We start from the raw sequence: 72,089 nt of genomic DNA on the forward strand, positions 1-72,089 counted from the left end.
CTGATGGTTTTTTTTACAACAAAATTTGAACAGTTAATACTATTAAACACATTGCATAGGACTAAATCATAGTTAAGTGTTAAGCACATGAAAGCATGAAGCATGAGCCATGCCTTTTTTTGAAACAAGTACAAAAACATGACTTATTCACAATATTCTGTTAAAAGCTACTATATGAAAATCAGAACACTCTACTTGTTGTGTTTTGAGCAGATTTACATTAAAATTATATATTAAACATCTAGCTAGAAAAGACCTGAAAAAGTTACTTCATTCATCCTGTCCCCATGGGTTAAGAATATAGAGATTTGTGTAACTTGATTCTAAAGGCATCCAGTGATGGAAATGTTACAGCTTCTCCTCTCTTTAAGTGTTTCTTCACCTTCAGTGACAACAAGGGCTGAATTAAGTCAGAAGATATTTCTAGGCACCCACACGCAACATGAAATACTCTTAGTGCAAAAAGGAGTAATGTATTTTAACAATGTAAACATTTCAAGCTACTTTCTTCAGCGTGAAATGCTTTCTTTCAAGAACTCTTTGCTGTAGCAGCTAATTGGCACTCTAAAATTTGAAATGCTTAAACGCATGATTATTTGTATTATTCACATTTTTGCTCCTTTAGTAGTCTTCATGAAAGAAATTTTACTGTCATCACCAACTACCATGAAATATGATTTACTGAACATGATTCTGGGTTCACAGAACTAAACCATCTCTTAAATTCATGTAAAATAAATCATACTATTTGATATAAACTCTACTCATTGAGATATTATTAGATTGTATGAGAAGGAGGAAATAATTTCAAGGCATAATTTAGGTAGCTTGTTAGAGTTATGAAATGCTGTTGATGATAAATTAAAGAAGGGTAATTAAAGGAATTGGTGAAGTACTAGATATGAAAGTTTAAATTCTCTATAGAGTAATCTCATTTTGTGTTTTAATAAACTTTGTCATTGCAAAGGAAATGTACCACCTGGCTCAATTATGTTATATATATACTCTATACCTACATATTACATATGTCTGTACTTGAGTACATTACAGAGCTAGAGATTAAGACTAGGAGGGAAACTTTGTCAGAAATGAGTCTTGCTGCAATCACAGCTGTAAGGCTATTTTTGAAACAAGGAGGACCAGGACTGGTTTGGAAGAGCACTAAACAAGTTTGGAATTTACCCTGGATCAACTTCTAAGTGACTCCTGTGACTCCTGGAATGTGCTACACAGATAACCACAGAGCTTAGAATAATAGGATGCACAGAAGATGAAGACAGTGAATCACCGCAGGATCAAATCGATCGAGACAACAGGTGGTGGAGTTGCTAACAGCAGAACTCTTGAAGAACAGGTTAGGTAGCAGCAGCAGCAGAAGGAATCTCCCAGTACTGTCCCCAGAAGCAGGGAGCTTAGATAACCACTGACTGAACCTAACTTTCTTTTGATTATCATACTAACAAAGCATGAACTTTGATGAAAGTGGACAACTGCAGCAGTGATAAAATCAGAATTGGCATCAGCAGGCAACAATTTAACATCATACACCATCTCTCCTTCCTTGAAAGACAGATGAAGCTCAACATAATGGACTGAATAACTCAGCAAACTTTTAAAGGGATGGCCCATGAACCCAGCAATGATATCTGTCTGTATGTATTTATATATCTATCTATATCTTTCTATATATCTATACCTATATTTATATCTGTATCTATCTATATCTATAGACACAGAAAAAGTGATAGTATATTGGAAACTGTGGGACCAGCAAATGATGTAAATGGTACAGAATAAGGAGTGGATACTGTCCTGGTTTAGCTGGGAGAGTTATTTTTCTTCTTAGTAGCTGGTGCAGTGCTGTGTTTTAGCTTTAGTCTGAGAACAACACTGATAACACACTAATGTTTGGAGTTGTTGCTAAGTGATGCTTACCCTGATCAAGGACTTTTCAGTCTCTGATGGTCTGCCAATGAGGAGGATCAGGGACAGGACACCTGACCCTAACTAGCCAAAGGGGTATTCATAAAACAGAACATGCCCAGTATGTAAACTGAGGAGAGTTACCTGGAAGGAACCAATCTCTTCTTGGGTTAGGCTAGGTATTGATCAGCAGGTGGTAATTGTATTATGCATCACTTGTGTTTTCTGAAATTTCTTTTTTTTTTTTTTTAATTGTCATTCCCTATTGTAATTATTGATGGCATTCTTTCTAGTATTTTACTTTATTTTAGTTATTAAACTGTTCTTATCTCAACTCATGGGTTTTACATTCTTTCAATTCTCCTCCCCATCCCACCGAGGGAGAGGGAATGAGGGGGCTGAGTAAGCAGCTGAATGATGCTGAGTTACCATCTGGGCTTAAACCATTATATATGAGTCAGGTACTTGAGTGATATCCGAAATCCTGCTGTATGACAGGGGATGTGCTGGGTTACCTCTCAGGATCCCATAGTCCTTTTCTGCCCCAGCAATATGTTTTTGTGGTAGTATAATGATAGACATGGGACTAGCCTCATTTTTCAGGAAAATGGACACAGATTATGAAAGTGTGCATTTGGAGAAGTGTTTGTCTTTTACTCAAGTGTAAACTGACAGTTTTACATTTTAATAACTGAATAAAAGTTTTGGAGTTTTAATGGTTTAGAGCTTGTAGTTACAATATTAGGGTGCTGGGAGTATCATAAAGCGGGTGCTGGGAGTATCATGAAGCAGATGCTGGTACTGCTGGTGGTACTTCAAACACACAGGCATAAAAAAGCCCTGAAAGCATCTCTATTTGCCTGGATGAGGCTGCAATGGCTGCCTGTACATAGAGTCATCTGGAGTCAACTTTTTTGGTGTTTGCAGATGGTGAAGATCAGTCAGACTGGTTGCAAGTGCACTGAGCACAGATTAAAAAGGGCACTGCTGGACAAGGCACTTCATGACACCCATCACCATCAGTCCTCAAATCTCTCGGATGCAAGCAGGGGTTCCTTGTGTGGAGTGAGGATTAGTCCATATAAAGTAGGAGGGGAGATGGGTTTTAAGCTTCAAGGGGAATGCAGCAGAAGATAGGGAAGAAGAAGCTGAAGACACACTATTTTCTGCATGTGCACATGACCTCGCATGAAACTGAGAGCTGTTGTGGCTAACAAATATTGTAAGCTGCCATTGGTACGTGTGGGTGGAATCGAGTAAAACCATCACTGAAGATGGGTGAATTTAGGATCTGCTGTATACATTTTCAATTATCTGTTGCTGACGAGCCTGTCTAGCTATAAAAGCAATCTAATATACAAAAATAAAGTAATGTATAAAAAAAGAGAGCTACAGATGTTCATCAGGGTTAACAAGACAAATAGAATCCTGGCTTTTAAACTGAACAAGTGATGCAGGTTTTACAATGGTATGAAATAGTGTTTTACATTGAATACACTTTTTTATTTTCTAGAAGAGACTATCTGATATGAATTATACCAAGTGAAATTTGAAGTTCATGCTCACAGATAGAATGGGTTTTTTTCTCCTTTTGCTGCTGATGCTATTTACAGTTCACTTCCTGAGACTGGGTTATCAAAGTCACAGCAGAGAAGAGCACAGAAAAGAGCTTGACCTGGTTTGTGTGGAAAATTGCAAAGTTTCCATTCCATTCCACTGAAGCTGAATTAAAACTCTCCTATTAAATAAAATTGATTTTTAGAACATAACAACTATTAGCAGCCCTGACTTTCTCAAGGATTTAACTAACCTTTCTTCACTTTTAATGCCTGTGAGGGAATGTTCTCTGAGGAAACAAAAAAAAAAACCCCATGTTTATCTCCAAATCTGCTTGCATCTTGCTGTGAAATGTCTGTTAACCAAGCAGTGCTGCAGATAGCATATCAGACTGAACAGACCCTGGGAAGATTCTGTCTCCTTCACATAGAAGAGCTCCTGCTCTTAACTTAAGCTAGAAGGAGAGGAGTCACACCAGATTTGTCACAAACCCTTCCTGGATCCCCGTGGGAGAGTGATGTTGGTGTTGAAGCCTGCTCTATAAAAGCAGACTTAAGGGCTGTGGGCAGATGCCTGTCACATCAAATGAGGGTAGTCCAGGCCAGCTCAGACACTTCAAGGAGGGCAAAGTGCATATAATTCATGATTTCTTTTAATGTTGCATTATACATTTAAAAGGAGTTTTGTTTGTTTTGGGGCTTCGTGGGTTTTCTTGGGTGGGTGAAGGGGTTGATTTTTCCTGGGGTTTCTTGGTGCTTTTCAAGGGAAACCGTGCTACAAGTGGGAAAGCAATGGTTGTGCTGACACCGTGTAAGTGGAACGGCGAGCGCGGGCTGGGCGGCGGGTTTGGCCAGGATCAGGGTTAACCTCCCGCGGCGTGTGTCCAGAGGCGGCCGCTTCCCTTCCGCCTTTTTCCTCCTCCCGGCCACGCATCCTCCCGCTGAGTGTCAGGGCTGGATGAGATGCCTTGGCTGGGAAAACGTCACCCAACATTACCTCCTCAGGAAAGGAAGCGTGACGTTCCTTTAGTGGTACCGGCAGAGCCGCTCCCTCATCAAACTTTCCGACGCTCAGCAGACGACGCAGTACAAGGTGCCCCAAGCGGCCCCTCTCCAAACACAGCGGGGACTCCACAGGACGAGAACTCCAGCCCCGGGTCAACCTTGGCTCCGATCCGGCACCGCCCGTGGACGCTGCCGGTGCCCAGCGCCGGGAACCCGCCCAGCGCGGCGCCCATTGGCCGCGCTCCGGCCGCCACCGCCCCGCCGTGGGAAGGGCGGTGCCAGCGTCGGCCCCGGGCCGCCGGCGCGGTCGCGAGGGGGTCGCAGCGGAGCCGGGGCGGCAGCGGTATAGGCAGCAACGGCAGCAGCAGCGTTAGCGGCGGCGGGAGAGGGAGGAGCGCGTCTTGGCAAAGGCACGACGCACCCGTACCCCCGGCCGAAGACAGCGAGCCTCCGCCTGCAAGCCCGGCTGCTTGATCAGGGGAGAGCAGGGTGAAGGACAGACAAACTTAGCTGGCGAACAACCCCAAGCGCCCGCGCCCGCCTTGGGGTTTATTTTTATTTTCTTTAATAGTTTCTAAGAAAAAAAAAAAAGAGTCAAGAGGAAAAGCAATATTACTGTGTTTTCAGCGATCCTTGCCGCGTGTGGAGTTGTTTTTCCGCACACCCCTGACAAACAAAGGAAAAGGGGGAGGGGGACCGCCGCGTTTCGCAGAAGACATGCGTTCAGTCAGGAAGAGGTGGACTGTGTGCACGATAAGTCTCCTCCTCATCTTTTATAAGACAAAAGAAATAGCGCGAACCGAGGAGCGTCAGGAGGCACATCTGACCGGGTAATTATGGGGTGCCGAGCTGGGTGGGCTCCCCGGGGGTCGGTACCGCTGTTTGAGGCCCCACGGGGGTCTCTTCAGGTTCCTCCGTCCGTGGCTGGTCACAGGTCGGGCTGGGGGAAGGTATGGGGGGAGAGGGTGTTGTGCGGGACGGGGTACCACTGCAGAACGGGTTACGAGCGAGTTGAGGTGTCGGAGAACAGTGGCTGGAGGTGAAGGGGACGGGCGGGGGATGCCTGGTGCAGCTCTCCCCCAGCCCCGGTAATAGAACCGTGGAATTCACCTGGCCGAGGCTGGTCTCGGAGGACCAGGCCGGCTGGAGCAGCGGTGGCGGCTGCCGGAGCTCGTTGTGCCTTGTTTCCTGCTTTGGGAGCCTTTGGAGACCCGCGTGCCGAGGTGCGCGGCCGCTGGCAGCTCTAGGTGCTCCTGCCTCTCTGTCCTTAAAGTTTTCCTGGGAGCTGTGCTTAACTTAGTTGCTCCTTGGGGATGTTTGCGGGACACCCCCTTTAGTTCCCGAGGCCCCTCCGATGGAAACTCTTGGTCTGTCGCCGAGACCCTGGTACATATTTTCACTCTCCTACCTGTCTTCGATTGAAAATAAAAGGTGAAAAATCCTTTTCCATGTTTTTGTTTGCATCTCAGCTATCTGTGTTGCAGGTTATGTTTGTGTACGTGCTTGCCTGTATTCCCCAGTTTTCTCCCAACTTCCAGCTGCCCTGTGAAGATGCTGTGTTTACAACCGAGCCTGTTTCCCCTTGGAGTGGTGTAATTTTCTTTCGTTTTCACAGAAGGGATGCATAAATTCCGCGGTGACTTGGTGAATTCAGCAAACGCGGGGAAGGGGTTCACACTTTGTTTGCTTGTGCACACTGACTGAGGGAGATTCGTCCCTGGTGTAAGCCCGTGCCTTGATTTGAAGAGGAGGCATAAGGAGGCTGTGTGTGTACGGGCCTGAAGAAAGCTGGGACAGTAACAACCTACTTCGTGCACTGCGGTTCCCAGTATTAAAGGCAGAAAGTGCATCCCTTTTCCCCAGCCCTTGCCGGAGCAGGGTGTGGGCAGCAGGCCACAACTGGAGACAGCTGTGTGGCAGTGGCCCTGGCACCTCCCCGGAGCAGGGGCTGACCTCGCCTATCTGTCTGCGTTGTTAATGATATGATGTTTGCTTCACTTGGCGCTAAAATATGTTCAGAACTTGCTGCTAACTCCTTGCTCAGCCTGATTGTAAGCCCAGTTCCTGCCGTGATGCTGTGGTATTAGCACGCTTACAAGATGTACCTAAGATTTGGGGTCATAGGTGTGCAAAAATGCATGTGGAAGTAAGTGTGTAAGGGAGATTCAGCATCAAAGATACCCATATATCTTTATATGTATTCCTTTTAGAGGTAGCTACTAAAATGCTTCAGAAATTAGTCACTAGGTAGAACCCATATATATTTGCAGAAACAGAAAAGCCCTCTTCAGTTTGCAATACGTTGTTTTGCATGATCTAATAGGTGCCAAAATGAACTAATGGTTTAATATTAAAGGAAAGAAAATAAATGTATTTAGTTATAAATATGTATATCCTTAACACTTTGAAACATAGCTGTAATGTACTTCTGCCAGGTCATTTACTGATATTTCTACGTTGGTATCAGTGAGACTTCTTGTACAGTCTCATGCTTTGGCTAAAGATACTGGAATATAGTTTCTTTTCCCAGCTTCTCATCCCATCCATTACTGAATGAAGTAGGAAAAAGACCCCCAAGTGCATTACTAGTGTCTGTTGCTACTGTAGATGTTACACTTGCCTTTCTCCTGGGGGAAGGGGTCATGCCATGTGGTTATTTTTGACTGGCCACATGAGCAAGCAAAGTCAGTTTTCTGTGGGATTTTTTTTACTTCCAGAAGTACCAGTAATGTAGAACTGTGAATGTGTGAGGTGGTTATTATTAGTGACACTAATCCCAGGTGAATCCCAGATGTTCAAAAATGGACAATATGCAATTCCAAAGTATGTGCTGTGTTCTCATAGCAAATGTGCTAGGACAGTAATTCTGAAAGCATGCTCTTCTAGATAGTAATGTCCCTTTAAAAGTTAAGTAGTGAAACATGCTTACTGTGTGGAATGCTTGTAATCTGCTGCTGATATGGAATATGCTTGAAAACAGTTATTTGTATTTAATGAACTGCCTTTATGAGAAGATAGGGTCTTACTGTCTGATTGGTCACTGAGGCGATGTAATTCTCAGTGAAGGTTGATACTTGTCAGCCACAAGTTGCTGTCACACTTTGTCAGTCTTTCCTTTACATCAGAGAGGATTTGCAGTGATCCTAGAAGATACAAAGTAGCCCAAATTTATTTCACAGTTGTTTACACAATGAAGTATTTTCAGCAGTAAATTTAGCTTTTTTTTTCCTGTTAGTTTATTTAATATTACCCTAGGTGAATATTAAATACAACAATACCAATAAAAGGGAAAGAATCATGTAAGTGAACACCTTTGTGTTCATTGTAGAACTTTAACTCAAAGTGCCTAGGAACTCCTTTTACTTCCTGACCACATAATTTAGTGTGGTTTTACTGCATATTCTGTAGGTCACTGCAGATTTAAATTGTGACTATGGAAAACAACCATATTTCAAAGGCTGAGGTTCTTTAGGTGTTGGCAACATGTGTTGTCAAGTTTTGTCAACTGTGTTACTGTTCAAGTACTTACTGGATCTTGTTTAACACAACAGAAAATGCAGACATCTCTGTAGTGCTTCTAGACCGACTACTTTGCCTGGAAGTATTTAGGTAATCTACTTTTAGATGTGTAAACTCTATACTGGAAAATATAAGTAATAAATATACTTACAAGCGTTATTCAATTTTCTTAAGGGAAAAACCACTTTAAAATAGCAAAAAGCATCGACTACATTCTGGTTTTTGTTTTTTTTTTTTTTTTTTTTTTCAGGGGCTTGTGCAGCATCTACCATATCCTCAAGTTAGTGATTTAGGTAATTTACATACAGATCTTGTGCCTACGGTTTCCTGAAGTTGTAAGCTTTTCGGTAGGTGGCAGTCTTACCTACTAGTCTGCGCAATGCCGATCTTCAGAGTGCTGGTGTAAAGAGGGTGAGGGAGGGAGTGCTTTGCTAGTAACGCTGGCTTCTTTTTGATGAGGTGTAGAATGTTAGTTTATTAGTTACAGGGCATTTGCAATCACTAAACTCCAAATTTCTGTGCATGAAAGTCTCTTAGTATCAATAGGAGGGAAAGGAATTCTATTAGGCCATCATTATAGAATGTGAACAATTGCTGGTCAAAGGCTTGAAAGTTAACACTTAATTCGTAGTTTAGTACTGGAATATGGAAGTTCAGAATATGTCTCACAAACATAGTAAAGTTTGGGTCACACATCACAATTTGGAATTTATTGTCACACCTATTTCATTATAAGTAAGCTCTTAAATTGCATATTCAAGTATTAGTTACAGATATCCCATATACTTCTCAGAGGTATAGTTTATTTGCTTTGCCAAACACAGAGACAATTCTTTCTTTTTGTTGTGAATAAATACATGTATCACTGGTGCTTGTGACATAACTTTCTTAAAACCAGAGTTAGCCTTTATGTAATTCTATCTTTTCTATATTTCACTGCAGAGATGGTGAATTGAGTTTGAGTAGATCAATGATCAATAGCTCTGATAAGACAATTCGAAAGAGTGGATCCTCAATCTTCCACCATGCTGTAGAAGGCTGGAAAATCAATTCTTCTTTGGTCATGGAAATAAGGTGAGTGTTCTAGATAAAAAGCAGTTCATTTCATATTATCTGTAATTCATTTCATAATGCTTGTAATTTCTGTGGTCTGGAAAACAGTAGTTTGATTTATGGTTGCAGGTAGATGTTTTGTAACTGTATACAGAGTTCAGTGTTAAATGCAAATAAACTACATTAAATTCCAAAGTCAAGCCATCCTTCATAAGAATAAATAAGATGTTTTTATCTGGCTGTGTCAATCAGACCCTTGCAGTCAATATCTGTATGATACATGTCCACGTTTGAGAGAACTTTGCCTCAAGAGAACATTGAGAGAACAAGAGAGAACATTTCTCTAGAACTCTCTAGAACACTCCTGCAGTCTGAGGGGAGAAACTGGCACTTTTGGGACATGATTTCCTCTCATCCTAAAGGTCTGCAATAGAACAGATGTAAGTACCCTGAACATGCCAATTTTTCTCCCTCAGCTACAAAGGGAGCTTAAGGAGTCAAGAGCTAGGATATCAGGTGCTGCAAATCCAACCCTGTCTGTGGCTGGCCCAAGTCATAAGTTCTTATGTTGACAGTGGCAGTATCTTATGCAGGTTTTTTTTTTCTAAATTTTGAGAGGGTGAAAAGAGCCTTAAGGTAATGCTGAGACAGGAAGGAACAATAGCAGAGTTAATGTGAGTTCTGGCGTGTCTTAGTAGTCACAGTGTGTCTACTCACCTTGGGGCCTGAGAAGCAGCAGCTTCCAGTGTTTTTTATTGTAATTATATTTTACCTGTCTTATTTGGGAAGATGGCCAGGAAGAGAAATTTATGGAGCATGGGTTGGCAGTGTGAAGAGCCAGGAACATCACATTCTGTGAAAAACAATAGAAAATACATATTTTTAGCAGAAATCAGGCACGTGGCTGCTCCCCAGACACCTGGGTTTCCTACTGGTCAATGCTTGGTGGTTGCCCTAAAATGCAGCTCAGGAATGGTGTTTCTTCCAGGACCGTCCCTTCTGGTGTAGCCTGTTTGACCAGTGTATGGTTGTTCCATAAAGGCTAAGTTCTCCTCCAAGGCACTCCAGGAAAGATAAGCAGATTTTCTGTATCAGTAACAGTTTTCAAAAATTGTATGCACTTAACTGCCAGTTTAAGTTATAGAAATATAGAGTAGGTTCAGAATAAAACCACTGATATTCCAGATCATAGGTTATAGTTCTGACAAGTAGGAGAAAATAGCATGCTGTGAATTTACTTGTGAAGTAAATTGATTTGGAATTCATTGAGTGACTATAGGTTTAGACAGATAACCCTCTTCAGTCATTTCGTTGAAAAATGAAGTGTCATATTTCAGAATCATGACAATTCATAATTCTACTCAAGCCAAACATCAAAAGAATAAAAATATTGCAATTACTTTTTGATTATAATTGAGAGAAAATTAAGCTCGGGCTTTGTTCATTTTTCACCTGCTCCAAAAGCAAAATACATCATTCAGACAAAGAGGCAAACCAGTAGAGAATGCTTTAGATTTTTTTAAGCCTGTTACAACATGTGTATAATCTCAATCTACTAAAATGATGAGCTTCAAAACTATTTTTTTTCCTTACTGTTGGATTGGGGAAAGTTTTTTAATTTTATAAATCACTAACATGTTCTCAAACAAATGATGTGAATATGTTGTATTTTTTCAGAATTGTACAGTGAAGGTTGTTTTGATTTTTTTTTTTGTCTCTAGAACAATGAAATAAAACATATATCTTGTACACTGGTTAAGCAGTCAAGCTTTCACTTTATCAGCATAATGATTTTTCTGTACAGTAGATAGCATATTGCTGAGGTTATTTAGATGTCCACGTTGCTAGTCGTGTTTTGAGCTGAAATGGTTATACCATCATGAACACTGGGGCAGAGAGCAGATGTTTTTGCTGAACCAGTAAAAGCTTTTAGATTATGTGACTTTGGGCCAGAATTTTACATGAACTATGTGAAATGAATCACTGCTACCAGAGAGTACTATTCTTTCCAGAAATCCTTTTTGCTAGTGCGCATATCATACTCAGTTATGGCACTCAGCAGTGAGGAATGGAAGTTTGGCATGCTCTTACCTGAGAAAGTAGTCCCCTATGATAATTGTTGCACTCTGGTGTCGACTAATCGATGAATTCTTTCAGTTTTACAGGCAGTTTGCTATACACCTTTCTTCCTTGTCACAGCAGTAAGAAGCATCTTAGCTGTAAATATTTTTACACTTACAGACGTATCATCAGGACTAACTTCCATTGTGTCTAGCAATGTCTTAGAGTGTTCTCATAGTTAAACTAACTGTTCAGCTCTCCAAAGTACATTACATGCACTGCGTAGACTGTGAAGATGATTTATACTCTATTATTGCAACTGTAAATGTGAACAGTGATGTTCTTGTGGTGTAAGGTTGACAACAGCAAATAACAGTAAGAGTGAAAAAAAAAACTAGTGCCTGTTGAATAATGTATAAAAAGGTATTGGTTCTTAGCAGTGGAGAAGTAATTCGTGAAACCATTAGTGTACAGCATAAAGACATTTCATAAAAGTTATAATAAATGGTGTAAATGGCAGCTGGTTTTGAGTCTTATGCCAGTTTGACAGCCACATTAGCAATTTTAAAACATAGAAGATATTTGATAGTTTTGCTTTGTGTAAGGGCTGTTGATCACTGTTATGGCTGTACCTCCTTGGCTGGCAGCTGGAATATTATGCTTTGCTATTTGCTTTGTTGACCATGGGCATCATCTCTGGACATCTTAATTTTGTTCAGGCTATTGACCAGTCTGTCAGCCTCAAAAGTCATATGAATTCTTGATGAGACCAGGCTCAGGCAGGAGTCAATGAGTGGAAAAGCTCCTTCATGGCAGGGAGGTTGGATCTAGATGATCTTAAGGTCCTTTTCAACCCTAACTATTGTATGATTATATGATTCATTAGAATCCCTTGGAGGGGATGAAAAGCTTTCATCGGTCACAAGATGTTCTTTGTGACTTTGAAGCCATTAGTGTCAGCCTGTGGAATATACCAGCGATTTTGAGAGGGCAGCAGGCTCTTAGGGATGTTAAGCAGGCTTTAGAAGAGAGAGCTAGAATTTCTGTAATTCAGGTGGAAATTACAGGTATTATTAATTACTTGAGACTGTAACAAATTTGCTGCCTTGCCAATCATGATTTGTCTTGTAATTTTTCTAACTGATGTTACATTCTGCTTGACAACAACTTTAAAGAAAACTTAGTAATGCCTGTGCCTGAGGGAAGACACAAGACTGCTTGTTTGGCTCCCTTTCTGTCTGAAAGATTTCAGTCATGAAAAGGAGAGAGAATCTGCTACCTGCAAGGTTTTGTGTCTTAAGTCCTTCCTACTTGCTGTAGCAATGTGAAGGTTTTGCAGTTATGGAAATCAGGAAATTTCAGTTGTATTTAAGGCTGTACTCTCAGAAATGAGACATTTAGCTGAGATATTACAAATCTGTCTGAGGATGTCTTTCACACAGGACTGATGCCAGCACATCTGTGACTTTTCAGTATGTGACTTTCTTCTTTGCCTTATTTTTGATTTAATGTAGGCATTTATGTTGGAAGAAGCAGGTGAAGGTTTTGAGTTGCAGGGAAAGGCAAAAAAGAAAAAAAAGATGTTGAGGATGCATTTAATCACTTTGCAGTGTAACAGAGAACTCAAGTGAGTGGAAATTTCCTGTCAGAAAAGGATGGGAACTCCTAAGATGTTAACAGCATCAGAGAAAAGTGCAACTTCCTTCTTAGAAAGGTTCAGATTATTATCACTGTTTATCTTTCAAGTTAATATAAACCAGCTATGATAACTCCCTGAAGTGTAAGCAGTAAATACTGAAGTGGCATTGGAGCAGTACAATTGCTGTGAAGCTTTTGAAATAACAGTTTGGGGCTATTTGCACTGTTTTCTTCAGGGCTTCTTTGTCTTTGAGACATGCAGACTGGGCCTTTCTTATTGTTAGTTACAGTAAACCTTAAAGGGTTTTTGCCTCTTTAGACCCTTTCCTCAACTGAAAGGTCAGTGCTCACTGCAAGTTGGAGTAATTAACACTTTTGAGCCTTTCCTTTGACTCTGAATTGCTTAACTTTATGAAAAGGTGACATATGGCTGGCCTTCATATGGTAAGCAGTAGTTGAGTCATGCTCAGTTTAAAAGCCCTCTTTTCATTTTGCATCCCCACTGAAGTTTTGTGCTAGTAGTTGCTTCAGCCTAGTGACCTTTGTGGTCAAGGGAGAATAGGATGCCCTAAAGGGCATGAAGAGGGCTAGAACTGGAACTTATGTTTGTGGGGTCCTCTCTGGCCTAGGGAATGCCAGGAACTTTTCCACAGTTAGCTGAAGTTAGGCATTTTTTTTAACCAATCCAAATTGCGGGTTGGACTAGATTACCTTTTAAGTCCCCTTCGGACCCAAACTATTTTATGATTCTTATACTGCTTCCCTTGAAGGGGTGTTCTTAAAACTCCCTTTCAGTCAGATTAAAGGCAGCCATCTTCAAGGGCAGGCTGTGACCTTGTGTTACCAAACAGTTTGTTCTTTTGGGTTTTTTTTAATTAAACTGATTCAGCTGGCTAAAGGTATGCCTTACCTAGGTTGTAGTTCTTGGTGATTTAAAGGATGAGAGCTTCCAGATGGGGAGTGCAAAGCAGTATCTAGACTTCCTAGGGTTAAAAAGTCAAATTGCTTAAAGACCTATGTGAATCAGTCGAAGTCTGCAGGAGAGCAACAAGAGGGGTAGACATCTACAGCACACGACTTGTCCAGTAAAGAAAAACTGAAAAATGGATGGCTTCTTAGCATCAGGTAAATGAAGGATACTGCCAAGAGTAAGGAATAGTCTGTCCTCCAAAGGCAAGTTATAAGGCTTTATTCCATTTGCTGTGGGAAAGACCAGAGCTAGCATGAGCAACATTGTGCCGCTGGTTTGGGAAGCATTGACACAGACTTCATGGGGAGTTTGCTGAGTCCCCACCACAGGAAGTTGTTAGGAATATGTTAGATAGACATAGGCTGGGGTTGATATACTGTAGAATCATAGAATGGTTTGGGTTGCAAGGGACCTTAAAGCTCATCCATTTCCAGCCCCCTGCCATGAGCAGGGACACATGCTATACCAGATTGCTCAAAGCCCCTTCCAACCTGGCCTGTGTATATAGATAAAGGCACATACTCAGTGGGGGCAAAGTGTGGGCTGGGTAATCACTTAGTCCATCTCTGTTTCCATAACATGGTTGCTTCCAAGCTAGCCCAGCTCTCTTGGGTACTGTGGATGTACTTGAGGGGTGTCCCCCTCATGGTTGGGGTCCATTGAAGTCCAGATGCTCCAGCAGTGAGGATATGTGGCATTGTCTTATTCAAAACAAATTATTTTCTCAGGGAAAGTGTTGAAGATCATATTTCAGTGTTCTTGACAATATATAAAAATAATACATTCATTTGTAATGTTAAATATTTAAGTGATTTAGTTTTGTTCCTTAATCCACACATGTGAGGCAGGTGAGAGAGAGTTTAGCCTTGTATAATAGTTGTGTAGTGCAAAGACTACAGTACAAAATAAACCCAGGAAAATTCACATAAACAAAAGAATGTCACCGTGTTACCCCAGAGCAATGTGTATTTACAGCATTTGGAAAGCTTTCAGAGCATTTTCAATGCTGTCTGTTACATGTACTTTATCAGATAACTGGGAGTTGTAGTTGGTATTTAAATATTATGAACATCTGTTTTTGGTTACAAAAGCAGAACCTTAGATCAACCACAGATAGTGACACCGTGTTTCTGTGAGTCACATAAACATGTTGCACACATTTGCCTGGGGGAGCCACATCTGCCTCTCCTGCCCACAGGGGGTTCAGGCAACACCCTTAATACAGTTTTATTTGTCAAAACAAAGCTTGAAGACCAGTTCAAAGAAAACAACTTCTTTACACATTTTAGCTTAAGGTTGCAGAACACCTCTGCTTCAGGGTTTATTAAAAATCATGCTAGATTTTTCTTCTTCTAACACAGCTTACTTTTGAATTTCATATGCAGCTGGATGTGGGTTAGCACTTATTTTAAATTATTTTGGCAGGTCCGTTTAATCAGAATAACCTTGTTGTGCTATTTCCAATGCTCCTTGTGGGACAGAACAGAGGTTTAAGCAAGTTCTTATTATTAGCCAGCATCGAGACTGACTGAGACACTCATGTATGTACTTTCAGTTTTTGTCATATCCCTTGGTATTTTTTTTTGTCACAGCACTTAAATGAAAAAGGGAAGTACTACTATCCCCATGGTACAGATGAGTCAGTAGCACAGAGGAGCTTAAAACAATAACATGAAGTCTGCATTTTTAATTGTATATTTTTCAGTATTAAAAGATATCTGGATACAGTCAAATTAATCAAAATATTTTCATGTCAGAATTATTTTGCATCTCTTATACAAGGATTTTTATGTGTACTGTAATACCTGTGCATACATTTAATTGAATGCACTACTGAAAACTTAGGTAAGAAAATAGATGAGAAGTACTAAACTAAGACTCAGTGACTTTTGCCCATCTCAATATTTTATTGAAAAATAAGTTCCTTAGACATCTGGAAATTTCAGCTCTGTGAAATAAGTGGCTAATTAATTCAGATCCACTTGAAACTCTGGAGGACTTATATGAGCATGTGTGAGCACATAAATAATTAAGCTTTTACTGTAACCAAATTAATAGTGGAAGCCAAGGTGCTTTTATTTGCTTGGCACTGTTTGCATAACTTCACTGCCTTCCTCTTATGTTTTAAAATAATACACAAGATACTCTATTCATGCACAAATGTTGCTATTTGTTTGCTAACAGAAACAGTATTAGGATCATTCATTCTATGTATCAGGAATGGGTGCTTCAGATTATTAAAGTAAATCTTCTGGTGATCACATGTGACTTCTTTTATGCAAAGCCCAAGGATTCTGTGTATTTCACGGTTTCTTTGGTTTTTTGAGTTTCATTTGTGGTCACCCCTTCTCATGTCAGAGTGCATGTGAAGTGAGTCCGGATATTCAGCTGATGCTATTGAAAACTTTACATGCCTTCATCTTGTCCTTAACTGTCACAGCTCTTATAGCTATGTTCTTAGGTAATGAATCATTTTAGTATTTTGTAATACTTCTAGATTGGCCAATTCCTTTTTTCTTGCTCTTTCCCATTGTCATGGGTTCAGCAGTAGCTCATGCTCTGCCAGGGAGGAGGGAGAGATATGGCGCCTGGTCTGGGCTAGTCGGGGAGGTATTCCATACCACAGCACGTCCTGCTCGGGGAGGGGACTGGAAGCTGGCCAGGAGGGGAGGGGTTAGCTCGCTCCTCTGTGCTGGGCTCGCAGAGGGAACTGGAAGCTGGCCAGGAGGGGGGGTGGGAGCTCTCTCTCTTCCAGGCTGGCCTCGTGGCAGCAGGTGGTATCGTATTCTCTCTCCCTGTTTGTCGTCTCTAACATTGATTTGTTATTGGTACCGGTAGTTATTTCTGTTATACCTTGATTGCTGGACTGATTTTACCTCAATCCGTGGGAGTTGTTTTCCTCCGGCTCTCCTTCCCATCCCTCCGGGAGTGGGAAGGTGAGGGGGGGAGGGGAAACAAATGGGGAACTGTGCAGATTTAGTTTAAACCACGACACCCATTTTGTATTAATTTCTGTATCTCTTGTAGATTGTCCACAAAATGAAGCTTAACACAAACCCATGGAGAGACTTTCAACTTATAGGTTGAAGTGAAGTCTTCATCTGCCTTTTGCCTGGTCTTACCAAAAGCTTTAGATGCTCAGGATTTTAAGACTGTTTATCCTTCTCAATTTTTCTGGGTCCTTCTTATGCTTCAGCACAAGCTGACTTTGGTCTGAAGCAGCTTCATTCATACATGACAGGTGTAACAGACAGGCCCAGACAGCCTCTTCTTTCTTTTGCTCTTTTTATTTTTTTTGTCAAAGTTTAGTAAACACGAGGAAGCACTTAAAAATATTTTTATCATGTTTCACTTCCTCTGTGGCTTATAAGATCAGTTTCAGGGTATTTTGTATCACTGGTTGCAAGGTTCAGACATACTCTTTCCTCTTGAGGCAATGACACAAGAGTTGGTTGATGAGGATAGTGTTCCAATAGTTCATCCTTTTTTACTTGTGAGGGATTATTTCCCCTTTATGTCTCTGAGTCAGTGTTGCAACTGCTAGTGACATCTCTAGTTACCTTTTCCTGTTTTCATGTTCTCTAAGGAACTTCTGCTCTAGAAGCTTATTACATAAAAATAGCACTCTCTTACTAAACGAAATATTTGTTCCGGTTTAAATTCCACCTCACCTGCTGACAGCTGTGAAAAAATACAAAGTTCTTGTTTTTCTGCTTGTCTTGTTAGAGTTGCAGAAGCTGAAGTTCCTATTTGAATTAACAGGTAGTGAACCCTGCCCCAGCTCAGCACTCCGTATCTCTTCCTTAAGTGTATTCTGCATCAGTATGTATTTCAGTTCACATGTGATCTTTATGTGTCTTCATAAACAAACATGCTTTGCAGAGCAGGGGTTAGCACCAGTTTGTAAGGTTTAGTTTATTTGTATCCCTGATCTAGCAGTGGCTTCTGCAACTCTGACATGTACTACTTTTCAGCTTTTTACAGCAAGGATAGGTGTGTACTGAAAACTGCTCAACATGACCAGTGCAAGTGTATCAGTCATTATATAGTTGCAGTCATTAAAAGTGTCTTTTTTCAATTTAGTGTGTGTGGTTTTTTAGAACCATACCCCCGCCCCACCCTCTAGTCCCCCGCCCCCGTACAATTACTGTGACTTTTTCTGTTGACATTTAAGTAGACATTCTTCATCTGTTACTTGCTGTGTACTGATAGTATACAACTGTTTCATTACTGTAGTTCTCTTGACCTAGGCTGTTAAGCCTTCATCTTGTCTGAACCCAACTAATAGTTAATTAATTGCAGAGAAGAAAGATAAAAGATGTGCTAACCTGATCATTAAAGCAGTGATGGAGTTTGTGTTTCTGAGTTCAACTAACAGCTTGACTAGACCTTGAGCTGCATTAGTTTAATTTGCAGTATATTTTTAAGTTAATCTTGCTGAAATTGGTACAAAAGACTGTGGGTGTTTGTATTTCAAGTTAATTAGGATAACTTTGGCTGAACTTCAGTTAATTAGGATCAAGTTTACACTAAACTGAATATGTTTTCTTATGGTAAAATAAGAATCTATAAGAAAACATGGGTATTCCTAAACCAAGATGATTTCTGAGAGATGAGATGGTAGTGAAGCATTTATTTCTTAAATCATGAATACCTCATATATTTAACTATGTTTCTGATTTTATTTCAAACATGTGTTTATTCCAAAGTTTTGGAGAATACTCAAAAATAGTATGCCTTCCAATTTCCAAAATTGTCTTCCCTTGGTCTCTCAGTGCCTTTATAGAAGGTCATTAAGCTCTATCACTGTAGTATTTATATGTCATTGTATAACAAAGATTTCAGCTCTGTCCTAAAGCTTGGCTCTAACTCCATCCTAGAGCACGAGAAATTACTCCTTAGTCTGTCTGACACTCTCTGCCCTCTGCTTTACCTTATATGCACTGTACTGTCTGTATTACTTAATAGTATTACTTAATAGATAGACTCCACATGGGCAGTGAGCGCTGTGTTTTATCTCTGCATTTTTCAATCAACACAGAAAGAACATTCTTCGATTCTTGGATGCTGAAAGAGATGTATCAGTGGTCAAAAGCAGTTTCAAGCCAGGAGATGTAATCCATTATGTACTGGACAGACGTCGCACCCTTAACATTTCTCAGGATTTGCACAGCCTTCTCCCTGAAGTTTCCCCAATGAAGAATCGCCGATTTAAAACCTGTGCTGTTGTTGGGAATTCTGGTATCCTTCTGGATAGTGGATGTGGAAAAGAGATTGATAGCCATGACTTTGTAATAAGGTGAGTTTTCATCTGCTGTTGAAGGTACAGCTTGCTATGTTCATTGGAGAACAGCTGGGAGAAGTGTTTTAATTTCAGATTTCAGGCAGTATTTGAAACTAATCTGATATGATATTCTTTACTGTGTGATTCTGCAAATTTAAATACGTGCTCGTAGTGTTGACAAGAGGATCATTTTTACAGTGAAAATAACAGGCACCAGAGGAGAGAGGTTTGTGCTAGTATTTTTGCTGTTTGTTTGTTTTATTCCAGACAAAATAAATAATATTCTTATTAAGGCCTTAGTAGAACAAATGCGAAATGTTTTATCTTTAAAAAATACTCTTTCTTAGCTCTTGACTGATAAAGATGGCCTGTTGTAAATTACTGCATTACTACATTACTTAGGTGCAGCATGGGGTAAAATTTCAGTGTGATCTGTTGATGTTGAAGCAGATGGCTGCCATTCAGGTAATTGGAAGTCACACATCTAAATCCTTTCATATTGCTCTAAAAATGTATCCCTGCAGTTTGGGAAAAAAATTATACTTCACTTGTTAATTCATTCTTCAAACACACACAATAGAATACCTTTGGATTTCACATGTTAATAGGAAATAAGGAGGAATGCCTGGCCTTATTTGACAGCCTGGCATTATATTTATATAGAGAAAGGTGGGCAAAAGATGGGTTCTTTTGCTTTTGAAGCAGAAGTTTTGATTGGTTTGGTTTGAGTAAGGGTGAAAGAGCAGAAAACAGAGGGGCAGTGACAGAAAACAGTTTAGAAATAGTTGTTATTGCAAGTAATTTGCTTTTCCTTTTCTCATGTTGAAGGAGAATGGTTGCAAAAGAGCTATAAAAAGGCTATGGAAAAAAAAATAATAGTTTTTCAGTACATAAATCAAAACAGAATATACTCATAAAAGTTGCATTTTATTTGAAAAGTGTACTAGCAAGTGGCAACTGAAACAGTAACACACCACTCTTTCATTTTCCTTACTTGTTTTGCTTGTACCACTAGTCTTTAAAATTAGCATCTTTATTGCAGAAGAAATCCCAAAATGCATACCACATTTTTAAACCACATTTAGCCTATGACATTGTTTATACCCTTTCAGAGATTAAATGTGATTCATTTAACAGGACTATAGAAAAATTTAGATACTAGGTTTTTCAGATGAAATTTTCTTTCAAAAGGCAAGCAGCATGTTTTTTACTTAAGTCATGTGGTGAATTTCTTTGAAGCCATCTCCATGCTGTTCCTTATATTTTAACTAGCCATGAAGCTAGGTGATGATATCTGATAGGGGATTTTAACTAAAGCCGTGTGGAGTAAAGGTATCCTTAAAGATTCATGTATGAATAAAAGAATGGTAAAGCTTAATAGGAACATCAGGAAGTTATTGTTGCTGCTTAGTTATTTAGACTGGAGGAACATCTTGTATTTGGTGTGACTAGTGCAATGATCAGGCTGATGATACTGTGGGTAATAAACTTGGTCAGGTAAGGAACAGAGTTCTTGACACTGTGGCTCGTAGAGAATTTTAATACAGTGACATTTTTGGGTTCACAAATCAAAGTTAAAACATTTTAGAAATTCACAGATTATCTCATAAGTTAAACTGTATGATATTAGAATTATGGTATCAAAATGTACCATGATACTCTGTTACCCTCTGCTTTCAGCTGATTTCTCTACAAGTAAAATGCACTTATTCTACTCACCACCTGATGCTGTTCTGAAAAGCATTTGCTGTATGTACTGCATGCAATTAGGTGAGCAATATCTTTGCAGCATCTCCTGGTGCCAAGTGCATTATGCCTATGTGCTGTGACAAGTATGTCATACTGTTTTGGTTAAATATATCATACAGTTGATTTTAATAGTACTGTATGTTCTTTTTGAGATCTGAAACAAAGAGTGTGGTTTTGAGAGAGTTGTTTCTTAAAGTAGTAGTTCTAATGTTAGTTCTGACACCAACAATACCATTAATTTAGTGAGAATACTGATAGTGAACATCTGAGAAAGTGAAGAGGACACAACAGGCATCCAGCAGTATGTGCATTACAGTACAATAGACTATCGTGAATCTTAATGCTCCGGTAAATGTGGTATAAAGATGTTAGCAATAACTGATAAAGACACAGGGTAAATGCGTTATTAAGGGTAAAGAAGATTGTCACTACCAAGTACTTAAAGTCATTTGTTTGCTTGTATCTGTCAATGTCTTTGAAACTAATCCAAAGCTCTGGTAACTGTCTATCTACCTTTTATACGTTCATGCCTATTCAGTGCCTTCTATATAACAATGTCTCTCAAAGAACATTGATCAAGTATAGACGCTGGATAATTAGAATACACCTATTATGAAAAATGTTTAAAAATAGGCACCTAAACTAGAGTCAGTAAATATGCCTGCAAGCCAACATACAATTCTGTCAGGAAATTTTACAAGTAAAACAGTGCAATTCTTCTTCAGCCATCCTTGTGCCACTGTTTTCTGTCCCCTTGTTAATAAATAAATTTGTTGATTTATCCTGTGCAAAGAGGAAGATAATCTGACTTCCTCTTTGATGTCTTGGTTTTGCGGAAAAGCAATTGTGATATGAGCAGAAGACAGGATACCTGTTCAGGAAGCAGGAAAGTCAGATCTTCTAATCATATCATGGAGCCATGGTTGCTCATTTAAAGGGAATAATTTCAGTTTCTCTATTAATAGTAATATATGAGCCAAGAGTGGTAGTAGCTTCTTTCTTCCCTATTGTTCCTTTAGCTGGTAGGGAAAAACAGGCATAAATTTGTCAATGTTAAAAGATTTAGGATATTAATGTACTTATATTCTGGAGCTTCTGTTTCTGTAACTTGTTTCAGCTTTTATGTCCAAGTATTTTATACACATTGCTTGGATCACAAGCATTGTGCCAGCGGAGCCTGCAGATACCTTGAAAGCAAAGTTGTCTTAAAAGACTTATTTTAAAGCATGATTATTTCCTTAAAAATGACATTTCAGTATACCATGGCTAGCTCATTAGACCTTTTTCAGCTCTCAACTGTGGCAACTCTATTCCTACAAATTATTACACTACACTGAAACATTAAATGAAAGCAGAAGAAAGCCATTGTCTTCAGATGTTTTTGCACAGCCATTAAGGTGCCTGAGGAAAGGGGAGCACCAGTGTTAGCTGTTTGGTGTTTCCTGTCAAGTTAGACATGGATGGCTTCCACCTCAGGGGAACCTTGGAGAAGGCCTGACTTATTGTGACTACATTTTCTGGTTTTGGCCTCACATCACCTCTTCTTCAGCTGCTAGAAGGGTCCTTGCATGACCACTACTCCAGGCCCCTCACCATGGAGTGAAAGCTGATAGAGATATCTTCTTACAAAGTCAATCTTTTCCTCAGATACTAGGTAGCACCTGGTGCTACTTATGCTGGTAAACCACAGTAATGGATATCTTCCATAAGAGTTTAGAATTCCAACTTTGCTGCAATTTCTTTAAAGAGAAGTTGATTCTTAAGTGGGTGATGTGGGTGAAGATGTAAGGACAGAAGTTTAGAAGGCTCAAAAAAACAGCTGTAGTTTTATGAGGAGCCAAAAAGGTATACAGAACATGTGAGAATCCATACATTTTACTAATCATTAGATTCAGCAGGGGAAAATTGGAGGTTTGTGCCTGGGTTTTTTTTGTAAATCTCCCTTTTTAGCAGTAGATGTGTGTGAAATTTAATACAGTGCTTTGCTGATGCATACCTTTATTTGAAGAACTGGGTGCAGTTTGATCTTAAAATGTCAAGAATCTTTGAATTCAAGGTTACAATTTTGATTCGTACAGGAATCTAGTTATGAACCTGAATATAAAAGCTTGCAGACTATTCAAGAAAGTATGTGTGTTACCAGTATTAGTTTAAGTAATGCCTTATGTTTCAGAAAAGTTTAATATTATGTTCTCCAGCAACAATCTTATTTTAATTTTTTGGCTTCTCAGAGTGTATGTAATTATTATTGTGCAATGGATATTTTTGGCTTTGGACAAGGAGGAGATATTAATGAAACAAGGCATGTTTCTGCAGCAGTTTTGTGCAGCTTGGGCTTTAGAGTGGTTTCTAAATATTTATTTCAACCAATAAACTCAAGTGCACAGATTGTGAAAAGATTAGCAAGTGTACAGATTCGTGCCCAGTTCTTGTATTATTACTGTATGAACATTTGACATGTTCTCAATGTCAAATAAAATGGAAATAGTTATCACTTTAACTCAAACAAATTTTCATGGGTTTTATTTAGAATGAACATGAAAATACTGGTATATGGTCCATGAATGTTATGTATTGGACATTTGCATGCATATACATGGAATTTATTAGTTTTATTAATAACCAAGCTAGTTCAACCAAGAATCTCTGTGGAATAACTGACATACCATTTGAGCTTACTTTTGTGGATATGATTTTATTATTTTCTTTGTTAAGCTCTGGTATATAAAAGCATGTTATGGATGTGTGTTTGGGCCATAAAGGTGTCACAGCAAACCCAGGGTTGATTACTTTGATGTAAATGTGGTGTAGTAGCACTTACTCCATTCTTCAGTCTTTTGTTATGGCATGCAGCTCCAGCCGCTGGCAATCTGGTTCTTTTCTCCCGAATTTTTCTTAATATATCCCAGTGTAATTATTATGTACAACAGAGAGGTGTGGAAGAAGCAGAATTTCAATCACTAAGTCTGTATATCTTAGGATCTCAATTATTCTACAGATACCCAAAACCCACGTGATGCTTCAGACAGATAGTGTTGTTTCACTTTCATCCCAGATCTCTTCTTAATGATAGCTTTGCAGTGCATGTTCTTGTTGAAAATCTTCTGCTATCACACTGAAAGCTTGTTTTGGTAACCTCTGTATTTTTACTGTGAATGTTTTTTACATACGTTTACCTTTCAGTATCATGATTATACACAAATACTATGTAAATTAGGTGGCCCTGTAAACTTACTCATTACCTAAATTGTATAATTGCTGCTTGATAGGCACATAGGCACATAAAGGTAAAGTTTGTGATGCAAGCTTCTCATCATTAGTTGTCAATACCTTCGGTGTTCTGTGCATTACTACTGATAAGCTAGAATTAGGGAATATAACAAGCTAACACTATTGCAGTTCTTATTTCAAAGTTGTTCAGTTAACAGACTTCTTAGTTTGACTTAGAAGAAAATAAGTATGTGTTTATGCGTATCTCTGACACTTTCTTGAAAGGGTCCTGAGAATTAACAGGAGATCATTGATGTCTGCTAGCAAACATAAAAATTCCAACAACGGCATGAAACTGTGGCATAGCATAAAAAAGTATTAGAGGTTAAGGTAAAAATCTCTGAGGTAACAAAAGATATTTACATATAGTACTCAAGATTGTATGCAAATACACAATAACTAGTTTTATTAGCTCTGAAAAACTGAGGACAAACTTTTTAGAAGGGCCTGTTGTGATAGGACAAGCGGTAATGGTTTTAAACTAAAAGAGGGGAGATTCAGGCTTGATGTAAGCAAGATGGTTTTTACTGTGAGAGTGGTAAAATACTGAAACGTTGCCTAGAGAGGTGTTACATGCTCCATGATTGGAAACATTCAAGGTGAGGTTGGACCTGACCAATTCTAGTAGTGGAAGGTGTCCATGCACATTGCAGGGGGTTGATGACTTTTGAAGATCCCTTCTAATTGGAACTATTCTGTGATTTTATGATACCTTTCTATAAAATTTTCTTGAACTCATCTGTAAATATAAATTACTTGGTACTAGCAGTTTAGAATGTTACAGTTCATCACGAGCACATAAATTCTTGAACTCACATGGAAATGCTTCTGACATAACTGCTCCATTTAATCCCTGCTGAAGAATATGATGATTTTAATTAATGGAGTTTAGCAGGTGTTTTATATTTTCTGACTTTGTGGATAGCTATGGAGTAAATACAATTCTCATTTAATGAGCACTAAAATCCTTCCTTTAAGGAAGTAATCACTAAGAAAATGAGAAGGGGGTTAATGAGGGTAATATTTTTATAACTTGGTGAGCTACAACTAATTTAGTAATGTTTATTTTCTTTAAAGAGCTAAAAACTTGTGTAGAGCTTGTCTTGCATTCGTGTTCTACTAAAATAACAATCTTAGTGTACTGCTAACAGAAACAGCCTTTCAAAAGCACAGATTTATTTATTACATTATTTCAATCTTCAGCACTGCTGCTAATTCAATTTATATAACTGAATTTTTAAAAAATCAAAGGTTAGATGCTCAGCATTTGGAAAGCAAAATGCCTTGCCTACCTCTAATATTATAATAAGGTATCTATTTTGAGACAGTAAGGTTTGAAAAATATGACTGATACACTAAATAACTATTCATAGAAAAACCCATTGTTACTGAGCACATTTGAATTGCTTATTACTTACTGAAGTTGTGCAGTATTTGATATTAAGTATACTACTGGTTAGGCAGTAATGATATTCAAGGTAAGCAGGCATTAGAACTAATAGAATACTACTTATATAAGGTATATAATAACCAGCAAATGTTTTGAAGGACCTACTTCTGACATTGCTTCTTAGAATCCTTCACCTCAACAGAATAGCTTGAAAATATTCTATCAGGGTACTATTTGGGGCATACCAGCTACAGGCTATTTCACTGAGGATGTTTTGAAGGTGATTAGTTTCAATTGGATCACACCAGTCACTGAAATCACAGTTAATTTCTTAATTGCATTTTGTCACCTGTACCCAGTGCTACTAATGGAGAATGCTGTCTTTGTTTGAATACATATATATGTATTTATACAACTGAAGTAAAAACCTGCTGAACAAAGGCCTAATGAGATCTCTTTCTCAAGTTTAGAAAACAGCATAAAGCTACTTCAAAACTAAACAAGATTTGAAAATGAGACATTGAGGAAAAATGGAAATATTAATATTTTCCAAAAAATAATTTCTAAATTAAATGAAAATAATAAATTTCAAAACATCCAATCAGCTGCAGTGATAAAACTAGACACCAAAACACTGAACACTCATTTAACATGGAGTAAAGTTCATTTGAAAATCATATTTAAATACTGTATTGTAAAAACAAAGAAAAAAGAAAATGGCAATGCCTAACCTATATAAATTAGACCTTAACTGGCTGTCTCAGCTTCCTTTAAGAGTTTGAGCTGTTGGTAACATGATGACAAACAAACCCTCAGGAAAGGTATCAGGTGTTAGAAAATATGCTCTTGTACATAAGTGCTACTCAAGCCGTTGATGCATTTGAAAGCATGACGACATGGTTTTCAAATGTACAAAGAACTTTTTTTTCTTTTTTTTTTCTCACCGCATTATGTACACTGAGTGCTTTAAAAAAGTGTATTGAATGAGTATCTAAGTTGGATAAAATGCTGATATAATGGTGAATAAAATCACTGGAATTTTTTTGTTATGTTAAATTGAAATGGGCTTGCATGTTCATTTTCAGCTTTGCTTTCAGGCACGCTTTTTTCTGAGTTAACGTTTCATGCTTATTTTCATTTTTCCATTAATTTCTTCCTATTCAGGTGCAATCTAGCTCCTGTGGTGGAGTTTGCTGCTGATGTGGGAACTAAATCTGATTTTATCACCATGAACCCATCAGTTGTGCAAAGAGCATTTGGAGGCTTTCGAAATGAGAGTGACAGAGAAAAATTTGTGCATAGACTATCCATGCTGAATGAGAGTGTCCTTTGGATTCCTGCTTTCATGGTCAAAGGTGGAGAGAAGCACGTGGAGTGGGTTAATGCATTAATCCTTAAGAATAAATTGAAAGTGCGAACTGCCTATCCATCACTGAGACTTATTCATGCTGTCAGAGGGTAAGTGTCTGGCAAAGACTGGTCTGTCCTTGGAACAATGATGCTCGCAACTAAAATTCCTAGCTGGCAGAAAAAAATCTCAAGTAAAATGTTAAAAGGATTATATTTTTGTTATTGTTGTAATAGATTGCATTTATGATACAATAAGTTTGTTTAGTAGTAAGTGTATTCCACCTATTTAGCCTGCTGTAATGCAAACAACATTAGCAGAATAACTTTTGACTTTCAATTTTATGGATAAAAAATGTATGATCATTATAGTGATAAATTAATGAAAAAATATTCTGAATTCAGAGGATATTTGTGAGTTACTGAGTCAGGGGACAGTCAAAGTGCTACATAGGTTTTTTGGGGGCAAGATTGTGGAGATAAAAAGGAGAATTTAAATAGCATAAGTGGTAAGGTTACAACCATGCAAATAATGAAGCCTGGCAAATCTAAAAATAATGATGCCCTTCCTAAAATGTCTAGGATTTTGTAGCAGTCTTTCTCCTTTTGAATTTGGCCAGATGCTTGGGCAGTTCAAAAACATGATCAGAATGACTGAAAACATTAATGCAGCAAGTTGTAAAAAAAAAAAAAAAAAGTCAGCTTTAACCTTGAACTATGTTTCCTGTGAGATTTTGGGAGATGCCGTAAAATATTGGTACTGGCTTGTATACCAGTTACTGATTGTATGTTGGCCTAAAAAGTTGGTACCGTTAAAGCAGCAGAGGTATGATCAGAAGGGATGTTTAAAAGGATACCAAAATCTAGTGTGAGAGTATGAGAATGAAGCTTAGAAATAGGTCGTTCTTCAGAATGTTAGGACTTTTGAATATAGGACTTTGAATGGGACTTTTCTGCTTCTGCAGTGTCTCAGATAGATTAACTGCTGTATTCTTCATGTGTACACTTCTGGCACAGGGAGAAAATAATCTCTTCCCTTTGGACATGGAAATCCTTCAAAAATCCTTTATTTTTTTATTGTGTTGCTCAGTTTCCATAGTTACTGGATAGTTGTTCTGTTACACAGTTAAACTTCAGCTATTAATGGGCCTTGAATGTGTTGAATTTTCAAGTAATCAAAATGTCTGTAACACATTGGTTACAGGTGTAGTAGGTTTTGTGTGTGTATAAATCTGAATAAGATTGCTTCCAGTTTACAAACAGCTGTTCTTATTTCCATTTGCTAAATCTGGGCAAGATTATCAAAGGTAAATGGTAATCCAGAATGTGCGGTCTTTCAGGTGACCAACTTCAAGGTCCTTAAGGGTCTTTGTCTTTAAAAAAAGTGAGCACCTACATGGTGTCTGTGGAAGAACGGCAACAAAAGCTTTTCCACCAAAATTGGTGCTGAGGATTTAAACTGCATTTCATATTATACCTATCAGTGTCATCTGAAATGACTGCACAAATCTGTCAGATTGTTGAGTCTGTGCTCTAAAGCTTAGGTCCCCCACTTCAAATGTTTTTGTTTAATCACCTTGCTTTTCCTTTTTTTGTTCATGTAGGAAGTAACTAGATATAATCATGTATTCTTTACTGTTCTTTTTTTTTATCTGAGTAAGAACAAAGCAGGAAGTCAAATTTATCTTTGGTCTAGCTCTTAACTTTACAAAGTGAGATGCATGAGGTAAATACATCTTTGTGAGTCAAGTCTGGAAGTGGTTCAGTTAGCAGTAAAATGCTTGAAACAAATATTCTTTAGATTTCTTAGACAGCAGCCCATAATAATGAGGTTTGTATTACAGCAGTTAAATCTAGGGGAAGAGGATTGTCTCTTTAAATGTCAAATTACGTCTCTCCAGGTTCTGTTGGGTTTGTCAAATGGAATACCATGTTAGTATGAGAAATGAATAACTATAAATAGTTCTCAAATTAAATGGGTCCTAAGGTAAAAATTTGTATTTTCTACAAATAAGTAAAATAACATGAAAAATAAATTAAAATTTAAAGCTGCATAACCTACTTATCAAATCAGTCCATTTTGAGCAGTAACATTTGGGAAAGTTGAAGCGAGTTACAACTGCTAACTTCAGGTTGAAACTAATGGACAGCTGAGTCTGCTGCCATTTAAAACAGTGTGTGCAGCTTATATAATTAAAGAAAAATCTTTGTGACAATGTATTCTGTCTATTAAGCTCATGGTTATGTCAAATTCAATGTAAACTGATGATCTGTGAGCATGTGAAGAGACACTGCTTAGAAGGAACTCCTTGTTTTATGAATCTCAACTATTTTTGTGTGTGTTTTGATACATGTGAGATATTTATATTTGATGCTTTTGCAAACTCTTCACATGCAACTTTATGTCTTTTGTGACTGAGTTAACAGTGATGACCAAGTGATGGTCTGTGGTGCTGCAAAAAAAAAAAGAAAGGTGAACTAAATACTGTGAAGATTGCTTTTACTTTGTGAGAAGCAAAACCAGGAAAACTACCCACAAAATGTTCATCTTAAACACACAGTAAGACCTGCGCAGAGCATCAAATCTCCCTTGTAGATTGCATAAATATATGTACAAGACTGTAAATGCCTGGCTTGTGCTATGTGTTTCAGCCTTTTAAGCTGCAAGAGGGAGATGCTATTTGCTGAAAGCAAATAAGGAAATCTGAACTGAAAAATGCAGTTTTCATAGACTCTTACTTTATAAGAAAACTACTTTCATCTTCAACCTTTGTTTAGTAGGTTGTGAAATAGTTCAAATAGACAAATGTAGCTCAATGAATTTCATTGAAGCCTACTGAAGTTTAGAGCAGACAAATGGAAATTTGCAGTTGCTGTACTGTATTGATATTTAGGACATCTCCAAACTCCTCAACCTCCATAAATGTAACTATTCACTTCTTTTATTTCCAGCTTCTTGTCTTGGTAATTCCAAAGTGTTCTGGCTTTACTCTTTACTTGAGTATGTCTTATTTTGCAATAAATAATAATTCATATGAAGCTAGTAGGAGCTGTCCTAAATGAGGCTTTGAAGATAAGAAAATAGGTAAAGAAAGTCAGTGTGGATCTTATGTTGCTTTTTGTATCTTGAAAACCTCCTAGATTTTTAACCACTTAAGATTTTTGTTAGGGAGGACCTGCTGAAGAGCTGTCCTCAACTTGAAACCATATTCTTATGGAGACAAATAAAAGGTGGAATTTTATGTTTAATAAGCTAAAAGGTTTCATTAACCTGTTTCAGACAACATATGCACTCATGCCGTTTTTTCCTATATAGAAAATACATGTAGATGATGTAGATGGTAAAGGTCTATAGCACATCCATATCATTCAGTGGGTTGAAATGCAGCTTGTATTTGAAACTTTAATGTATTATACTGCAACTACTTATCTTAGTAATCCAAATATATAAGATACTGCTACAGGGCTGAAAACTGCCTAAAAAGAGATAACTGTCATGAAAGTACAAGTATAAAAAGTACAATTATAAAATTATCTTTTCTTTTGAAAAAACAAATTTTCAACCAAATAGATATCGAGAGTTCATTGATTTAATGCACATCAAATTTTCTTAAAATTATTGAAACAGAATGTTTTGTGTGCTAAGTAGTTTAGTAACAAACTAATCATCAATAAAGTTCATAATTCCAACCTGACATGTAAGTACTAATAGAGGTGCTTAATGCTGAAGGGTACAGGCTGGCAACCAGGAGGTCTGGAAAGTATTGTCTCTATTCCTTTTTGTGTGTTTTTCCTTCATCAGCCTTTAAAGCATAAGGTATAGGCACTTTCTAAAGACAGAACATTAACTTTCTTAGACTTCTCTTCTGATCTGGAGAAACCAAATTCTGTATTCCTGCATATTGTTTTCCATAATTATAGGGCAGTTTTGCTGCAGTCACATGCAACTGAAAAAATGATGCTGAGATGAATGAGATGATGATGAGATGAAAAGCTCTCTCCTATTTTTCATTCTCTTTTAGTGAAAGTAACTTCCTGAGCAGAACATAATATTTGGGAGTTGCTGTTGATCAGATAGTAAAATAATGACTGCATTCTAGGATAATTTTGAAAAACTTTATTTTTTTCCTGTCCATTTGTGCACTTTGTTGGGTCATAAAAGAGTAATATGGTGTTGGAAAAAGAAATTACTTTTTTTGCAGATCTCTTCAGTAGATTAAGATCAAGTGGTTTCATGTGATAATTTTCTCTGTTTTGTTTTGTACTTCTTGATAAGTTTATATTTAGAACATTGGGTTTGGAAATCATTGCATGATTTCTTCACCAAATGTTTCTAAAGGCTGTTTTATGGAACTTTGTATGTAATTGTGCCTATCTTATTGGCAAAATAATTGAGGTAATCAGTGCATAACAGAGTTCAAGATAGAACCAGAATCCATAAATGAAGACCTTAACTGATTAAAAGGATCTGTTTGCTCTTTAATGCCACTGCTAAGAAGGTTGATTACAAAGTAACTAGTCATGAACAAAGCAACATTTTTAAAAATTTAATGTAACAACAAATTTCAGAAATTTGATTTATTATTAAGCCTGAGATTTAATGCTGAACTCTTTCATTAGTATTATTTTTAATGGTATTTTCCAATTGAGGTGATAGTCATTGAGGTGTGAACAGTGTCTATATAGAGTCTGGGCTCAGTAGCAGAGCTCTAATGTGATACGCATTAAACAGCAGGCAAACACGAACTGCGCCTGCTGGGATTAGAGTCCAGATCTTGTTTACTTCCAGTGGTGGCAGACAACCAAACCTGAAAGTAATATCAGCAGATGCTTTCTGCTATGGATCTTGCCTTGCAGTTCCCTGGAGAGAGTAGAGATTGCTCCTGAGACTAAGAATGTTGCTGGTACTTTAGGTGGAGGCCAGAGCAAACTTCCAGTGACTTGCACAGGTCTTCGGCTGTTTCTAGTGAATATCTGAAGACATCTGATAAAGAAGCAGCACACCACCACCCCCACCAAGTAATACAATCTTTTATAGTACACTAGTTTTCTGGGAATTTTCTTCTTACATTTCCTCTTCCAACTCCACAGAACAAAATTCTCACACTCATCTTCATGTGTAAGGATGCTTTCTTGGCTTTTCTTCTTGTTGGAGTGATCCCACAAACTATTAGTCACTGTGCAGTAATAGTGCTGAAATTGCTTCACATAAGATTGCTTCCCTTCTTTTGGGTATGGAACAATCGTGTGGACATCCTGTGGGATTTGCCTAAGCTCAGTTTATTTCCTTCATGATACTGCCTGTGAAAAAGCTGTGTTAGACTTTATCTTGTATTAAACATGGCAGAGTTCCCACTGAAATATCTGTGGTTTGTCTGTGTAAAGAGAATGCTGTGCCTATTTATGGTCACTTTTCATTAGAATCTTTTTCTTTTATTAGTGAGAGCAAACAGCTGTTGTTTGAATGTAGTGACCTTTCTCACAACTTTGCCATGGATACAGAGTCCTTTACTGTGGGAATTACAGAAAAAATACTTTGAGAAACTCAAACATGCCAAAATCAAATAGTTCTCTCGCAGCTCTGTGCTAGTAAAGAAGCAATTGCTGGGAGCAATCCATATCATAAACACTTGTGTTTCTTTTTTTACTGCTAACTGACTTTTTTCTTTAACATTAAAATATATTTCTTAAGTCATTTCTGAGTACATGAGTTAATAAATAACCACTGCAGAAAGCAAACAAACAAAAAAACCCCAAAAACACAGGTCTTAAGCTAAAAATACAATGCTATAGTCAATATAAAATGGCTGCACCTTTTGCATCATGTAATAGAAATACTAAGAATATTAGGGAAAAAATAAATGACATTTCCCTACTGTCTAGCAGACAATACCTTTTTCATATATGTGAATGTTAAAATAGGAGTTTTTTATTACTGTACCCTTGGGCCCTTGTGTGACGTATCAGCAGAGCTGGCTTTGTGTGATAACTTACACAAACAAGTATGATGCCAGTTAGTTTAGGTTTTCAGAACCTGATCTGTTGTGTGAAGTTGTTCTTCAGAGACACTCCAGAGCTGTTCTTTCAGCCTACCAGCTAGTTACCATGGCTGCAAGGCCTGTGCACCTCATGAGGGTGCTTCCTTATCTGGTTAAAAGTTTCTCAAGATGAGCTTTTATTTTGTTTGCACAGATCTCCTATTTTATTGTTGTCGTGGTTTAAACTAAATCTGCACAGTTCCCTCACTCACTCCCAGAGTCCCACACACACTCCTGTGTTTCCCCCCCTCCCCACACTTTCCCACTCCCGGAGGGATGGGAAGGAGAGCCGGAGGAATACAACTCCCATGGATTGAGGTAAAATCAGTCCAGCAGTTAAGGTATAACACAAATCACTACTGCTACCACTAACAAATAAATGTTAGAGGAAATAAACAGGGAGAGAGAATATGATACCACCCGCTGAAACGAACCCAGCCCGGAAGAGAGAGCTAACCCCTCCCCTCCTGGCCAGCTTCCAGTTCCCTCTCTGAGCCCAGCCCGGAGGAGATTTAACCCCTTCCCTTCCGACCAGCTTCCAGTCCCCTCCCCGAGCAGGACGTGCTGTGGTATGGAATACCTCCCTGACTAGCCCAGACCACTGGCAGAGCATGAGCTACTGCTGAACCCATGACAATTGTGTTTCAGGAAGATTTAGTGGGGTCTGTTAAGAGATATGCCACTTTACTGTGAGGAAAAGGAGAAATTTTTCAATGTGGACAAACACAGTTGAAGTAGAGGAGGATGTAAAGGGGAAGCTGAATGTGCCTTAAGCTGTCTGCCTGTTATATTTTTTATTGTGTGGTCCATTCCACAATGAATGACTATGAATGCTATGAAAAGACAAGTAATGATTGTAGGGAGAAAAACATTATTTTTATTTGCCTTTTGATAATAAAATTCTATAGGTTTCTGGTTTGGTGGGGTTTTGGGGGTTTTTATGGTTTTGGTTTGGTTTGTTATTTTTCATTCCTTTTGCTGTGGCAGGTGCTTTGTTCCAATTATCAGCAAGACCTGTAAAACTTACTCTTCTAAGCCTGAATTTCTGATTTCAGCTAGAGGAGAGGAACAGAATTAGTCATAAAAAAATAGTAATTAAATCACCCATTTTCAAGTTTTACAGCTTAGTTTATCTGCCATGAGGAACAGCACTATATCTAATGCTAACTAGCAGCTAAGCAGGAAATCGCAGTTTATTCATACCATGTATTTGCAAATTTATATTTATTTTGACAGTTACTTTTGTACTGTATTATTTTTATTCTTCAGTTATTTTTGATTTAATTTCTCTTGCATAAAATGTGTTCATTTATGTGTTTCTGAAAATAATAAAACGGTGCAAAATTAATTAAATCTAATTTGATCATATCATACTTCTGTAACAAAAATTGTAGCTGTGCAAGTAGTATAAATAGGATGGGGAGGAGCTTCTTTCTTTTTTTCTTTTTATGCAAGAGGTGAGCTGTCTGTTGCTTCTCTATGATACATTTGTGCATGAAGAAGTTCTGTCAAGTTTCCCTCTCTTTTGGAGAGATATTTGTAAGGTAAAACAGAGTAATAATAATTCTGCTATTTTTTTGTTTTTACTGTAATGTCTACCGAGAGTTTTCAAAGGCACATGTATTTAGCTGAGCTTTTGTGATGAGAAGCAGTTTTATTGAGCATCCAGGCAGTAACAGATTTCTTCAAATTCTTAGTAAATTACTGAGGTAATGTGGAAATAAGCAAACAAAGCTATAGCTTTATATGCTACATGGTACAGCATTTCCCTTTGGTCGGTACAATATTAGCTGTCCTGGCTGTGTCCCTTGACAGCTTTTTGCCCAGTACCATATGACTAAAAATGCCTTTGTATCTGAACTTTCCAGTAAAAGTGGAGAGTTGTGATACCATGTTATCATATGACAAATTCTACTAGTTCTAAATATATTTATTAATCTTCTTCTCTGATTTGATCCCTTAATCTGGAATTAAAAAACAAAATAATAGGAAAACTGAGTTTAAAGGACAGCTTATTTTTACGTTTTGATCTTTGTTATGTGTTTTCAGTGGGGCAAGGGAGGAACAAGACAAAAAGCCCAAACCAATACAGAGAAGATGAAAATGAATACACATGCCTGTGTTAGATCCTTTTGTAATTCTTGTGTATTACACTTCTAGCTGCCACATTGGAGTTAGCAGAGCTAGGTCAAGAACAGTATGGATGGCATTTTTTTTCTGCATCAATGACACCATGACTGATGAAAGATGACACCACCAGGTGCAGTCAGTTACCTTAGACTCTAAGTCATTGGGTTGTTTGTGAAAATGATTGAACAGTCCAGTCCTTCAGGGAAATAATACACTGAGACAACTTCCAGTGGTGTCAGCACAGGAAGGAGGACTTTGGCTTAGTATCTTCTGTAGCTTTGCTTTTCAGTTCACATGAGTTCCTTTAAGAATGCTTTAATAAATTTGTTTGAAATCCCTGGGTTCTTGTTTGTACATGGAGAAAGACTTTTAAGTGTTTCGGGTCAGAAGCACTGAGTAGCATTTGGGCATTTTATGTCTGAAGTTACCAAATGCCAAAGCTAGTAGCTACCTTCCTCCCAAGTACATCTGTCCATCTCTTCCTTTTACACAAGGAGTCTATGTATTTCTCAGTTGTGTGGGAGAAAAGATCCTGTTCATTTCTCTTTCTGAAGTGTACTGTGTTTGGCTGGGTTGTAGTTAACTTTTTTCATTAAAGTCCTTGGCCAGAATACAGGTGTTGAGTTTTGGAATTGTAGGTAGAACAGTGTTGGTAACATGCCAATGGTTCAGCTGTTGCTGAACAGTGCTTGCATAGCCTCAATGCCTTCTTCATGTCCCACTCTCTCTGCACCAATGTGTAGGCTGGTAGTCAGCAAAAATTTCAGAAGGGACATAGACAAGACAGCTGACCTGAACTGCCAAAGGGAAATGCCATGTTTTAACATCATGGTTAGCAAGCAGTAAAACTGTGATAGTGGAAGAAGAAGGGTGGGGGATTTTCTTCCAAGGTGCTGTTGCTGAGAGATCAGATGGGCTTCAGTCTGCTTGCAGGTGGTGGTGAGTGACTGGCTTTTTTCCCCCTTCTTTCATTCACCTAGTAAGCTGTCTTTGTCTTGATCCATGAGTTTTCTTGCTTTTGCTCTTCCTGTTTTCTTCCTCATCCACTGAAGACATTGAAGAGGGATCAAGACAATAGCTGTGTGGGTGAGAGAGGCCAAATGTAGGCTTTTCAGAGACTAAGGGAAGCCTAATAACCTGTTCCAGTTTGCATCAAAGAATTAAGAGACTGAGAAAAATTCAGACACTAAGTAGTAAAAAGGGTGAGGATTACACACTTGAGCATACCAAGTCTGTCTTCCAAGACGCTCCAAGAGCCTTCTGTTTCCGATGAAAGGTGGAGTTAAGGGTGCTTACAGTCTTACAGAAGCACTCAGCACAATTGTACGACAAAGCTACCCATTTCCTTGAGCTGTGGAGAGAAGCAAGATATGCATCACTGTCCCTGGAAGTGTTCAAAAGCCACATAGACGAGGGTCTTAATGACATAGTTTAGTAGTGGACTTGGCAGTGCTGGAGTAATGGTTGGACTTGATGATCTTAAAGGTCTCTTTCAACCCAGTTGATTCTACAATTCTATGATTTCAGACATGTGGGAGGTAAAGAGGCCAGGTGATTAGGTGAGCACTGTCATGTCTTATGATGTTTTAAAGCACAGATCATGTTTTGAAAGAAAATAGTCAGCTCATCAGATGGTACTGGATTCTGCTACTTTGGTGTCAGGAGGCACACCATATGACTTAGATGCTAGGTGCATGTATTTTGGATGGAATGAGATATAAATCTCTCACCAGTCCTCATTTCCTTCCCAGACTAGACTGCCCCTCTGTACATTTTGTCTTATGCATCAGTAGGCTTTGTTCCTGTGAATCCTATTCTTAGGTGTCCTACTGTCCTTATGCTCGTGTAGGTGTAAGGACGTGTCTGTACATGAATGGGAGATCCACATTGTGTGTGGATTACATTACAAGTTTAATATGACAAGGTTACTGTATTGAAGTCCTTTTTTGAAATTTGCCCTTCAGGTCTTCAACAAGTAAATTAATGGACCACAGAAAGAATTAAGAAAATAACCACTACTTCTAAAATGTAAAACACCACTACTTTTATTTCTATTTTTTTAACTTATATTTCTGTATTGAAATAATAGTTTATACCTCCTGAGCACTGTGGAGACAGCGTATTTACATTTTTCATTTTGTATTTAGTGGGAAAAAGGATCGTCATTTGCATTTTTTGAAGCATCTATTTAGTGAAGTGGTAAAAAAAAAGTTACTTAGAGAAAGTTATTGCTAGAATTTGCCTTTTCATTTCAAATTTAGTTGCACTGTGTTAGCTAGCATCAGTGAGATACAGGGGAATATCCCACCAGAATGAGTAATCATTTTCACTTCCCACTTGAAAGCAAAGAAGACCTGTAAAAGGATCTGAGATTAGGATCTGAGATCTTATTGAGAACAAATGCAACTGCTGGTTTCAGAATATTTGGGAGGCTCATGAGGGGATTTTTTTTTCTTTAGGTTTTTTCAATCTCAGTATACTGGTGGGCATGCTCATCAGAGGTGTTGGCAGAGAGGAAGTAGTGTCTCTCGAGTCATACTGAAACCCGCAGATGGCACATGTTATGCTTATATCAAAATGTTCAGTTTTGGATTAAATTTAATTTACAGAAGGGCAGTATCCTGTTTATTCCAGACTGCTCCTATACTGTAAAACCCCCAGCTGTGGGTTTTGCAGGCTTTGAAAGATTCACGTTTGGCATGGACTTTCCAGATTAAGCCTTTCTCACCTTTAGTCTGTAAGGGACGGAGTATAGAAGAAAGTAGACTACAGAACATAGCCCTAAGTGATGGCAGGCTTTCAGAAAGCAGTCTCAGAGTTTCTTTTGATCATACTTTGCAGAGCTAACAGTCATTTTAAAATCACCAGAGCGAAACTCTGAGGGAAACCCCTCCCCCAATGCTGCAGCATGTTCTCCTCTCTGAAGTGAGTTACAAATAGCTGCACCAGCTGGGAAGTTGCATAGCTGCATGAAACCTCACAAGCACAGCTGTGAGCCATACCGGGGAGACTGTGTGCAGCACAGCCGGCTGCAGGGTATCCCCTGGCGGTGTTCAAGGCTGGGTTGGACAAAGCCTTGGATGACATGGTTTAGTGTGAGGTGTCCCTGCCCATGGCAGGGGGTTTGGAACTAGATTATCTTAAGGTCCTTTCCAGCCCTAACTATTCTATGAGTCTGTGATTACTGTAAGCCAGCATTGGAAACAAAACACAGGGCTTGACCTGTAGACTAGTGTTGGCAATTGGGATTTCTGCTGACTGCAAGGGGTTTGTCATGGGTTTTCATAGGGGAATTGATTTGCTGTAGTTTGTGGGTTTCTCTTGAGTCCCCAGGAACTTTTCATAGTAGGAGCAGGTCCTCAGAGGTGACACAGGCTGGCTATGGAGTCAGTTAGCTGGTGAACTGAATGAATTCTGGGAACGGAGAAGGACGTGTTTGAGAGAATATGGGTGGAGGAACCACTGGCTCTGGAAATATCAACTCTTTGATGTTGTTGGCATAATGATCAGCTGAGCAGAGGTGAAAAGTAAGAGGAAGCCTCTCTTTCTGGTTTTGTTTTTATTTTTTTTCAATTTTATAAACTTGTTTGTAATAAGCAAAGCAAGTTCCAGGCGTGAAATATCTGGGAAATGTGCCAATGTGTAAAATGCTTCATTTCTATAACATTGATGACTTGGAGTAGCTTGGATTCAGACTGAGGATCTCACTTCAAATTACTGTTAATTATATGGCTGATGATAATTTAGTAAATCCATTGGCAGTACACTGTGACTTTTAGCATAATATTGAGTAACAGACGTTCAGACTTTACTTAAAGGCTTTAATGAAGAAAGTAACAAGAATTTTCTTTTAAATGAGTTGTTTTAACTATATTTACACAGACTTTGATTTTTTTTTATTTTAATTGTGATCTTACAGTTTAGTGAACTGGCTACATGATTTGGTTCAGGATTATCATAATTACTTTTTTTTAATTTGATTTATAACAGCAGTAATTATAAATAGATACTTTTCTGCTATATGCCTCATGCATCAATTGTATGAAAAGTGCATGAAATCCATGGAAAGAAAATAAAAGCACTTATGTAATGGAATGGACTCATATCTAAATTTTTTGGCAAATGCTAGCTGATCATCACAAAGTCTTCTGTCAGATTGCTCTAGAAATAGACCTTACAGCAGCCTTCCAGTATCTGAAGGGGACCTACAGGAATGCCAGAGAGGGACTCTTCATCAGGGACTATGGCAATAGGACAAGGGGTAATGGGTTTAAACTTAAACAGGGGAGATTTAGGTTAGGTATAAAGATGAAGTTCTTCCTGTGAGGGTGGTGAGGGACTGGCACAGATTGCCTAGAGAAACTGTGGCTACCCCATCCCTGGCAGTGCTCAAGGCAAGATTGGGCAGGGCTTGGAGCAACCTGGTCTATATGAGGTGTCCCTTCCTGTGGCAGGGGGTTGCACGTGGATGATCCTTTAAGATCCTTTCCATACCAAACCAGTCTGTGATCTGTGATTCTGTACTCCTTTCTGAAATCTGTAGTAGGAAAGAGAAATTGATGCAGAAGGCTGTTGTATCAGCAAATCTTGGAGAAAAGCAAATTAAAGACAGGAAATCTTTCTGGAGGAAATCCAGAGCAATTTCTTTTGGGAAGTTACAGCTTGTAAAATCAGTAGTGGGGTCTTAAGTGTCTCACACAGGTATGGTATATTTGTTACTGATCAAGTATAGCAGTGACTGGAAACAGTTTTTTAATGGTGTATTGCATGTCCTTGTGAAACCAGTTGGTGAGTTTGGCAGAACTCCAGTCACATCTCATTGCTGCTAATTGGCATTTTGTTTGGCATTGTTTGCGGTGCAGCTAGAACTCAAGAGGATGTGAAAAGCGAGCAACAGTCCTTCTTTAATGGCGCTGTTCCATTGATATTTCAACGCGTGGACTCCTGTGTATTGTTTAAGTGTGCTTTTCATATTTAATGGACTTTGTAAGGCAATTTCTCATTTCTGAGCTCTACATTAATTCGTAATGCAGCAGGTGTTTTTCTGTTCAGTCACATTCTTCAACACACATGTGCTTCAGGGAATGCTTTGTAACCAATAGTTTACAAAGGTTTTGTGTAATTTAAATCCTGAGAAGTAACTTCTGCCTTCTTATTTTACTGAAGTCATATGCTATTATTTGTATGAAGCCTGGCTCTTCTGATTGGTTAATTCAGTGATGGCTTTCAGATTTATTATGGCAAAATCAATAGCTTTTCTATCACATTAATCTGCTCTGGTTCATTGCATTGATCAAATTTAAGGGCATGTAATGTATATTTTGTATAATAATATCTAGAAGGGAGTCTTCAGATTGTATTGATTAAATCAAAAGAGGTCAGATTTTCTTCTGTATAATTGAAGTTAGTCTAACGAGTAACCTGGCATTGAACATGTTTTACTCTGTCTACCTGAGAATGTTAGGTATTATTGACATTAGAAATCAAGGGGAGTTAATTACAAGTTGAAACGAGTTTTAACCTGTTCATCAATCCAGTGGTCAAAGAGCACCCTGAACGTATTCTCAAGTTCACAGGCTACATTTTTCAACATCAGTTTCGGTATCAGTGCCATTCATTAAATGCTTCATGATACAAGGCAAAGTCTTCATCATGGGATCATGTTCATAAATTTCCTCCTACTGCAGGGATACAGAATATAATAGTCTGTAGGAGGGAGCAGAATATCCCATAGTTGTGGCTTTTTGTCTTTTTTAGAGAATTAATAGGTAATAGAAGTTGTTTTAGAAAAAGGACTCTGAAGAATATAGACCTGTGGAATAGATGTTCTGGGTAACAAAAAAATTGTTCCAGGGTTTTCTGAATTGACAAAGAGGAATTTAACAATTTGAGTAGGTCCTTCCACTATTGTGTTCCTTGTTCCTTAATATGCATAGTGGACACACTGCATTTTATTCTTATTCTCCCTTTTTCCTTTTTTTTTTCTTAACATGATAGCATTTGCATTGTTTTGAAAAGAGAAAATTCATTAGCTAGAAAATTAATCAGGATTTTTAAAGAGAAATATGTTTACTGGGCATAAGTGTAAAAGCATATACTTAGTGTGAAAGACTAGATCTAATGGTGAAAATTAGAATTAGTGCATGTTTCTAGGTTTAGTTACACCACTCCAGTAACATTCTGTTGCAGTTGCTATAGGAAAAATGCTGATCAGTTGTAAGTTGTAGGAATGCTTTCACAAAACTTTGAGAATTCCGAAAGTTTTTGAAATGTGCTTTTTTTTTTATAAATCGGAGCCAAAGTTACCTGTGTGTTTCAGAGCACTTAGCAATATCATCCAGTCAATCTGCTGCACGTAACTCTTATTGTTACTTGTCAGTAAGACTAAATTGTTCTTTTTTCCTTACTAGTCTTCAGCTGAATTGCGTTCTTTGTTTAAACAGAAGATTTTTCCCTGTTCTTAATTTGACATGGCTTTCGCAAAGAGGCATTCGCTGACGTGGTTGAAGAGGCTTATCCAATCAGTCCCTCTCTTGTTCCAAACCAGATTCTTTTTCCACTCCATTTGCCCATGTTCGATATGGGAGATAGCTTTGCATGTGGTAATTTTTAATGAACATTTTGTCGTGCCCTCAGCAATCCCCAGAAGAGGTCAGAACCCCAGGACACAATTGACGAATCATGTAAATTCAAGATTAACGTGATCATGTGGTTGTATTGCATTATATGTTATTTCACTGACATGGGTATGTATAACTTCATTTGAAACTGAAATCTAAAATTACTTAATTTCTCCCTTAGCTGAAACATAATCTGTATAACTGCCATCACGTAACAGATATTTAATAGTTATGCAATAGTAAAATTACTGGTTTGCATTTATTAGAGCATTCGTCATTACTGTGCAGGACATGGGTCAAATTAATTTCTTGGCAATGGAAACTATGCTGACCGAAATTATTATCAAGTTTTCCTACAAAGGAGCTGCTTTGATAGCCTTTTTGAGAATTTAGTAGCTACTCTGAGACATATAAATAAAGGCTCTTTCAGGAAAGGAATAGGACTTGTAGAAAGTAGACTGCTTTTTATCACACTGCTCAATCTCTGTTCAAATTGCCCCTGTGGGCCAGGTGGAATCGAACACACTCTTGCGTTCTATTTCTCAGTTTCACCTCCAGCAATACAAGATGTCCCAATATGGGCTTGTGTCTGCCCTTTAGCTTGAGACTGACCTCTGGTATCAACCCTGCTGATGCCAGACTAAATATTCTCTTAGGAAGCTAGCACACCATCACACTTGGTCTGGATTAACACCTAGGTCCCTGAAGTGTGCCAGTAGCAGGGAGCAGTGGTGCTAACTTTTGTGCCTCCTCTGAATGGGGAGGGAGCTGCAGAGGATGAATGGAGAGGAAGGATTTCCCAGCAGTGGTTACTGTTTGGGGCAAAGCTTTTCCTTCAGCAGAGGAACAAGTTCTGTTTCAAACCTGGACTGAACATGATGTAAATCAAAATACAAGCTTAGGCTGTAAGCATCCTAATAACTTTAAAATCTTAGTGAGGTAAAATACTGGTTTTCTATGAATGCCAAATCCTGGTGTTTGTTTTTTTTCTTTTTTTTTGTATACACTATGTGCTTTCTTTTGTCTGTCACTTTGCCATACTTTTACTTTCTGTTTTGACTTATTTGTCCCCACCTTTATATATGTTTCTGTGTGTGAAAAAGTTTGGTAGGTGGTCTTATTTTACTGAATAGAAAATGAGTTGTGAAGGCAAAGGTAGTTCTTTCTCTAAACCCAATAAAATATTCTTGTGCCATCTCCAATCTAAATGTGATTTTTATGCACCTGCCATTCATCTCTTTGCTTAATCACTTCTGTTTAATTCCAACTAATGCAAATAATCTTTTTAGAGAAGGAAATATGCAGTATTTAGAATACATAAGAGAGGAAAAAAAGATACTGACTCTTTCTAAAACACTTAAATTTCTAGCCCCATTTACATAAAATGTGATTGCTTTCTATTGCTTATTTTTATAACTGTTTTGTTAGGATTGGTCCCTGTGGGTTTTCCAGAATGGAAATCCAGCACTACTTTTCCTTCCAAAGTTTTTTGTTTGTGCTGTCAGTATGTGCTTAACTTTTGTAAGTATTATTTGCTTGTGTTAAACTATTTATTTGGGACTGAAGACATAATGGTGCTCCAGTATTTAGTCTCTAAAGATTTGTATAGAAGTTTGATTTGTTTAACCCATTACAATGAGCTTAGAGATGTTTACATATTCCCTAATGTATGTTTAATCATGAAGGAAAACTGTACAGCTCAGTACTTATAAAAGTCACGGGTCTGAAGAAGTGTGTTCAACTGGAAAAGCAGAGACATGCTTTTGATTGAAGCACATCAGCACAACTCCATAAGCAAAGCAGCTCAGTGCCTTTCTCCCACTATGCTTAGCATATTCACATATGAATCAATGATCGTGAGCATTAGCATTCTCAGATTTTCTGAATATATTACTCTCTTCAGTCAAGAGTGCTGGAGGACTATTGATGTTATAACTATCTATTGGGTAGGTCTGTAAGACTATATGATAGAAGCATCCTTCCACTCAACAAACTGTCTTGCTCAGAAAAGCTTTGCTTGGTACTTTGTGCCTTCCTGCTTTGTCATAAAAGATTACCAGATAGTGAAAGCTTGGGCTTTCACACAAAACCTGAATAGCACAAAAAGGATAGAGCTGAACTGTCTTCTAGATTATACACAGTTATATACAGTTTATGAGGTTCCAACCTGGTATTTCTTAGTAATTGTGTTTCAGGAAATGGGAAGATATTTGTGTAACAGGAAGGCATGGCATTATGAAAAGGTGATATGAGGAAACATTCATGTTTGATTATGTGAATAAAACCCAAAGAAACATTAACATGTCTTCATATCTTTGTACGTGAGCTGGCAATACACACTTGCAGCCCAGAAAGGCTGACTTCTGCATAAAAACAAATGTGGCCAGCAGGCCGAGGGAGGTAATTCTGCCCGTCTATTCCACTCTGATGAGACCCTACCTGGATTAGTGCATCTAGCTCTGGGGCCCTCAGTATGAGAAGGACATAGATTTGCTGGAGTGAGTCCAGAGGATTGACACAAAAATGATCAGAAGACTGAAACACCTCTCCTATAAAGAAGGTCTGAGAGAAGTATGATTATTCAGCCTAGAGAGTAGAGGGCTGCAAGGAGACCTTATTGTTCATTTCAGTATTTAAAAGGGACTTATAAGAAGGGCAGAGAGAGTATTTTTTCCAGGTCCCTAGTGAAAGTACAAGGGGCTGTGGTTTTGAATTGAAAGAAGATAGGTTTAAATTGGACAGAACAATGCTTTATGATGAGTGTGGTGAGACACTTGCACAGGTTGCCCAGGGAAGTTCTGCATGCCCCATCCCTGGAAGTGTTCAAGGCCATGTTTGATAGGTATTTGAGCAACCTGGTTTAGTGGAAGATGTCCCTGCCCATAGTAGTTGGGGTAAGGCTAGGTGATCTCTAAATGTCCCTCCCAACCCAGACGGTTTTGTGAGTCAGTAATTCATTGAATTTTGTATTTTGCCCCATTATCTGTATTGCAAGAATATGTATTGTCTCTCACAGAAATAAGGTAGACATGGAACACCCGTCTGAGAGATGTATTTCTTTTCAGCAAACCTCAGGAAGGAGCAGATTTGCCAGAAATGAAAACCTTCTCTCCAGAAATCTATTAGTTTTCATAGTCTGTAAAATGTACTCTAGGTCTGTTTTACTGCAACTTTGCTATGGACCTATGTGCACATCTAGTGCATCTGTGGTCTCTAAATAAATTATTTACAACTGGCTTCTTCTAAAATGAAAGTATTTTTTGCAATTAAAAATAGTTATGTCCATTAGTTGAGGGAGCAATGCTTTTCAGCAGAGTACTAGAATAAGTGTCAGCTGATAACTTCCCTGATTCTGAAGCAAGGCTAAATGTTTGCATTGCTGTGCAATAGAAGACTAAACACGTTTACTGTCAAAAGGTTCAGTGATCTTTTTGGCATAAATATATTCTTAAGAGCTGAAATTACTTCTGAAAAATATTTTTATGTGTATTCTTTGCAATTTTCAGGAGCTACCTATGTAAGTAGCCTCTACTTTCTCTTCTGTAGTGTGATGTATCACAAAAAATAGTTCTAACTACCCAAGCAGCAGATTAGTGTTTCTAGAATGTTTTGAGACCTGGGGAAAACAACAGTCTGGGCAAACTCTGCTATTTTGGAACAGTAGGGAATACTGACTGGTGGACAGAGATCACCAGGTGTTGCAGAAGTAACAAGTGCATCATTGTTTATTGGAGACAAGTGACTCATTTCTGTAGCTTAAAAGTCGTTATGAAAAGAGAGGTGATAGAAGTGATGTCCCAGAAGCTTGAACACTTTGATAAAGGAGGAAGTGAAAAGAAGCTGTGAAAAGGCCCATTCAGGTGTTCCTGTGTGAGAATGCTGGGTAGTTAAACATAGCCTAAAGATAAAGGTGTGCCACAGATGTCAACAAAAGGTTTGCTCAGCAAGCTTGTTCTAAAAGTTGTCATGAATGTGATCTGCATGGTGAGAAAAGCATGAAAATAAAGAGATGCATCTTTCCTTACAGCTGAAAAAATATTGTGTGGCTAATCATAGATGACAATGAATAAATGATCTGGAAGACCAGTGATAAGTAGGAAAAAAAGCTTATACCAAAACTCAACAATGAAAGTGACTTTGCCTTCTGGAAGCTATTAAGGGAATTTTGAATGGTCCAAATACACACAAGAACTTGTTAAGTTGGTCTTAAAAATAATACATCAACATCTCTGCATTCCAGCTTACCCAGTAAACTATGAGAAGATGGTTATTGTGAATAGAAGAAATGTGGTCATGCTGGTCCTTCAACCAGTAATCAGTGTGGGGTAGATCAAGCCCAGTCTGTTAATAGTAGCATTGTGTTATAAGCAAGCATTCATAGCAATGTCGCTTTTTGATCCTTCGATGTTGGCTCTTCCTATTGTTGTGAAGCAGAATTCACCAAGCGTTGGATTGTTCACCCACTAATAGGGAACATGATCTCAGAATGCAGAAGAAAAAAAACTCCTCTCTTTAAACCTGGGCTGATGGAGCTCGTCCAGCCTTGTATGGTCTTCCATCTAAGAGAAGGACACTCTTACAATACCTACGACCTGCAGACTTTGCTGTCACCGTCCTAGCTCTCTAGGCCCTGGCAGTTAAACCTGAGGTGTAAAGGGAGGAGCCAGTTCTGTGCAATCTGCGCCTCACCTAAAAAATCTCCTGCACAGGCTGGAAGGACTTGCTCTCACTTGTCCGTATGGACAGGCGAGGGTCGAATCGGTAGGTGACAAGGTGCATGGGAAGCTGCAGATCCAACCTTGCATGAGGGTAGACCAGCGCATGGATAGCTCGAGATTACTCAGGAAGTGACAGTCTTGGTCAGACACTCCCTGATTGCCTAAGCACCCTTTTCCAAACAGATTTGCATATCACACTCGCCCTTGGCCTTCCCAAAATCTTCCGTTCGCAAAGCCAAGCCATCAATCAATAAACAGTTCCATTCTGCAAGCTTATCTAGTGATCTTTATTTCCAACCCAATTCTCCAGCATTTACCAAAGTTTCACAAATGGTATCTAGCATCAGCTGAGATTTACTATGTGCAAGCAGTTTTGCATACTGGCGTCAGTTTTTTATGGAAACAGCTTGGAGTTTTATAAATTTAAAATATTGGTCATATGGTTTAACTTTTGTTCATATTCTGGAGTGCCTTGGTCATGACAACAGTGAGCAGCGTTCCAGGTACCTCATTGCTAAGCTTTGCAGAGGTGTGAATAGCTTGATCTTCTCACAGCCCTGTAAGAAGAGCTCGGTCTTATAGGTGTGCTCAGAAGTGGTTCTGTGCCTGTTAAAAATCAGCTTTCACACGTACATGGTGCTATTTTCTTCCAGAAGTTACTCAAGCAGATGGGACACAATGGCTCTCCTTTTGTACTGCAGCTTGGATATACAACACTTCCAAATGCTCAAACTTGCCTCTTCCATCATCTGACTAGGTTGAGGTCCATGTTTTCTGCAGTTGTGCTGTATCTTGTATTGGGAGCTTTTCTGGGGAACGGGATGTCATCTGCCTGTCCTGCTGGAATGCTTCTACCTGAAAACCAAAAAAGAGGGGAATTTTGAAAGTCCTTGTTTATGAAGGAGGAATCAATGACTCTGCAGCATGGGCATTTTATATTTTGAAACTTACGATGGATTAACATACAAAAATATTGTCATTTGTTTGTCAAGGATCAAAATATGTCCCTTTTCCTTTGCATGAATGCTTTAATCAAATGGTTAAAGAGATTATTCATCCCGTGATTTCCTTATAAATCTAAGTCAATTATACTTATTTATTAGTTTATATGTTTATTTTTAAGATGAAAACTAAAAGAGCTAGTATAGGTTCAAATAAAAGTTTTCCATTAGCTTGGAGATATTGCAGAAGTGGGACAGAAGTTGAGGCTTGTTCCCATATCCTGTTAATTAATCCTCAAAGCTTTCTCCTTCATATATAGGCCTTATTGCCCCATCCTTTTGAGTATTATATAGGGCATGTGGCTTATGTCTGCAGAAGATTGCAGTTGTTACACAAAAATCTTTTGAAGTATGAGGAAAGATTTCATAGGCTTAACTGGTGTTCATTTTAGCTAGTGTTTCTTAGTTCACTGACAACAGTAGGGCAGTGTTATGCTGTATTTTGATACTTCTTTATCCTTAGCAGATCCTTTTCCTATTGAGGTGATTATCCAGAAGCTGATTAAAACATCTCTAGGTGCAGATCATGCTAGAGCAGTGATGCAAAGCAGAATAGTTTCCTACACCAGGGAAATTAACTGTTTTGGTCTAAGACAGGTAAAAGTGAGCTTTAATATGTTCTTATTTTTCCATAGCCAGTATAGACTATGTTAAAATTCTCTGCAGTGGTGGTGACAATGAATGGCAGTCCACTGGGCATGCTCTTATTTATCTGTGGCAATGCAAGGTATGTAACATGACTGTTCACCACTGATATCTTGGTATTATATTTCTTTTTCTAAGGAAGATTGCCAGGCAGACCACTCTTTCGCTCAAGTTGTCCTTGAAATCTGCTTTATTTAACATTAGTGAATTAAGTTAAAATAGTGAATTAAAGTAGAATTTAAAAAGTTAAGTTAAAGTAGTGAATGTTAAAGTAGTGAATTAAGCAAATTACAAGTTTGGGGAGTATTTCCACTACTGATAATGTACGTTATTCCTTTTAATGAAATGACTCTTTTATATGCTATTATTTCAAAATATTGTACATGGAAAGCTGTCGTACATGCAAACAGCAGTGTTTCTGTGCTGGGTGTCACACTCTCAGTGTTACTGTTAACACTTAATTCTTTCACAATCTAGATTCCTTGTTCAGCCTCCTGTCCATGCACATCTCAATCAGAAAAGGAAAATGATGCATTTTTATTCATATGTTCACATAAATTGATAGGGAGTTGAAGGACTCTTTATATGGTTCATTTGATTAATCCCACTGAAGACATGAAAACACAAAGTCTTTATTTTTTTCTCAGCGTATGGAAGTTCCTTGAGCTAACACCTTTAAGAGAAAGCAGATGCTAGTCCAAGAGTATAAAAATGTCAGTTTGAGTAGATCCATCCATAGCCTGTGGTCTTAGCAGTATCAGGTACCAACAGAGAGGCTTATTAGAAAGAGAGGAAATGTCAAGTGTTTACTCTGTGATAAGTGCTTTCATGGTCAGCAGCTTGAAGATGAAGCAGCTTCTCCTTGAGAAGGAGCTTCATCTGCACCACTGTTTGTGAATTTTAACAGTATGTCTTTTTAGTCTGTTGGCCATTTTGGTCATCCAAAATATTCTGTTGCTGTGAATTCCACTGTTCAGTGGCATATTGTATAAAAAAGTACTTCCATCTGCTTATTTCAGATCTACCATTGAATAACTCCATCACATCTATAGTTTTTATGTTGCAGTGCTTGTGTGAAAGTAGTAATAGAATCCCTATTTGCCACCTTTACACACTACATAATTTTGGAGCTCTTTGCCATGTCCCTTCTTAGTTGTTTCTGTTTCAAGCTATTCTGTTTAATCTCCTCTGATACAGAAGTTATTTTACTGTTGTGACAACCTATGTCACTTTTCTCTTTGTTGCTTTGTTCTACAATATTTTTTAAGAAAGTATTTTTTTCAAGACAACATACATCATCTGGCTTCTTCCACTGACAGAGACGCTCAAGTAACACTGGAATGTTCTGTCATTTTCTCACAACGTTTTGCTTCTAGCTTCTTATTTGTGCTAGCATTTTAACTTTTTAAATATCCTGAGATTTCTCAGAAGGCTCTTTTTAAAATATTCCCTCCATGTAATGACTCTAAAAGGAACAGAATTTCAGTGACCGGCAAGTGTGTATGATTGAGTTTGCTTGGAGATCAGCATGCCACGCAATGAACAGAGCTTGGTATATATAACCTTTGGAGCTATTCAGGTTATAACATGTATGCTTGCTCAGTTTCAGTCTTATCCAGAGAAAGGAGTTAAAAAACTGTTGAAATATGTTACAACCAAACGCTTAGTTCATTTATACTTAGAAATCCTGTCAAATTTGTAGGTATGGCAAATAAAGATGTTAAATACGCTGGCTTGTCCAATGTTTGAATGTAGCTGATCATATCAAGTTTTCCTTGTCTCACATGACACATATAATTCTGAATAGAATCATAGAATAGTTATGGTTGGAAAGGACCTTAAGATCATTTAGTTCCAACCCCCCTACCATGGGCAGGACACCTCCCACTAAACCATATCACCCAAGGCTCTGTCCAACCCAGCCTTGAGCACCACCTTTACAGTAAAGAATTTCTTCCTTCTTTTCTTCCTTCTACACTTCTTCTGTTTAAGTTTTAACCAGTTACGCCTTGTCCTGTCACTACAGTCCCTAATGTGTAGTCCCTCCTCAGCATCCTTATAGGCCCCCTTCAGATACCTGAAGGCTGCTATGAGGTCTTCTCCAGGCTGAACAGTCCCAGCTTTCTCAGCCTGTCTTCATACGGGAGGTGCTCCAGTCCCCTGATCATCCTCATGGCCCTCCTCTGGACGTTTTCCAACAGTTCCATGCCTTTTTTATGTTAAGGACACCAGAACTGTACACAATGCTCCCAATGACCTTGGAAAGCATGTCTCATGTTTTAATATTGTCAGAAGCCATCTATTCTGCAGTAGTAAGAGTTGCCATTGGTATTCGCCAGTGTCCATTTAATGTAATGACAAACGGCACAAGGTGTTGCATGTATTAGTCATTGTAATAGAGTCCCGTCAGAAGATCATTTTAACATTAACTATCTTTGAAACAGATGTCTATGTTTTTTATGCGTTTATTTGAATTTAATTTTTGTTAGTAGCTGCAAGAAGTCATTATCTGCCAGCGACATGCTATGCAATTAACAGGTCTTCTGCAAACATGCTGATAGTAGTACATTTCATTCTTATAAATGTAAAAATATCTTGCCTGGGTATGGGTGAAAGTGTGGTGGTTTTGACTGTGGGTTAAACCGTAGGAGATATTTTGATCTGGCAGAAAGAGATTCAATATTTTTAAAGACCAAAATATTGAGGTTCCGGAAACACTTAAGACAAATATGTCAAAGCAATCTTTTAACAGTGATTAAGAATGTGAAAAAATGATTTATCTTGTATTCATCAGGGCAGACTTTTAGGTTTTAATTACTTTTCTTCAATTTTCAGGTGCTAAAAGATTTTTTTTCCTCTCATATTCTTTTCTTTCACGATTCCTTTCATTTTTCCAGACAAATCATATCAATTTACTGCTCACTTACAAGGCTTAACACTAATTTTGGTGTTTGTAAATAAAAAATAATTTGTAACTTGTACTGCATTATAACTGAGCCCAGTGGCCTATATTGGTTACAATTGTTGAAGTGTTGTAGCCAGTAACTGAGAGCAATCGTTTTGTCAGAAGGTTACTTCTGAACAAAGAGGGAATGTTTTATATTACATTCTATTCACACTGTGGTTTTTATTTATTGCATTTATTTTCAAATTTCCTTCATGCAAGGTTAAGTAGTTTCAGGTCAGCTGGGGTTAAGAAAAGATGAATGTTTGTGAGGACTGAAAGAAAGTAAAATGTTATAAAGAAATATGTTCAAATGTACATTTAGAATTCCAGAGCTCAAATGAGAGTTTATTGGCATCAACAGAAAAAAACTCTTTACATTTTTACTTTCCAGTGTAATCCCATTGATTCTGGTGGAGGTACAGCACGTGTGTGACTGGAGGTTCCTTGTAGAAGTTTTCCATTTTCTGCTTCTTTACTTGGAGTAGAAAGCCTTCTTACTGCTCCTAGGATGGCAAAAATTGGCATGCAAATACGTCAGATTACAAACATGTTACAATGTAGGTATCTGTGGTTTGCCCTGTCGACTCATATGCAGTTTAAGACCAGTTCTAAACTCCACAAGTATCTCTGAAGAAGTACCACTGAAAGATGTTTTGCCAGCCCTGCAGGCAGTTCTCTGTATAACTTACATTTCCTGTTTGTTAAATTGTTGTGGGTTATTTTTTTTCTGAAATCTGTCAGATTTATTTTGAATTTTCAGTCTTACCCTCAGTAACTGATGATAGGTTTCAAACCAGTTTTTCTCCCAGGTAGTAAGAAAGTAATATTTTAATACAAAGTCATGGGTTTTACCTTGCTTTTAGTTGTAGGAAAATAATCTTCCACAAGAAAATGTAAAAATCTTTCTGTTTCTAACACTAGGAATTAGAATTTATTGTTTGTTGTCAGTGTGAATAAGAACAGAACATGATTTATCTGACAAAGATAAGTCCCTTTTAAAAAGGTAAAATAACAGAACATTTTATAAGCATCCTGTACGTTGTGTGTGAGGGGAGAGCACCACATGTCATATACCTGACTGGAAGCAAGGTTTTTGGCACTATTCCCACAATATTCTTCTATCCAGGTTACGGTGCTGTACTGTGGATGACTGGATTACTAAGTGGGTCAAAGTCTAGCTGAACAATTGGGCTGGATGCATAGCCTAATGGGAGCCTTAGGAAATCCAGTAAGGACAAATACAGAGTCTGCACCTGGGAATGAGTTAACACTTGCAGCAGCATGGGCTAGCGGCTGACTGAATGGCAGGGATCAGCTCTATTGGAAAGAACCTGGACATAAGCGGGACCTTGATAGGCTGGAGAATTGGGCAAAGAGAAACCTACTGGGGTTCAGTGAGGGCCACTGCAGGGTACGGCACCTGGGGAGGAAGAACCCCAAGTGCCAGTACAGTTTGGGGCTGATCTGTTCAGCTAAGAAGGACCTTGGAGTATTGGTGGATGACAAGTTGACCATGAGCTGGCAGTGTGCCCTTGTGGCCAGGAGGGACAAGAATGTCCTGGGGTCCCTTGGGAGGAGCATGGCCAGCAGGTCAAAGGAGGTGATCCTTACTCTGCTCGACTCTGGTGGGGCCACATCTGGAGAACCTTGTCCAGTTCTGGGCTCCTCAGTACAAGAAAGACAAAGAGCTACTGAAGAGAGTTCAGAGCCATAAGGATGATCAGGGGTCTGGAGCATCTCTGTTATGGGAAGAGGTAGCAGGAGCTGAGCCTGTTTAGTCTAGAGAGACTGAGAGGGGATGTATTTAATGCATATAGATACCTCAAAGGCGGGTGCCAGGAAGGTGATATGGTTTAGTGTGAGGGGTTGGAACTAGATGGTCTTAAGGTCCTTTCCAACCCTAACTATTCTATGATTCTATGACTCTTTTCAGTGGTGCCCAGCCACAGGACAAGGAGCAATGGCCATAAACTAAAACACAAGTTTCACCTCCACATGAGCTGGAACTTCTTTACGTTGAGCGTGGCAGAGCACTGGAATGCGCTGCCCAGCGGGACTTGTGGAGTCTCCCTCTCTGGAGACATTCAAAACCCACCTGCACACGTTCCTGTGTGACCTGCTCCAGGTGGCTCTGCTCTGACAAGGGGTTGTACTGGATGATTTCCAGAGGTCCCTTCCAACACTAACATTTTGTGATTCTGTGATCTGTCAGGAAGCAAGAGCTCAAGTCATCAGTGCTCCTTGGCAGCAAAGGGCCAAAAACATCTGGGGCTGTATTAACAGGAGGGTAGCTGGTCAAGTGAGGAAAGTGATTGCCTCCTCTGCTTTAGCACCGGTTAGACCACATCCAGAGCACTGTGACCTACTTTAGGCCCCCTAATACAGGAAAGATATTGACGGCTGCAGCAGATTTTGCTGGGAGCTGCAAAGGTGGTTGAGCTGTAGCATGGGCCCTGTCAGCAGTGGCTGAGGGACCTTACTTTGAGAAAGAAATTAGACTAGAGATCTGCTGATGTCCCTTCCAGCCTGAATAACCCCATGATTCTTGTAAAAGTCATTACTGAGATGTTTAATTTTTATACCTATGTCTCAATTTGAAACCAAATAATTTTATTTAACACATAAGTCTTTCTTCTCTATCCTAGTTTTTATTATTATCTTAGTAGAGATAGCAGACTTTGCCAAAAATTACATTTTTATATATAGAATGTTAAAACATGCAAGTCTTCTATTCCCATGAACTACGTGTAAGAACTAGCTTTTGATAACAGCATTAAAAAGGAAAAAAACATTTTCTTTAAGCCTAAAGAACCAGAAAGTATTAAAATATTCCTGATACAAACCGTTTATTGACAATACTTATCTCCAGTCTTAACAAATACTAAAAGATGTCTTTGACTATTTTCACTTTTGTATGTAACAGTGAAATATGTAGATGATTACTATTTAAATTTTAAAATCATGTGAGATCTCTTTGAAGTATGTCTGCTCAGTAGAAAGAAAGGATTCTAGAAAAGAGTACCCTATTGGACTGGGTGAAAGAGGTTTAAGGTTTGTGCCATGACTGATTGTATAGTATATCTGAGGCAGGTAGAAAGCTTTTGGAGGCAAAGATGACTTCAATATGGGACAAAGAGCTGAGGTGAAAATGGGATAATATTGGATGAAAGGAGTAGGTGCAGAAGGGTATAGTTAGAACTGCTCGAGTTGGCTGAGCATACATTTTTGTCGTGGAAAAAAACCCTAAGTACATGAACTTGCCTAAAATAGCTAAGTACTAAACTAGCCTTTCTTTCATTTCAGACTGAAATGAAACATGATACACTTATTTTATCTGGGATGCATGCATTTTCTGCATAACAGGTTACTATGTGAGGGAAGCAGCTTCCCACAGATCCATTTGACTGCCATTTCATGCCATTCAATGTTTTGAAGTGACAAACCAGTCATGTTGTTACCTGCTTAGGAAAACTGTCCTATAGCTTCAGTCAGATCTGCGCACTGTTGAGTACAAAACAAAACCTTTTCAAAATTATTAGCATAAGATTTTGCTTTTCTGGAGACTGCTGTTAGCAACCTGGAAGCTTTGCATACTTAATCACAAAGTAATTGAAGCTTCGCTTCTGTTTACTTCTGAAAATCATATTCTTAAAGTGTTACATGCATTATTTCCATTTACTTTCTATTTAGCAAGCAATCTGTGAAGTAATCACAATCAGATATTCCATGTAGGGCTGACTTGATAAGGTGAATTGCATACTGCAAGAGGTCAAAGTTTATAGCAAGAGTCTGTTCCCTGATCTGGTTGAGGATTTTAACTACAGTTTTCTAGCATTTGCAGGCATTGTGATTTCTTGTTAGGGTGAAAGCTTTAATTAAGAACCTTAGCTGGCCAGGTTTTCTTCAGCTTGGTGTCAAGTTTCACTTCTCTTCTTCCAGGTGGAATAAAGGTGTACCAAAATGGTGTCATCATCTATAATCTCAGTTTAGAGAGAAGAATGAAACTTTTGCTTCTTTTTTAATAGTGTAAAATAAATGCATAACAGATAAAATAAGTTTACAGGATTTATTAGCATGAAGTTGTATGAGAGTTTCTTAATGTACTTTTTCTTTCTTTGCAGCTATTGGCTGACAAACAAGGTCCACATTAAACGACCCAGCACTGGTCTTCTCATGTATACGCTTGCCACCAGATTTTGTGATGAAATTCACCTGTATGGATTTTGGCCATTCCCAAAGGATTTACATGGAAAACCAGTCAAGTACCATTATTATGATGATCTGAAGTATCGGTACTTTTCTAATGCCAGTCCTCATAGGATGCCATTAGAGTTTAAGACATTGTATGTATTACATAACAGAGGAGCACTTAAATTAACAACGGGGAAATGCATACAGTAATAAAGCTCCTGTAAATTACAAGAAGTACAGTATACGCACCTTGTCATAAAGATGTTGTGGAACGGCAATCAGATCCCAGTGAAGATATGTTTCAATACCCACTAAGCCATCAGAAAAAGGAATTTTATCAGAAGTACATAACCAGCTATTATACCTGTAAAGTGCTATATAACTAAGCTATCTTGACTGCAAGGGTTCAAGTAAGTGCCACTTTCACTAAGAACAAAGCTTGAATGTATGCTCAGTAGTGTTTACAGGTTCCAGTGACACATCCATCATGAACTAAAGAATTAAAATACAACCTGCTTCCTGCTGACTTGCTTCTGTGGTCAGGCAGCCCTCAGAAGAAACACCCAGTGGATGGAATATTTCTTGAGCAATTAAATGAGGCATTAGCAAAAAGTTCATGATGGAATTGAGTAGAGAAAGTGAAGTCCATAAGATCAAACAGGATTTTAAATGCCTTCAGTCAGGGGACTGCTTATGATCTTGTATTATAATCTCAGCTTTTGTTGCTGTTTTTCTTGCTGCTGTTGGTTGGGGTTTGTTGCTTTTGAGTATTTGAGCCCTTAAGGGATTTTGAGAATGTAATTAAAGTATGTATCTTATGGAATTGTCTTAGGAAAAAAAAATCATCAGGGTGGGAGGGTGGAGGGAAATGTCAATCAAAAATCAAATATTTTATCATTATTGTGATGCATCTTGGTGTCACACAACCCATAACATCCCAATTGTTTTTCTGGCTACCACTGTCAATGCCCACTGCATGGAGCCAGTCAGAGGTCATTTTGATCCATTTTTAAAGAGTAGTTTTTCTCTTGTGTTCAGATAGGAAAACGTATGAGCAGGTGCCCTTATTTTTGGTACCGAAGATTACTTTGATACACATTATTTCTTTTCCTTGAAGAAAGAGTGTAGATTTATTATTATGTTTTTTTGCTGTTGAAGGGAGCGTATTCTTTTATTGTTTAAATTTTTTAGTTAAGCATCTCAAAACAAAACTTCTTTTCTGACTTTGCATGTAGAATTTCATTCTTCAGAAAAATCTGCAGGAGTAAAGAAATTATTTCATACATTCAAATACATATATAAACAATTTTTGTTCCTGATTTTCAAGGAAAATACAAAGTCTAAAGGAACTCAGGTGACATTGGAACATGTCTAAAGAAAAAAAATAGGAGATCTAGCCAATTAAATGGAAAATAAAAGAAGTGTAGATCAAACAGTTCTTTTAAACTTTAATTTCTAACGGTGTTGAATGATACTACTCATTCGTATCAGCTTGATGTTCTGATGTGTAATTGAAATAACAGAGCTGCATTATCACACAGTGATTTTTCTGAGCATCATTCCTGTTTACCCATGAAACCACTCTCTTATTTCAAAAAAGAGAAAAAATTACAGGAAGGTAAGAGAGGATAAAGTGTCAATGCAGCATATACTAACATAAAAAACCTGTCTGCATATGATATGTTTTAGTGCTAATGGAGCTGGTAAATGAAGAACACCATGATTCCACTATTTTCATGTCAGGCTAAGCTAAGGAGAAAGCATGCAGGTAAAATGTATGGGTATTTTCTTTTCTGTTCTTAGCTCTACGACAGGCCCTCATCTCCAAATATGATATTCCCTGTACCTGTTGAATTTTGAACTAACTTGAGCAATTTCATATGTAGCACAACACTCTCAAGCATTGGCTAGCTAAAAGTGCCATTTATTACCCAGTTTTCCTCTCAAGTTCACCAGTATTTCATATGCATGACTAAAGGTCTGTGATTATGCAAATGTAGTAGCTAAATTACTGCCTTGCAGACAGTTTTTCAAATAGTTTTTGGAAATAGAAAATTATTTCGCTGTATCTAAGACACAGTAGCATCTTTCCTAATTCACCAATCTTTCTCACCTAGGACAGTTTACTTTGGCTATATGCTAAAGTGTAGGATGTGACCCTAACCTGATCACCACTGAAACCAAGGCATTGTGAGAATCTGAACAACAATACGACTTGAATGTGTTTAGTTTGATTTTGATAAGCCAGAGGGTGTTATTTGTACACTGTGTATACTTAGGAGTTTAGGACAAGGTTATTTCCTTGATGAAAGGTGAGAATGTTCCTGTTTCTGTTAGGGTTTTGCTGCTGTTGATCTTTCAAAACTTATTTCATATATATTGACAGAATTTCTGTTGAGATAAAGAATTCACAGATGCCAGTCTCACAGAAGCTCGGAGAAGCATTTATTTAGCTTTTATCTTTTCTTCTGTGAATGTCTTCTCTCTAGTGTCAGGCCTTCAGTAGAAAGGGAATTCAAGTAGACTAAAATATTAACTGACAGATGATCTTTCTCACCCTTTCCTGTATACCTCCTGGCTTTGTATTGCCCTGGGCAATTTGTGCATTTCTGTTGAAGTACCCTGGGTCCTGAATGAAAAAACAGAATACTTCCACCATGTGACTGTTTTTCCCTAAAGGTGACCTGGAGCATAGCACTAAAGTCTTAGCTGCTGTATAGGTACTTTACAGTGGAATAAATGTCACCATGTGGCTCTTCAGTGGTCAACATCTTAAACCTTCATAGCTGCCTTGGATGGTTTCTGTTGTTTAAATACATTCGCACCTCCAGTGTTGCCTGCAGCACAGATCAGATAAGCAGGCTTTATTACAATTACCACTTTTATCATCTAACAGTCTCAACAAGTAATACGAAGGTAGACAGGATAAAAAGAAGAAGGATTCTTAACGTCGTAATGATATCTGCCCTGATGAGGAAAAACTGAGGAGTGCCCATCAGTTCAGTCTTCCTCAAATTGATCCTCATATCAGTTGTATCAATTGCTAGCTGAATTTCCAAAACTTATGTTAAAAATAAGAACTGGGAGCTACTATCAAGACAACAGTGAATTTTTCCAGTTCTTATAGCAGCTTTACATTGAACAACTTAATTCAGATCAGTTTATTGTGAACTGTTTATTAATGTACGTGTTAATGTTTCTGCGGAGAGAGTCTTTCATATTACAAGAAAATAATAGATACTTATATTTGATTGTTAAGTTTTCAGCTTTGGGACAGTTCTGTCTCCCAGAGCTCTGAGCCGCTCTCCAGACATAAGATCTACTGAACCTTTCAAACCTCGTCTGGTTAACACAATCTAATGTGTAATAAAGACTCTACAATTTTTTTCTTAAATAATATAAGCAACATGTGCTTGAGGTCAGCACCTTTTCTCTAATTGACTACAATTTGAAGAAAAACAGGTGTGGGTTCAGTAACCTTTTTTTTTAGTGTTTAATCTAGCAAAGTGCTGAGCACTCTTTACAGTGACTTTCCTGGGTGAGACATGTCCAGGATGTAGATGGGGATCCAGATTAGCATATTTCAGGATATAACCCTGAAATTGCACGTTATTTATTTTTAAGAGCACTGTTACTTTGTGTAGGGAAAAGCACAATTGTTATAAATGTAAATAAAATTAAGGAAGAGCGTTTACAGAGAGCTTCAATCTTGCACAGTAATATTGCTACTGAGCATATGTAATACAATTTTTGTGCTTTAAAGTATTGATATGTATTCTGTAAGGATTGTCATGTTTGACACTGTTAATATTATTTCAAGTACAGCTACGGGGATTGTTTTTTATATGTATAACTGTAAAATAAAAAAGTTTTTTTTTTTCATTTGTCTGCTATATTCTAAACTATATTTCTTTGTAACACAGTTGTGATAATATTTTCCAGTTATGTGCTAATTGGAAAGGTAATATGGAAGGAGAATGTCTGCTCCTTTAAGTTGTATGGTCAAGGACTTTCTCAGCACAAAAGGGGCTATTAAGAAAAGGAGGAGGACATAAACAAGAACAAGGACACAAACCTGTCCAATAAATTATGAGGGAGGCAGTGATGAGATCAGTCAGCATTGATGAGATGAAACTGGTCAGTCACACTAACTGTAAAGGTATGTGAAGTGTAGGAATGTTAATTCCCATAAGATTATCTGATCGAGGACTTTGTTAAATGGAATACTGAGGAAGAGGGGGAAACACAAAGTATACTGAGACACAGATCTGACATATTTCCAAACCTTGAGGTCTTGAGGGTTGCAGGGGTGTTAGTGGACCTGTGCAAATTGATGAGTTAATGTGCAGGTGAGAAAGAAAAGAGGAATAGACAGAAAAGGGGTCAGTTTCATGTAAACTGTGGCTGGTAAGAATGCTTGTCTGGCTGAGCCCTGTGCCTGATTGACACAGTCCTAACTCCCTTTTTTTAACTACCTGTCTGCATAATCACACTCTGTCCCGTGTGTGTGAGTTCTGCCAAGGACTCCATGCCAGCTGCTGGGGACCATTGTGAGAGGAGTGGAGGCTGAACTCAGACCAGGCTGTGAGTGCCAATGATCTGTGAGGTCTGCTATTGGGCGTGAGTTGGGGGTCTCAGTTGCTCTACAGCTACCTGAAAGGAGGTTGTAGCCGGGTGTTGGAACACTTCTTCCAAGTTACATGTGAAAGAATGAGAAGAAACAGTCTGAAGTTGTGCCAGGGAAGTTTTAGTTTGGATATTAGGAACAGTTTCTTGGCAGAAACAGTTACTAAGCACTGGAACAGGCTGCCCAGATCAGTATTTGAGACACCATCCCTGAAGGTATTTAAAAGACCTTCAGGTCTCATGAAGTCTAGGTGTGGCAGTTAGTGACATGGTTTAGTGGTGGACTTGGCAGTTCTGGAGTAACGGTTGAACTTAGAGATCTTAAATACCTTCTGCAACCTAAATGACCGAGTCAGTGATTCAGTGCCAGCAGCTGAAACTGGTCTTTAACTCTGAGCTTCCCACTCTAGGCTGGGAAGGACCTGTGTTCCCAAAACCCCCATGCTGGAAGTCTCCAGCATGAGTGTGAGGGAAGTGAGGGGCTCAGGGCTGGTGACTGGAGCAGGACCAGAGGTGAGTGTGCATGGGGTGAGCACGTGAAATCACCAGTGAAATTCAATCCGGACCAACCAGCAAGCAGCAGACCCTGGCTAGGGGCAGGGTGCCAGGCAGCAAAGGATCTGTGCTGGTACTCAGGACATCTGTGAGCATCCGTGTGCTTGTGACCCTTGAGAGTATCTGCTCCATGTGTGCTGTACTGGTGACCTTCTGCCTGTGCCATGCCCAGAGGAGGAGCTGAGCTGTCTGCCTGGGACTGTGCGAGTCCTCTGGGGTGCTGCGGCAGCAGAGTACCCTCTGTGACCAGCTGTGTCAGTGTCCTCTGAGTGTGTGTCATGGGGACACTGGCTCAGCTTCACTTCTGCAAGTGGGAAAATGTCACCCTCACCCCTGAGCCGGGAATCAGGCTGGGCAGAAGAGGGCCTGGGCTAGAGCAGCTGGAAGAGGCAGTGGCTTATAATGCCCCATTAATACAATTTGTTTTCAAATGTTTGAAGTGGTTCACATATGTGCAAAAAGTACCCAACGATGGCCAGAATTAATCTCTGTATGTATTTCAGAATTCAAAACACAATGATAAAATTAGCTTGTAGAACTCATACACAGTACTTTAAAGCCTCTTAGATCAATCAGTATCACGTTTCAATGAATAACAGATTTCTGAACCTTTTCTGGTCATGCCGCAAAAGCAAATGCACAACTCCATGCTGGCTTTAGAAACTAGAAAAATTCCCCAACTTTTTTCATAATGAATTTGATATTTTTATTCTTTAATTGCAGATTCAGCCTTCAGTTTGTATGTATTTGAAACTGGTATGGCAGTCAATGATTTGATGAGCTGTGTTCTTTTTCATGGCACAGGTGTAAAAGGCCATATTTTACTGAATCTTGCTTATAACTGTAATATAAGATTATTTTAAATGACTCTTCATTTTTATTGGAAAAGTGGTTTTTGTTACTTACTACAGCAAAAACATAACCATGTCATTGATAATTAGTTACTGTGTCCATTAAAAAATCCTGCACTGTGATGAAGACCTGCTTGCATCAGCAGTATTCATATGTGTTTTCTCCTACAGCCTTTAATAATGACCTTGGGAGCCCTGCCTTTCTCTATTCAGTTTATACCTTCTTACTTCTGTTTGGTTTTCCATGTCCCAAAATAAACACATTTATAAGTGAAGGAGATGTTTTCACCATTTTCTTGTTGCAAAACTGTAAAGATATTTAATGTGATTCAAATGCTGCCTCTAAGTCTTATGAAACATGATTATCAATATGAAAGACAGTTTCTCGAAGGAGTACAGCCAAAGGAAATGTAATTTCCACAGTTTAATTATGGCACTGAGGTGATAACAGAGCCAGCCAACTTTTTTCCTGGTGGCTAAAATATATTCCAAGGGAAGTGAAATGAGAAACATAAAATGACAAACATGAAACAAGACAGGCCTGCTCTAAAGGAGACGTCATTGCTTGAGTCTCAGTGCTCTTCAATTGTTTTAGAGCAAACAGGAAACATCTCCCCTTAAAAAATGTTTGTTTATTAAAGTGGGACTCAGTCTTCTCACAGTCATTACATTGTCTCTATACTGTTGTAGACATACTTGAGGTATTCTCACCTTTACCACTGATTTTACGTTGTTATAACTTGAGTGGAAAGAGTGGAGTTGATTCTGTCTAGAGCAGAATGTCTTCAAAATTAAATAGCATTCAGTCTTTTGAAAGGGTGAGGAAAAACATGTCTCTAAGCACATGTCAGATACTACCTGTACCTCAAAGATTCAGAGAAGAAATACAGGCTTCACTCTTTTGCTATTAAAGTGCTACCATCTAGAGTTAGATGGGAAGTTTTGTCTCCTTTCTCCTCTATGGGCTAGCAAATCTATGGTGAACCAAGGATCATCCTCTGTTGAAGAGCCAGGGGGCATCTCGTAACTTTTCTCCATTCTGAGAGGCAGATACCTGCTCAAAATACAACTCCTATAAAGCTCAGGCAAACATTAAACTGCAAAACATTTCCAGTCAGGAACAGCAAGCTTCTGTGCTAAGATACCAAAACTAAACATTCCCAAATACAGTGTAATCTTTTTTTTTTTTTTTCAATTTCTCAGCTTTTTATTTTCTCCAGAGAAAAATAATAAACAAAATAGCATTTTTGCCTAAGCAATAGCATTTTTGATTGTGTGTCTGTCACTGAACTCATATGCATTTCATAAAACAATGCTTCCAGTTCTTCCAGAATAGCTTAAATGGAATTGTTGTATTTCTCCTTAGGACAAGGCTATTTTGTAGGTCACTATCATTATTATTTTTTTCTTTTGTTTATTGTGGTTGAACAGCTTTAAGTTTTACTCATATATATGTCAATGTGCAGATAACATATACAAAACAATTATGAGTCTGCTGAAGTAAAGTTCAGCTCCTGCCTTTAAACATAATCCTCTTGTAATGGACAGTCAAAAGCATTCCTGGGGATCCCCTTGCCAAAAGAAAGCCTATTAACACTCTGGCATACTACCCAGGAGTTAAGCTCCAGACCACTGTGAAGCTGTGAAAGTAATTATTTCCAGTGTCAGAACAGGCATGGAGAGTCAGTCAAGGCCTGACTGTCTGAAGATACGCTCAGTGCATAGAAGGAAACTTCCCAAATAGTCACCATCATCCTTAATATTAATGTATATCTGTAACAAATGCTTTAAGAAGATGTATGCTTTTTATAGCTGGTCTTGCCTGAAGTTAAGTAATCCATCAATTTCTGAAATCCTGGCAAAAGGAAATCATGCTCTCAAAGTGTTTTGCTAATACAGAAGGTCTGGAACAGGCTGTTTCACTGGATGGCAGCAGCTCTGTGTTTACTGGTGCACATCTGTACTCAAATAAATAGTACCTTAACAAGAACACCCTTCTTGATGAGCTAGCTGAGCTCTCCAAGTAGTTTTTGTTAAACTCCTTTTGCTTCCCTGTTATCTCGTGAACACTTCACAGGAGCTTCTGTTTCTTTCACAGATTGACAGCTGCTACTAAATATGACTACTTGTCTTTTTTTCTATCAGATTTCTTAGACCCACTTTAATGACTGTTCTGGTACATTCAAGTCCTGTTTCCACCCATTGCTTTGTTGCACTAACAAGAAATAGCTTCAGACCTGATAACTTCAAGAACAGTTGCCTAAGCAGACAGTTCCCACATTGTTTTCCTACATAGCCCTCTGACTGCAGGAAAACCAGAATTAAAGTGAAAGGTAATGACATTGTGATAGTATACAGATAGCAACAAAAAATCCAATCAGTAACAAAATATGAGCAGATGCTTTCAAGTTTCCACCTCCCGAACACTCATCTGTATGGCATTCTCCCTTTCCTCTCCATAGTTGTCCATTTGCTCTCCAAACTCTCTGTTGTTACTGCTGCTGCAACTTTGCCAAGTGCAAGCTGATTCCTTTATCTGTGTGTGAGGAGAGACTAATTGAAGCTTGACGTAGTGTCATGTAGCAATGCACCAGCCTGGAAGAAGAATAGCTACTGTGATATGGTACTCCACATAGATGAATTGCTTCTTTTAGAAGAAGGATAGTGAAGCCTGAGCTGTGCATCATGGCAATGCTTTCCGCTCTGATTATATAGTGCTAGAAGAATGCTGTGTGAAATATTAGCAGCATTCAGCGCTGTACTAGCTCTAACTCTGTTCATCAAACAAGTCATCCTGTGAGTAGTACAATGTGTAAAGCTGGTTTTCCACAAAATTATGTCCTGAAGCAACCCCAGCTCCTCCCATGCTAGTTGCATCTCTGCTTTTCCACCTTCCACTTTTCCACTTCCAGTGTCTTCCAGAGCCCTCTCACTGGGCAGTTTCCTCTTCAATAATCCTGCATCCTTCCAGTACTCACCTTGGTATGGAAATAGTTTGTATAAAGTGTATTTCTTAGCAATTGCTTGACTTTTTTTTTCTTAACTAATATACAGCAAAGCATTGATAAATTTCAGTTTCAGTTCAGTTGCTGCCATAATGAAAGTCAACAGACAGAAAAGAAGTAAGGAAGTTAAGATGAATGTCCTGATTTTATATAGTGCACACCCAAACGGGGTGTTGGTCACTAAGCAGAGGAATATAGAAATATCTCATATAGAAATACTGCTAGCTGATTAAGATTTGTCATGGAAACTTTGAAGATGGTGCTTTTACTTGCTCGTGTGTGTTTTTGTTTTTGTTGGGGTTTTGTTTCTTTCTTTCTTTCTTTTGCGGTTGGTTGGTTTGGTTGATTTGGGTATTTTTTAATCTTTTTATACTTAAGAAAACGCTGTTTTAAGGAAGATGTTTCCTTCTAAGAATGTTCTGGTTTACCTGCTTCTTTGATAATTGCTACAGAGTATAAAAGCTCTATATCCTATACATACTCACCAACATGAAGAGAAAATGAGCAGAAACATTGGGAAAACACCTTTGCAGACAAATCTTGGTCCCAGTGCAGCCACTCTGTCCATCATGGGTCACCTCTCCAGGTCCTCAGCTGCACCTTCCTAGGGAGGTGGAGCATAGCACTTTGAAAATTCTGTAGTATGGTGGCAAGAAATCATTAACCGTGAGCAATGAAGCATTAGTGACCATTTAGACATGATTTCTTATTTGCAGGTCAAAATCCTAGAAAGAAAGGTTAGATATGCAGGCTGTATGAAAGAAATAGTAGAAGATCTAGAGAAAATTACTTTGTGTTGTTTATATCAGCTTTTGGACTTCACAGGGCATGACAGTACCCTCTGCAGAACACAGTATGGCAGGACTGAGGCTCTGAAAGTATCTGTTTTGCAGTAGCACTGTTCTGCTTAGCTGTCGAAGAGAAGCATAAAGGTTCTAATTCAAGCCAATTCTTGAGTTGCTTAAAAACCCCAGCAAATACTTCATAGAGTTAGGATAGATAAAATATGCAAGTAGATGTTTACATCATTTATGAAGTGTAGAAGCATTGCTGACCATCCAAATTAGTTAAATGTATTTGGTGCAATAAAGTTGATTAGTAAATTTTTTAAGCAAACTTCTATTTTGCAAGAGGCAAATTACCTTTTACTTGTTACCTCTGAATTCAGAATTCACTGCAAATCAGGACAGAGCCATAATACATGTGACTTTAGACTGAGCTCATTAATAAGGTATGTATCAGAACTATGGATTTTTTTTCCCTGCTGATCTTGCTGTTGAAGTGGCTGATGATGCAGCAAGCAAAGAATGCTTTTCTTTTCCTTCTCTTATGAAGGAGACACAATCTAAAAGGAAAAGGAGGACAGGTAGAAATTATACTATATTACACTGACAGCAGAGCAAAAATCTCACTAGGTGTGATTACTTTAGACTATCAGCCTATGCAGAAGGCCAGCTTACTTTCTGATAATGATGTAGGCAAGATTGGTATCCCACAATTTCTTATGCTCAAGTACTATTGAATACTCTTAGACTTCTGTTGCTTGACTTAGATTAAGTCCTCAGGGCCACCCAAGTCACCATCTTGGCTTATGCTTCAATACAACATGTAAAATATGTGCAGAGAAGTAGTTTAGATTTTAGTTGTTTAAAAATGCATTGTGTTTGATAAAACCAGGTTTTCCTCAGCACTTAATCAAAGTAGTTTTCAGTGTATTGTTTCACACACAAAACCCCCCATCACTGGGTATGGATATTTGAAAAACATACTTCATTTTCAAATTTGATCTGGGCCAACAGTATACATAAAGCTTCTCTTTGGTGGTATGTAGGATAAACTGAAATATTTCCTTCCAGCAGGAATTTATCATCCAGAGACAGTGAAATTAGAACATGTTCCCTGCTGTGGCTGCTTTGCTGCAGTCAGCCTAAAGTATGGATTGGAAACAGATGCAGCAAGAACAAGGTCACCGAGCAGTGATGTTTGACACGTGTTGTGAGTAGTAATACTTGCAATTATTTTCTTAATTGAAGAATAGAGATTTTGTTGCCTAAGGAGGAGCATTCTGGAATAAAGACTGAAACCACTGGCAGAAATAATGAAAGGAAACCTAGTCCAAGAAAGCAATCAGTAATAATGAGGTAATGGACAAATTATGAGCAGTGTACACATAATAAGAAGGAGAGGCAGTGTGTGCTTAGAAAGCTGATGTTAATGGTGTGACTCTGTTGCTGATTCTGTGTAAGCAGGAGTGTGTTCAGCTGTGTAATTGTCCCCTTCAAGCAGCTGGGACAGCCCTGCTGCATGAGTTTCTTTGCAGCTGTGAGGCAAGGGACAGGGCTGTTTGGTTTTCATCTGAGGGTATTGCAGGGCACAGGGGTGAGTGAAGACAAGTGGCTTTTTAAAGTGCTTCTAGCATATACCATCCAGGTGAGAGTGCTCCACAGCAGCACAACACTATACTCATTCGCGTTATTTAAGATACTTGGGCTATTTAAACCTTAAGCTGTTTAAATGAGATTCAGGAGTGCAGAAGCTTTATAAAGATTCCTGGTTTTGCTTTCAGTTTACTGGTCCTTGAACACTTACACTAGCTATAACTCATAATGTTATGCAGATCTACTGAAATTAAAGAACAAGGAAAACACTTGTCTGTGCATTAGCTAGCACTGACAAAGCACAGTGTTGATTCTAATAATATATTACATATATTACCACATGTTGTCAGTAATTGGTTGTTTGGGGTTTTTTTTTCAACAAAACCTACCTTTAAGCAAGTGAGCAACTACCTCTGTGTCGCTGCTGGTTGTTGTCAGGCTCTGCTCTTACTTTAAAAGCTTTCCTACAGCAAAGCCAGGAAGAGATAGTTTTTCTGATGCCATATGTGGTAAACAGAAAAAGGAAAGGAGTATTTGTGTTTTCTCCTACCAGTATGAAAACCCAGAAGGACACAGAAATAATCAAGAGGTCATAACATCTTGTGTATATATATACAAATACATTAGAAAAGTGCCAAGAGTTTAAGGTGGAAAAACATTTTTAAGAGGAAAGAGTGACCAGAACTGAAGCCAGATGAATTCCAGAAGGAAAGAACAGAAGGAAAGAACCATTTTAGCATGTTTAGGTAGTTTGACATACACTTAGGGATGGATAAACATGGTAGCTGTGAAGAGCAAGACCTCTCTGGAGGAACTACCCTCCTGAATCTAGTAGGGAGAGACAAAGAACTAAAGCAGGCCCTAAAGGCCTGTCACAAGACCTTTGCTTTTCTTCTTCTTCCACTTTTCAGAAATTAGTCCAAAATTGCCTTATTTTAAAATAAGAGGTAAAAAGTTATTGGTTGGAGTGTTGTATGAACACATGAGCTCATTAAGAGATGTGTTACGTATATTTAGTTTGGTAAAGGAACAATGGAGTAGGAATGGGTCAAAAAAGAACCAGGTAAGCCTTCAGTGCTGCTCCCACCCTTGACAGGACCTGTGCAGGAGAGCCTGCAGACTGCACCCAAGAGTACCAGCAGTTCAGTCAGTGCTGCCTTGATTAGATGCCCATGATTAGATGCTGTTCTGGCAGGAAGGTAAAGATGTGCAGCCAGGGCACCTACCAGACACCTCACACACAGAAAATACAGGAACTTTAGGATATTTGAACTGTGTGTTATCTGGAAATGTCTCTTAGCCCATTTATGTACCCTGAATTGTTTTAAGCCAATGAATGTATGTTCACTGGGAGGGGAAAAGCAGTTTGTTCAGCACCAGTAATTTTAGTTCATTTTTTCCATGATTTCGGACAATAGTGTAAGCAAAATTCAAATATAAGAAAAAAAAAACTCTTTAAACATGAACACCATTGCCTTTGACTCTAGTCATAGTTCTAGCATAGTTCTAGCATAAGTTCAGCTTCTCCCTTTCTTGTGGTCTTTTCTCAAATATGATTTTTAAATAATAAAACATGACCACAATATAGAAATAAATCAGAAAACTGGTAACCAAAACCACTTTTAGTCTTGCATGCTGTGTGAAACAGAGCATGAAACTGTATGGCATATTTTCATACACAGACTTGAAGTACAAAAGATGATGCTGGAGGTGGTTTACATTACCATAGTACTGCAAAAAGCTTTGAGGTGGAAAGGAGCTGAATTTTTCTTGTGGATAGTTTGTCTATCCATATCAGTCTGACAGAAAGTGAATGTTACAAAAAACAGTCTTCGTTCTCCAGGTACCTTTTTAATAGTGGATATATTGAAATATAGAGAAAGTATACATATTACATATATACATATATACATATACATTATATATATAGTATAGTCAGTTCAGTGACAAAAATCTTTTGCCTGATGGCAATGACATTTTTTGCTGTAAGTGCTGCGGAAAAGAAGAGAAAAAGGAAAATAAGAACTGAATTAGAGGGCTACAGATTTGAATGAGCTTGAAAAGAGAAGAGCAGTAAAACATATTTCAGTCCACATTAACCTACTTTAGATGCCAACGTGTTAAATCTCCCATTTATCTGTCAGGCCATTTGCCAATGGTGTAAAATAAGCACTGAATTAGATTGTGGTGGCTGTTTCATCAGCTCTCCATTCTGATTGCCTGTATTTTATTCCCACAGAAAAAAAAAAAAAAAAAAAGCCAATTTCAGTCCTCAGAGTAATTTTATTATCAGATCATGAGTGTGAGGAGAAAGCAAATCCCTATTAGTGCTCGTAACTAGAACATGTGACAGTCATAATTTTGATTTATCAGCTCTGAGAAGGTCCTTTTTAGCATAAACTCAAATGTTTCTTAATAGTATGAAAAAAGCCCTCACAGTATATATAGAAAGATGAAAATTGAAATGCAAATGAAGTCTTAGCAGTAGTTGGGGATTCCCACAATTTTCTTTTCGTTTGCCTGTGTAGCTGCCATTTCATTGTTCTAACATTTCTAATCTCCTGGGGACACTTACACTGCTGGCGGAGTTTCCTGGATTTTCATCTAGCTGTTGTGCATAATGTCATCATAATACATAAGTTGTATTCATAGTCTTATAATTGGGCAAAGAGGAAAAAAAGTTTACATAACAAATGCAAGAATTTATTGCTGGTATCATCAAAATCTGGACAATGTAATTTAAAAATAATTATTGGTTTAGATATGACCATTACAAAATAATAATAATAATAATTAGAATACAGGGGAAAAAAAAAGCTTGGTAAAAGTATCAATAGAATTGAAATCATTATACAATGACTTAGTTTCTGTGGTTTTTACTGATGCTATTTCATCCTTTTTCTGCTTCTTTCAGTCCTAATGTCAATGTGGTCATTCTCATGGCTTATGGTAAGTTATAGAGAGTTGTCAATATCCAATGTCTTTTCCCAAAAGGAATGCAATGTTCCTCTTGGTCATTTCTTTCTCACTCTAGGATCCTCTTGGGGTCATTTTTATGTTTTCTAACACATCTTTACTTTTCCTTTTTCATTAGTCTGCAGCCCCATGTTACACTCAAATTTACCATATGCATAGTTTAGATGTGTTTGTGTATGTTGCACACCATTTCTTTGCTACCTAAAATCAGATTTTATCTCCAGTGACAAGTCTGCAATTTTTAACAGGCTACTGGAGGGTTATTGTTATGGGGTTTCTAGGACCAAGCCTGTGCCTCATCTCTCATCGGGGTCTCCTATAACCACATCCTATGCCTCCACTTTGCAAAGCTTCTGCTGTTGTACCAGACCTGCACTTCTCTACACAGTGTGTCAGCATAGTAGCATACTACAAAGAATGACTGCTTGTTAATACGAAAAATGTTGTGGTATAAAGAAATATAATAAAATAAATTAGCCTTAAATAGCTTGTCAGTTAGAGGAATCGCTGTCAAAGCTAAACCAGGCAAAACAAAGCTTCAGGCAAGTCAAGAAAACTCAGATACAGACCAGCCTGTGAGAAGCCTCATTCCTGTGGCCTTGCAGACCCAGTATGAACTGTATGGCCTGTTACTAACAATGGCAATAGGGTTTCATAGGGCTACATGGTTACACACATGACTGGCAGTCAGCATGGCCATGAGCTTAACAGCAACCTGTAGTATCTTGCCTCTAAAGCACCGCTGACCTAATATTTGTGAAATGGTTTCTCTTCCTCCTTTTTTTTTTCAGGAATTTCATCTTAGAATTGCAAAAAACAAGTCATCTGAATGCCTTTCAAAATTATACTTGTGGAAATCAACATGGGGTGAGAAAGGGAAGGAACTATAGCATTTTAATTTAGTGGCAAATTTCCAATAAATCTGTATCAAGAAAAATTTTTTACCAAAGGTGTTAGGATGTTGATGGTTACCTTTTAAATTTCTCTTGTTGTATTAATCATTAGTTAAGAGAGCATAGAATAAATGCTATTGACTTCATAAAATACTTGTAATAATGAAACATGCCATTTTTGGTTGAACAGCTACTTTAAGATGACTATTGAAGATAAAAGGCAGGCTAAAGATAAACGGGTAAAAGAAACACAATGGAGCCACAAATGAACAGATGCAGCATTTCTTAATTAGGGATGCCACAACTACTAGGACCACAGATTAGTTTTTAAAGATGTTTGCACAAGGTTTGAGCATCACTGTAGAGTGCTCAGGAAGCATATTTAACTCAATTTGTCCTTTGCACATGTATACATGAGAGTACAAAGTGGTTCTGTTGGTGGTGCTTTTTTGTCAACCATGTCTGATATATAAAGAAGAAATGGGTGGTAATTCTGTTATTTTTCAGTGTCCAGGTTTATGGCCTTTATTTTAAAGCAGTTACTCAAAGTCCTCCAGCAATGATCTGTCATCATGAGCTGACATGGATTTAGGCTAGATTTACTAAGTAATATGGCATATTACTTTAACATTATTATTGTGAAGAAGTTACTGGAAGTTAGGGACTAGTGTTTTAAAGCATCTGGTTACTGCTTTGGAGCTTTGGAGCAACTTGCATTGCTAACAGGACTCAGCTTGGATGGGTGTCTGACCTGGTCTGTGACGCAATTCCAGATATACATACCCAATAGTGATTCAGCCAGAGAGTTAAATCAGAGAAGGCATATGTGACTGTATCCCTTAAAAAAGAACCCAGGCAATCTGGGACATTGGAAGCTTCACAAGTTGTCTCAGCTATTAGCTCTAGCTAACAAAGCATCACTGTGCAATTTATAATGTTGCCTGAAAAATGATAGAATGTTTTTTCAAAGATAATTTTGATGCTCAAAAATCAATAAAATCTTCATCAATCCTTGTGACTTTCCCAGATAGAAGACAAGGATTAGTTGGTCAACAATTTTAAATGTTCAGGCTCCTTATAGTCAAAATAATGAAAGCCTACACAAATATTTGTTCAGTGAAAAAGCAATACATTAAGCAATCCATTAAGTTGGCAAATATATGTGAAATAGGAAATTATGGCAGACTAATCTCTGCTTTGCATGAAGTAAGAAATTACTGTAACCTTTTTGGCATTGTCCAAATACATGGTACAGTCCCCTTTTTTGGGTACCTCATCATGCTTTACATCTTCTACAGCAGGTAAATTTTTTCAGCACCCCAGAGAAATTTGTAAGGTGGAAAAGCTTCTCAAAGAGAATGAGCTGCAATAGTATACAAATAGCAAATATGAGAAAGAGTAAAGGAGTGACTTCACTGGAGATTGCAACCACCCAAGCATACTGAATGCAAGACAGCTTTGAGCCTAAACCTATTTTATTGTGTAATTTAAATCCATTGCAATGCTAGTATCTTCTGCATCTTAGCAGAATTCTTTAACTTAGTTTCAAGATATTCTAACAGAACTAAATGTATTTTGATTTTCTGTTAGCTCCTTCTGTTTAGCTCAAAATATGGGCAAAAAGAACTTTCCTATGATCATGTCCTCAGGCGATGTTCACAGAAGAAAACTGAGGGAAGCTTTAGTTTAAAGGGCCTGTAAATGCCTAAACAGATGACTCTGTATACTCTTTCATTTCTGTCTATGCCTG

General features: G+C 38.3%; 1 protein-coding gene across 1 annotated transcript; it reads left to right on the forward strand.

The window, feature by feature from the left end:
- The first annotated feature begins 5,146 nt into the window (after nt 1–5,146).
- Nucleotides 5,147–55,878, forward strand: ST8SIA4 (ST8 alpha-N-acetyl-neuraminide alpha-2,8-sialyltransferase 4). The gene is made up of 5 exons (XM_005143441.3): nt 5,147–5,314; nt 8,946–9,077; nt 18,767–19,024; nt 26,583–26,876; nt 54,986–55,878. Exons 1-5 carry the CDS (start codon nt 5,202–5,204, stop codon nt 55,263–55,265), a joined length of 1,077 nt encoding a protein of 358 aa, XP_005143498.1. The 5' UTR covers nt 5,147–5,201; the 3' UTR covers nt 55,266–55,878.
- Nucleotides 55,879–72,089: the final 16,211 nt, after the last annotated feature.

Source organism: Melopsittacus undulatus, chromosome Z (genome assembly GCF_012275295.1).
Source record: "Melopsittacus undulatus isolate bMelUnd1 chromosome Z, bMelUnd1.mat.Z, whole genome shotgun sequence".
NCBI classification, from domain to species: domain Eukaryota; kingdom Metazoa; phylum Chordata; class Aves; order Psittaciformes; family Psittaculidae; genus Melopsittacus; species Melopsittacus undulatus.

Excerpts from the sequence above, each read along its gene's own strand:
- ST8SIA4 (XM_005143441.3), top strand. The coding sequence starts at position 5,202 with ATGCGTTCAGTCAGGAAGAGGTGGACTGTGTGCACGATAAGTCTCCTC. Across the intron at positions 5,315-8,945 it reads CAGGAGGCACATCTGACCGG|AGATGGTGAATTGAGTTTGA; the intron begins GTAATTATGGGG and ends ATTTCACTGCAG. Across the intron at positions 26,877-54,985 it reads CTTATTCATGCTGTCAGAGG|CTATTGGCTGACAAACAAGG; the intron begins GTAAGTGTCTGG and ends CTTTCTTTGCAG.